Source organism: Ornithodoros turicata, unplaced genomic scaffold (assembly GCF_037126465.1).
Source record: "Ornithodoros turicata isolate Travis unplaced genomic scaffold, ASM3712646v1 ctg00000979.1, whole genome shotgun sequence".
NCBI lineage: Eukaryota > Metazoa > Arthropoda > Arachnida > Ixodida > Argasidae > Ornithodoros > Ornithodoros turicata.
Window position 1 is genome coordinate 205,991 of NW_026999433.1, and position 72,089 is coordinate 278,079.

Sequence of the window (72,089 nt, forward strand, 5' to 3'; positions counted from 1 at the left end):
TGCCTCCAAGTCTGTAATGAGTGGGAAGTATTTTGCAGGTATGCACTGCGGAAGGACTACAGCCACACCACCAGCTGCACGTGTGCTGTCTGTGCGGTCCTTCCTGAAAACATTATACCGCCGGAAAGGGTTTAAGTTTCCTTTCTGTAGGTATGTTTCTTGCAGGCAGAAGCAGACAGCTCTGTACTTTTCGAAAAGATCGTGTACGTCGTCAACGTTAGTGTTGAGGCCTCGAGAGTTCCACTGAAGGAATACCTGTCCCATAATTATAATGGAAATAAGGAAGACAAGGGACTCTGCACATTGTGTGTTAAGGGGGTGTGACCCTTGGCGGGAGGAGCCTCTGTTTCTCCTTCGACTTGCCTCTACCTCGACCTCCGTGTTTTTCTCTTTGCTCCTTCCCTTGGGAAGAAGCTTTCTGGTCCAGTGTACTTGGAAGACTTGACGTCGATTTCTGCGACATGCAGTCATCGTCGTCAAGCTCCATTGAGTGTGTGGCAGTCTGGGATGAGCTCCCAGTGAGCCCATCCCAAACTGAAAGCGCGCCATCAACCTCCGTAGAGATTGTGGCGGGAGCCGGCGGAGGCGAACTCTCCGCAGGCTTTTCTTGTGTTTGGGGAGTGTGGAGTGGAGTCCCACAAGTTTGGGTCCCCACGGATACTCTGAGCGATGCCACTCCCCGGCGCACCGCTTCAGAGAAAGATCCTCTTTTTTGAAACTCCAGTTGCGTTTTCGCTGCTTTGTATGTCAGCTGCTGTACAGTCTTAATTATCAAGAATTATTTCTCATCACTAAAGCGTGGGCAGCTTCTTGAATAGGAAGGATGGTTGCCTTCACAGTTGACACAACGGAAACTGTTTTTGCACGACTCTGGGGTATGGTCATTGCCGTCACCCGCGCACTTGGGGCATATCAGGTGTCCACGGCACACTTGGGAATGGTGGCCAAATCTTTGGCACTTGAAACATCGACGCGGGTGAGGTATATAGGGTCGGACGTGACAGTTTACATACCCAGCCTTGATTTCTGCGGGGAGCGTGTGCAATTGGAAAGATAAGATGATGTGCCTGGTTGGTATTTCTTTGTTGTCCCTGCGGATGGATATCCGTTTGGCATTGATCACCCCTTGGTCTTTTAAACCATCCTCGATCTCGCTTTCGGAGCACTGCAGTAGCTCCTCACTAGATATAACGCCTCGGACTGTGTTGAGTGTGCGGTGTGCAGTCACTGAAACTGGAATATTACCAATCTGTTTTACTGACAATAGTGCTGAGCTCTGCTGCCTGCTCTGGACCTCAATGTGGATGTCACCAGTTCTCAATTTTTTTGCACTGTACGCTTTACCTATTACTTGTTCGAGAGTTTTAGCGATGAGAAAGGGAGAAACATTAGCTAGTGGTTTTGTCTGATCTTCAGCCTGAAGGATGAGGATCTTCGGGAACCATGGTTCTGGAGCAGAACTGAAAAACTGCAATGTTTGCGCTTCGGTGCGGTGCCTTTTGTGGCGCCGATCATGTTTTTGTGAGTTCGCGTTATCCATAAAGTGGAGTAGGTGATTCGGTGCAGCAGGTGTTTCCCCCACCATGGAGCCCAACGAGGGAACGTGTTCCAGACGTTAACACTGCCTCTGCACTATACCCAAGTACAGTTTTCTGAAGAAAGGAGTACTTCCCAAGGTTGACCCTTGCCGCCGAAGAAGGTGAAAAGAGGAAGAAGTGGGCGGGAGGAGAGAGAGAAAAGGGAAAGAAATGAAAAGTGAGATGGTGACTAGCTGAATAGTCCTGGCCGAGCCTTCCAGGACCACCCGTCCATGGGAAGCAGGGGCCAAAGCAGTGTGTTGTTTTCCCGGAGGGGCCCCGAAGGTCCAAACCAACCTCCGAGTCCACTCAACTTTCAAGATCCCCCTTTCCCCAGACACGAGAAAGCCACGCACAGCTATACGTGGGGGTCTCCCTCCTGCGGCGACCCAACCGTGAATGCAGGAGGGGGCTACTGCGGCTGCTGCCGGGCGATGGGGGCGCAAATTTCCCGAGGCCGGGTGGGGGCGAAACTGTCACCCTTCTAGTGTGGATAAAACATGGGCCGATGTTTGAAATTGATATTTCTTTTCCGTAATTCTAGTGTATATTCACCGGAAGATTACTGGTTCGATACTGTCCGGTTCTCCAATGCTGCACCTACTGCAGTAAAACCTGAATAAACGTGTAAAAGCAGACGACGCGTCCACACAAAGGTAGTTCATCGTTTCTCCAGCGCGCCGACGCCGTTTGATCTCGGAGCGAATTCGTCTTCTGGGCACCGTGCTCATCATTGGCACGGTATTTGAAGGGTCAGGTATGACGCGTTAAAAGTTCATGCGAATTGTGGGTCAACAGCCCGGGAGGACGAAAAGGTCCATACAGGCTTTTACGGTCCGAAGTGAATGAGTGCTTTGTTAGAATGTGGCTGGGATTATATGAATGAAGTCATCTTGGCTCCAGACCGGTTACAGAAATGCCAGGTTCATGAACATGGGGACCAAACGGGACAACAGGCACGAATGGGCGACCATTTCGAAAGATAAGGACGTTAGTGGTTACGTGGGAAAATTTTTCAGAGCAAGCAAAGACTTTGTGTGTGTGTTTTTTTGTAACCTATTCATTTGTAACATACAGTTCATTCACGAAATAAAGGTAAAAGTTAGTGACTATGCGGAACATAACATTGTCGAGACAGGATAGAGGAAATAGAATACCAGAGAAAAAGTTTGAGAGTATTTTATTTGTCAAGTGTTTCTAGGGTGCCTCGTGTTTTGTTGATACGGAACGAGTGGCATTGAACTAGCATGTTAGATTAGACCCCTGTCATATCTGTCATGAGTGGATCTGTACCCGGATTCTAGAATACATAGTTTACTCTTGTCAAAATTGTTACCAGGAACGTCGCGAGTGCTTAGGGCAGTTTGTCGGAGGTGTCGGTTCTGTTTCCGATAAAGCGGTTGTTTATTTCTCGACCGGTTTCGCCAACGTATGGCATAGGGCAGTCACCGCATTCCATTGGAGCTTGTACATGTAAATGCGTGGTTAACACAGTGGATATAATAACTGGCAGTGAATTTGATTGAATTACCGTGTTGAACATGCTTGCATGTTTCTCAACGCGGGTAGTCGATCACTGCTCTGCAGGGTTGCGGTGAGTTTGCCGTTGTCTAGTGATACTGTGGTGTTGAGAGAGTGGATTAATTGAGTTAAGTGTTGTGATGTGCGCTTTATAGTGTTGTGTGCGGAGTTTAGTAGATCAACAAACTTTTGAAATTCATGTTCCTCATGTTTCCATGTTATAAGTATATCATCGATGTACCGAAGGTACTTTGTGAGTTTTATTTGCAGGGCGTTAAGAGCATTGTTTTTGGGGCACCCCATGAAGATAGTTGTGTACGTGGATGCAACAGGCGTGCCCATACTTGTACCGTATACTGGTGCATAGTATTGAACTCGCCATTGAACTCGAAGTAGTTCAGTTTAAGGACCAAGTCCATTAAAGCGAGGATGGTTTCCGTGTCTTTTTTGGTGGTTCTTGTAAAAAGGGCAATGGCAGAGGCTGTGAGTCCATCGTTGTGTGGTATGTCTATATGCTGTGATGTCACATCTAGCGTGGCAAGTATTGTGCTCCTACCAAATGTATGCGTGTTGTTTACATCCCAGTTATTATGAGGAGGTGTGGTGTGTTTTGTACGCGAGATGGCAATGTTGTCATATTATGATTTAAATTCTTGTCCAAAAATTTCGAGAGTTTTTTTCTGTTAGTGTGTCGTTATCCTTTCATGCTTCCGAAACGGTTCGCTGGATTTCTACCCGTCTGACGTGAATTTAGTTGTACAGTAGAGCATATCGGCATGGTTCGTTCCATGCGTTCGTCTGCGTGATTCCATTCGAACTTACACAGACATCTTATCATGATTGAAGACACAGTTATCCCTTTAAACACTCTACAAGTGTAGTGCTCAGGGTGTGCGGACAAGGTGGAAATGTATGTTCTACACAGGCGAGACGAAGGATGGCTGAAATTCCAGCTGTTGAGGAAAAAAGGTGGCGACATGCTGGCGTCGGCGGAATGCCTGTGCTTTTCATATCGTCTGCAGCATATATATTCCCACGCGCTTTACCTCATTTATTTGTTTATTTACCTGTCTGTCCGTCCTATTCCTTTCCAAAACTGCAATGTTGTACAACCGCCCACGACGACGATGCCTATATCATGTCCGTGTCGTTTCTATCAGTGTGTGCCGGCCGCAGAACATCTACTTGGCCGGTGAGTAGAGACTGGAAAACGCAGGATGGAACAGACGAATCGGCAGCCAATCAAAAGACAAGAAGGGGCCTGTGGCTGCACACCTGTACACCACTCGTACAGACCTCTTTCGTGACCACATGCATTCATCTCACATATTAATTAAGCTGCGAGACAAGGAAACGAAACGTGGACGGACACGACTACTGGCAAAGACGGTCGTGATCATATTCATCAGGTGTCTCACCATTAAGGAGTCTTTCAGGAAAATATATAACTGTTGCACGACGTACGGCAAGGTTATTCCCAAGGTTGCCGTTGATAATTTTTCTTTATTTTTTTTTATTTGGGGAGAGGGGGGTTGCCGTCCCTTACGTGGTGTGTGATTTTCCACGTTTTGCTGCTCATGTGCCGTTTCTGTCGGCCATTTTGAGCAATGGTGCAAATGGTGCAATCTTCAGGTGGCATTAGGGGCGTGTAGGGATGCTCAGAAAATCCCTTGGTTACATACAAGGTAGTACAATGTGCTGGACAAGGTACTATCTGCACGACTTCATGAGGACGTCTGCATGTAAATTACCCTTGCAAAAGCTGGCTTCCTATCCCTATGGAATTCTTATCACTATTGTATACACTCTATTTAGTGTCTATCCACTGCTGTCTATCAACTTAATGTAGAGAACCTCCAAACACTCATTGAACTAAAATTAAAATCTTCCTAACCAGTGCCTCTTTTAACTTCCTATACACGAGAGGAACATACATTCTGCACAAGGTCTGTAGAGGTAGAACACATACTGTTGCATCGTGTCGTGATCCAATCAGAACTCAACTTTATTCACGAGCCGAATTAAAAAAAGATACACGTGCCTTTTCGTTGGCACCGTGGCGTTCTGTGCTTCTGTGCTGTGCACCGTGCTTATGGGACGAATAGTTCAGGAGGGCGTTTGTTGCGCTCCGAAATGCGTGGGGGTGGACGGGACGGATTCGAGCCGTGCTGGTCACAGTTAACATGTACGTCTATTACGGCTGACGCTGGTGGCTGCTGTGAGGCAGTGGCTTAAAGCCGTGTCGCACTCCACGGCTTGCCATCTGCGGTTTGGGACCCAGCCGGCCCAGTCTGTCGTTGGATCTATGTGGGCGGGTTTAAGTGCGGTGTGCCTTTTGTACAGTTCCCTGGGAACTTAATCCTCACAAAGTCCCCGGCGTGTCTCCCGACTTCATGCTGCTGTAGATTTGCGCCTTAGACCTTTGTTGATAGGCGATGATACTTTTCCTCAAGTTGGCCATCTCCTGTACGACGTCGCCATCCAATGCCGGGAGCCCAACTATGTCCAGATGGGTCCTCATGCGTCTTCCGTGGAGCAGTTCAGCAGGAGAAAGCTGAGTGGCTGCATGAGGCGTGCTTGGGTACACACCAAGAACGAAGGCTTGCCGACGACGGCAAGCCCTTTCACCACCACCACCCACCGTGAAACTGTTCGAGGTCTAGATGAACTAGATGAACGTTGTCATGCGAAACGACCATGGCTTGAATGTAACTCATTAGAACTATGCTGAACCACTCAGCCTGTCCGTTAGCATGGGGATGGTATATAGACGAATGGCGATGTTCAATACCCATCGACTGCAAAAAAAAAAAAAAATTGAAAGCGTGGACCTCATATTGTGGCCAACGGTCAGGAATGACCACCTCAGGGTATCCTTCCCTAGCGAAGAGCTCCGTAAGGAAGTCGATAATGGAGTTCACTGTAACCGTCGGCGTTGAGGCGGGCTTCCGGCCATTTACTATCGTATTCCACCACAGAAATGATGAAACGATATTCAGAAGGCAGCCTGTTGAAAGCGCCAGTGATGTCGATGCCGATCTGCACCCCCCTCCCCCCTGGTTTGTCGGGGAACTTAACTGTCTGAAGAGGAGCAGGACGTGTGATTGCTGTCTTGTCAGTGGTCTGGCAGACCATACATGACCGTAGATGACGTTCTACGTCCTTATCCAAATTAGGCCACCAATACCTAAGCCGAGTCCGTTGCCTGGAACGGACTATGCCAGGGTGACACTCGTGACTCAGTTCTATTACGTGCTTCCGTAAGGATGTTGGCGGTACAAACTTTTCTCCTCTCGTAAGCAATCCTTCCACAGATGACAGCTCATCGCGTACCAGTGCGTACGGCGCCACGTCTTTATCCTCCTTCACATGGGTCGGCCAATACGTGTAGACAAAAGTGAGGACCACCGTCAGAGTGGGGTCATCTTGCATGCCAGCTTACAGTTGATGAATAGTTGGGGAACCCAGGTGTTGCTGTATGACGCATACTAGTTCGCCTTCAGCTTCTTCAGACGAACTGCTCTCCTCTGACCTCGCCAGAGGTAGCCGTGAAAGGGTGCCGACGACGACATTGTCCTCTCCCCGCAGGGGGCACCGGTTTCGGCTGGTGTTTGGTGAGTGGCGCCACCACGGACCCCAGCCCCCAGTCCCAAGGTGTTAACCGTACCGTGCCGAGGGGATGAAAGGCGAAGGGTAGAAGCCTTGAACGGTGGCGGTCGGGGTCTTGGTCAAGCCCCGGCCGATGGGTTTTCCTTAAAACTCCGGGACCTTCTCACGCGTATGGACGTGAAACGTGAGCGACTTGTAGGAGCGTCCATTTCTTAAAACCGTACATGGTTAAAAATTCTTCCTCCTCTACGATCGGGGGCGGCAAACGTCCCCGGACCGAAGTATTCAAAGCAATGCCTACGAACTTTACAGCAAAGTACATCGTTCTTTCAGCGACTGTAAATGACAAAGAAAAAGTAGTCCCGTTGGGTAAGATGTCGCCGTTCTTCATTGAGAAGGCGGTGGCATCTCTGTCTAAGCATATACCTGAGATAAAGCGCATGCGATCAGGCGACTTGTTAATAAAGTGCACATCTGAAACAGACTGTGAGACCATTCTGAACACACATGAAATGTTGGGAAAAGGGATATCAGCTTCCTTGCACAAGACACTGAACACCAGTCGAGGCGTCATTGCCGTATCAGAACTCATCGACGTCCCCGTTGAGGAAATTCTTCTAAACCTGAAAGACCAGGACGTCATAGATGTACGAAAAATAAAAATAAGAAAGAACAATGAGTACATTACAACCCGCAATATTATCCTTACCTTTGATCGCCCGACTCTGCCTCAAAAGTTAAAAGTAGGATACCTGTCAGCAGAAGTTCGCCCATACATCCCAAATCCGTTGCGCTGCTTCCGTTGTAACAGATTCGGTCATGCTGCCGACTCGTGCCGTGGCTCCGCCTGTTGCGCACGGTGTGGGAAGGCCGACCACGAAACAAAAGAATGCAAAGGGCCAGACTGTTGTGTCAACTGCTCTTCTAACCACCCATCCTACTCGAGATCCTGTGCAAAATGGAAATATGAAAAGGAAGTCCTACATGTTAAAGTCACGCATAACCTCACTTACCCAGAAGCCAGGAAAAAAGTAGCCCCCATCTTTTTCGAGAAATCTTTTGCCACAGCTGTAAAACAGAGAGTAAAACTAGTCACACAGTACACACAGACCGAGCAATCAATATTCACCCAGACCAACGCAAGTCAGATCCAAGGAGGTGCAGATCCACCTCCAACTCCCGAAATTTCTGTGGCGTCGCTAACACCGGCGCCACTCCTGTCCTCACAGTCCACGGAGGTGACATCCATGGATTGCGAGGACGAGACGAGCTCTGAGCGCTCCTTTGCGAGCACGAGCTCCCAAGCCCCTAAAAAGAATAGATCTAGTCTGTCGGGGAGCGGGTCACTCCCTGACATATCTGACAAGGAGCTTGCGGCTGCACGAAAGAAAACCACAAGGCCGCGGGTCACACCTCCAACAAAAAATAGGTAATGGAAGCTCTTCCTAGTCGGCAAAAGTTCTTGACAGGCGTCTTTCTTCTTGCTGCAATCATTATGCAACACACGATCCTCCAATGGAATTGCCGAGGGTTACTCTCTAATCTAGATGACATCAACGATCTTTTCGAGAAGTATAACACATCATGCTTTTGTCTTCAAGAAACATATCTGAATACACAAACACAAAATCCACTGCGAAGACACAATATCTTTCGAAAAGATCGAACTGACGCCACCCGAGCATCTGGTGGTGTTGCGATCGTCACACGAGGATCTCTCCCAACAAAAGCAGTACACCTAGTTACAGACTTGGAAGCTGTAGCCGTGCAGATGTGTCTAGACAGAATTGTCACCATCTGCTCAATCTATTTGCCACCTTCAGACACTACTACACAAAAAGAATTAGATGATTTATGCAGCCAACTTCCAAGTCCTTTTATACTTCTAGGTGACTTTAATGCTCACAATCCACTTTGGGGCAGTACGAGAACTGACACTCGAGGGAAAATGTTAGAGAATTTCTTATTATCAACATCCACCTGCCTTTTAAACACAGGGGCACCTACATACATACATTCTTCAAGTCAGTCTCTCTCAACCTTAGACCTGTCTTTTTGCAGTCCATCCTTGTTTCAGGAGATAGAATGGACTGTAAAACAAAACCCGCTTGGGAGTGATCACTTCCCAGTGGTGTTAAAATATCTTACGCCAGTGAACACTCTGACAACACGCCCTCCTAGATGGAAACTCCAACTGGCCGACTGGAGGCAGTTTTCAGAAAGAAGTGACCTATCTTTAATTCCTATTGATAGTGTAACAATAGAAGAAGCTAATTATCTTATCAGCAACATCATACTTGATGCAGCAACAGTATCCATTCCCCAGACATCTGGTCGCCTCCCAAAGCGACCTAAACCCTGGTGGAATAATGAATGCGAGGAAACTCGCAAACTTCAAAATCGTGCATGGGGTACATTTCGGAGATACCCCACCTCAGATAATCTTTTACTTTTCAAAAAGGCAAGAGCAAAGGCCAGGTGGACACGAAAACAGGCTAAACGATCCTCTTGGCAAACTTTTGTATCTTCTCTATCTTGTAATACCCCATCCAAAATCGTATGGGACAGACTTCGTAAAATCAGAGGAGAGCATATCAGTCATTCAGTCCCTCTTTTAGAAGTTAACGGTCATGTATGCGAAAATTTAGAAGAACAGGCTAATGCACTTGGGGAACACTTCCAAAGCATTTCAAGTTCCTCCCATTATAGCTGTGAATTTCTAAAAATTAAACAAAGATCCGAAAAACAGAAGATTGCAGTAAATGGCGGAGACTGTTTGGGATATAACCAGGCTTTCACCATGGTAGAATTGTCACGTTCCTTGTTGTCAGCAAAAGCGACTGCTCCTGGCCCAGACCGTGTTGCATACTCAATGCTACAGAACTTGTCTGACATATCAAAAAAATGTTTACTTCAGTTCTTCAACCTCGTTTGGATACAGGGGACACTACCTTCTGCATGGAAAATTGCCACCATAATCCCCGTCCTGAAACCCGGAAAGGAAGCCTCTTGTCCTGCCAGTTATCGTCCCATCGCGCTGACAAGCTGCATAGGAAAAACCTTCGAGCGAATGGTGAATAACCGACTGGTTTATTTTCTTGAAATGAATAAGTGCCTATCAGAATTTCAGAGTGGGTTTCGAATGGGGTGCTCCACCATGGACCACCTCGTTCGTCTAGAAACAACCATCCGTGAAGCTTTTGTCAGGAGGCAACACTGCTTGTCAGTTTTCTTTGACTTGGAGAAAGCATACGACACTGCATGGCGATACGGCATCCTACAGGATCTCCATTCGTTCGGTATACGGGGTCGTCTCTTTAAATGCTTGCTGATTTCCTACAACACAGAACATTCAGAGTTCAGCTGGGAACTACCTTATCCCGTTTGTTCGTGCAAGAGAATGGTGTCCCGCAGGGCTCTGTTCTGAGCGTCACATTATTCCTTATCAAAATCAACTCTATAGCCAGTGTCATCCCACCCTCTATATCCTTTTCCTTGTATGTGGATGACATCCAGATATCTTGTTGTTCAGCGAGCTTACCCAGATGTGAACGACAGATGCAACTTTGTATAAATAAAATGGCAAAATGGTCCTCACATAATGGGTTTAAATTCTCTCCGGAAAAAACAATCTGCGTTCATTTCTCGAGAATCAGAGGAGTGTTTCCGTCTCCTTCGCTGCACCTTAATGAACAAGATATTCTTGTGAAATCAGAATGCAAATTTCTTGGCATTACGTTCGATTCAAAGCTCACTTTCAAGCCCCATATTCAAAACCTGAAGGCAAAATGTGTGAAGTCACTGAATCTACTGAAAATCCTCTCTCACAGATCTTGGGGTGCAGACGAGGAGACACTCCGCCGTGTATATAGTGCCTGCATTCGCTCTAAGATAGATTATGGGTCTATCGTCTACGGCTCAGCCCGCCAATCTGTATTAAAAGCTCTAGATCCTGTTCATCACCAAGGGCTCAGGCTTATCCTTGGTGCATTCCGAACGTCGCCAGTCGAAAGTCTGTATGTGGAATCACATGAATATTCCTTGACTAGAAGACGGTTTTATCTTGTGGTGTCCTATGCTCTAAGAATAAGGAGTTATGCACAACATCCTGCACTGACTTGTGTTAAAAGAACACGTTTCAAACAGCTGTTTATTAACAGGCCTTCAGTAGTCCCTCCTCTTTCAATGAGAATTGAACAGGATATTGAGGATCACAATTTTCCTTCCTATAATTGCCAAGTTGCAGAATATGGTAAGATGGTCCCACCTTGGGAACCACCTCCAAGGTATGATACAACTTTGACTAAATACAGCAAACACAACACCTCTACACATGTACTACAGCAAGAATTTGAACACGTGAGGGAAAGTTTTGGGACTCACACAGAAATTTACACTGACGGATCAAAGTCTAGTGCAGGTGTGACCTGTGCCATGACTTCTGGCACATGTGTGAGGTCACATCGTCTAAACAATATAGCATCTATCTTTACTGCAGAAATTTATGCAATCATCCTTGCACTTACGCACATTCTTCAAGGCTGTATCAAGTCTTCAGTTATATATACAGATTCTTTAAGTTCTGTTAATGCTATTTGCAGCACACGCAAACCAAAGAATTTTCTGATTCAGCGTGCACAGTCCTTAGTGAGTGCGGCACAAAAGAGGGGACTTTCAGTTATTTTATGCTGGGTGCCTAGCCACACAGGCATACAAGGCAATGAGGTTGCTGACCGCGCTGCTGCTGCTGCAGCTTCAAAAGACATCAGTTCTTTTGAGATACCGATGCATGATATTAGGTCAGCACTTAGGAAATCACTGTATTCAACATGGCAGAGTTTCTGGAACACTCAGACACACAACAAACTACACTTAGTTAAGCAACACATCCAAAGTTACGGAGACCGGCAGGAAAATCGTCTCTTGAGTGTTCTGAGAACAAGGTTGCGGATTGACCACACCTTCCTCACGCACAAATTTTTACTCTGTGGAGAAGAGCCGCCACTGTGTGAGCACTGTGGCGAACTCCTCTCTGTCATCCACATTCTTATCACCTGCCCACACCACGAAATCCATCGTCAGCATCATTTTACAGAGTTTTATATGCATTTTTTGCCTCTTCATCCAGCGCTCTTGCTTGGCGATGAGGCTATTATCCCCTTCAGTAGAATTTTTAATTTTCTAAGAGACACTGGAATTGTAAGTCTTGTGTAGTTTTAGTTTTGTATTTTAGATGTTACTTCTCTTCTTTTTTAAGTACTGCACCTACTTCTTGCTAGTCTTATTTTAATCACAGTGTTGGCGCATTATGACCTATGTAGTTAATGCGCCATTAAAACTCCAATCATCATCATCATCAACATTGTCCTCTCCCTTCTTGTATTGCATCTTAAAGTTGTGGAGAAATAGACCCGTGACCCACCGAGTTATTCTCATGGGCTGGCGACCCTGACCCTGCGTTGAGAGAAGGGTGACCAGGGCCTGATGATCAGCTTCAACCAGCTGGGAGTGGGAATTTTGTTCAAGAACTGTTGTTATTCCGAACTGTGTGTAACCCTTCGCTGTCGACGTAGATCACTCCTAAGAGCGTACATATGCCACATGAGCCATTACATACCTACACGCCTCGAACCACACACACGGATGAGAACAGGTAGTCAATGTGCCTCTTTGCTATAAATGTTCTTGGACCTCTTTGTTGACGCATTCAAGCCATCAAAGTGCAAAGTATTCGCTCCCCAAGTAGGTTTCTGCGCAGCGGAAGAAGGAGAGGGTGTAAAATGACCCCATAGTGTAAAAAAACAGAATAATTTTATGTGATTTTTTGGTAATGTCTTATGGATCCGAAACCAAAATAACATTGGTCTTTTCAAAGGAAATTGAAATTTACGGGGTACCGAGCCCCACAAAGATGCAGTGCTTGGCGAAAGCCTATGTCGTTTTAAGCAGGCATTACGGCCCACGTAAGGCACGGACCATGTTTGAAATCTCTCATTTGGTAGGGGAGAGTTCATTTACCCTATGTAAGCAATTTTCACAATCGCACTAGACGGGCTCGATGCTGGTGGCACATTTTTGACCGAAAATTCGTCCATCGGCCTCGGTACGCAAAGGAAGATTGCACTGCGCACGTCATACATAAAATCAACAGGATTCTAAGTATGTGTAAACATATAAGTATTTAAAGAGATTCCAACGTTTATTTTGCTGAAAAACAAGCTTTCGGAGGGAGTCCGTTCATCAGATGTGATACATTGAACACTTGGTAGAGATATTTATAATAACGTACATCAGAGAAAGGGAACAAAGAAGGTGGTGATTTTTCTTTCTCCCCCTTCTCTGGTGTACATTAGTATAAATATCTCTAACTAATGTTCAATGTATCGCACCTGATGAAGCACGGACTTCATCCGAAAGCATCTTTTTCAGTAAAATAAATGTTTCAATCTCTTTAAGTACTTATCTTATTCGCTTCGTGTGCTAGACCTCTCTCATTTTTTTTCTGGTTAGTTTCCAATGTGGAAACAGTACTTATATTCTTTGAAAAACCTTAAAATCGCAGGTAGACGGGTAGAAATCCAGCATACCTGTAGGGAAGTATGAAGGGAACTGCCTGAGGACGAGAGTCCCCGATGTTTAGAACAGAGGCTGTTCTTCTCCTGACCAGATGCGATATATCAAAGATAAAATTCCAGCGGCAGCAGAGCTGCACCACCCCATTATGGGTTGCTCCAAATAATAATAACGCGAGCAGGGACAGTGTAGCTCCCAGCAAATGCGGGAGAAAGAGGGAAGCGGTACTGATAGTGAATCGTCATATTCCACCGATATCACAACACAGTAAACTGAGTTCTCTGTTTGACATGACAATTTGAATCACATTTAGCACCCAGAAACGGCGTTAGGAAGGTTACTACATCTTTACCTTATCTGGAATTCTTATTTTGATATTAGATGCCAGCTTCGGCAGTCTGTGAGACATTGATAAAAGCACAACAGTGCATTTCTTTTAAGAAGGGACACGTCTTTTGCACGCTTCAACCCAAGACTGTTCTCAAATTCAGCGTAAACCAGGTGTTCGAAAGACCAATGATGATCAATTAAATTTAATTATTTATATGACAAGTGTCAATAGTGAAATAGTTCCACTGAGTATATGCATTTTATAGGCGCTCGTCGTGGAGGGTGTGTCAGTAATAATAATAATAATAATAATAATAATAATAATAATAATAATAATAATAGTAGTAGTAGTAGTAGTAGTAGTAGTAGTAGTAGTAGTCATCGTCGTCGTCGTCAATTTATCCATTTACATGTCAGGGGAGTCCTTGTACGCACACGTGGATACATACTACACGTGCCGCAGAATATGACTGTGTTGGTGAAAGTGTATTTTCGACTGCATTCACAACTGTCTTTCGACCAATTCATAGTTTTTGAGTTGCCTTATGGTGGAGCTATTTCGTGAAATGAGCTTGTGGGAGCCAAAAGAACGCAAGCTACCACAACGAATGCCAGAAGGAAACTGATTTATTTCGTGGCATGGGCCACCGATGCAAAGCGGGGGCGTGGCGCGAGCTTAGTCATCCTCGTCCATTACAGGGCCCCCCCTCCAGACTCTCTCAGGAGCGATCTGCCCAGGAGGCGCGCTTCTTCGGGGCGGTGGACGAGACGGGGGCGTGATGGGCCGGCGAAGGGAACAGTGCAAGGGCAGAAAGGGGAAAAGACGACAGCGGTGGTTCAGTGAAGGCGGGCTTCAGCCTGTCCATATGGACGGATATCTGTAGCCGTATACCCGCAGGAGGTCCTGTTGCGGCTGTTTCGCGGATTGTGCGAGTCAGATCCGCGATGGGATGCTGTATGGATCATTTATCGTATGATATCCTCTTTTCGACGAGGAATGGCTGTGCCCAGAAAGAAAAAAATATTAAATGGGGTATAAATCTCTATCGTCGAATAGAACTCTATTTCGTTGAGTATACTTCTCATCTCTCCATGGCGTTTTGAAAACTGTCAAAAATATTAAAGCAGCTCCAGCGGACGCCGTCCATGTATAGAAATGTCTACGCGGTACACAACTTATATAGTTTAGTCCCACGTACGTCTGGAACAGCAAGTTCAAGAGCGTACGTGAAAATCCAAAGTACGTAATGAGAGCTTCAAAAAGGTGTTCTCTAGCGACAGCGCACTTCGATATCAAATGGGCACAGCCCGTCGATTCTACCGTTAGGGTGAAAACAGCCCGTAACACGGTGTGTATGTTCAGTCATTTGCGACGGCGAATAAAAAATACAATATTGTACAAGAAGACGGACAAAAACGAAAATCGTGTAAGACACAGGACAAGTTTATTTAGGTGTTATATAATGCTAGAGTGCACAACACGGTGACACAGAAGTGATATCGGTGAACACACACCAGGACCCGCTTGCACGAACATCGAGGAGTTAGCAGTGTCCCTAGCACGTTTGTCATCGCATTGCACACGATGAGTAGTGCCAAGGACAGACGCGCGTGCCCGTAGTCATGCCCCTGTCGCACGACAGTTTGAATGTCATTCACAGCGAATGACACTAGCACTGAATGACATTAGTTTAATGTCAGACGGCGAAATCAAATGGCAATACATGCGAATGCGTTCGGGGAACTCATTCAAATTCCCTCTCGCAGATACTGCGCACCTTCGCAGTAGAGAGGTAGCAAAACCAATAAAAAAGAGTGAGTGAAAGAGTGATATGAAAGTTGTACTCCAATATTTTCTCACAAATTTGATAACCTTTAGCACGAAGGAAGGAAAACTAGAGACTGTTTTTCGGCGAACTACCCTCGTTTCCAGTCGCCACGGTGCAAACTGCGGTGCACATATGCTTCTTATACCCTAGTCACACAGCATTTCAAATGTCAGTTGCGAGAAATGGCCTTCGGCCTCTCAAATGACCTTTGTTCGGGGGCGCCTGCCAGACAGGTGGGAAAGGAGTGCTCCTCAACTGACTGCCCCCACCGGCTCCCTTTTTCGGTTTCGTTTCCCCTGTCTGCTGTGGAAAGTTGTAGTTGGTCTGTGCGCCACAAATCAAGATGCAGAAGCCATATGCACTTCTCTAAATCGGATCTAAATACGTTTACACAGTTTCACTCCATTATCCGCATTTTATAGGTTTTCCTACATTCAGCTGCGAAGGTAGCGAGGGTACAATGGCATAACACTGTTTTCGAGATTGCTCCTTTCTGCTCCTCAAATGCCGTTGGGGGCCTCCTTTCGCGTTGGTGGTCATTTCTTAGAAAGGTCCTTTCAGCTGCCGTCTGACAAGGCTGTCAGAGGTCATTTTTTGCAAATTAAAATTCCCGGAAGTCCTTCGAGCATGCCGTCTGACAGGGGTATTAGTTGTCTTGGGCCCGTGGTACATAGCCAACTAGCTGTCTTTGAAACGGCAACGATTCGGTGAAATAATATAATGTCTCGCTAGTTTCGAGCAAGAGAAATAAATATATAACTAATGTACTTCAGATGTTCGGCCCTGGGGGCTTAATCGCTTCATCGTCGTTACGGTCGTTACAAGCTAACGAGTGGCGGGAAATTCAAAAAGGCGGGAGGGAAATTTAAAAAGGTGGGCACGTGATGAAACATGTGCACGCGCTGTTCGCGCGATACGTGAAGGCCGTGGTACACGTCACGCGCAATGTGTCACGTGCCCACCTTTTTGAATTTCCCGCCACTCGTTAGCTTGTAACGACCGTAACGACGATGAAGAGATTAAGCCCCCTGGTGTCTTTATTATCGACACTGACATCACTTGCGAATGGCATTCTGTTTCCTCGTGTAGCTCGATCTAAGAGAAACGAATGAGAAACGAAACTAGCTGCGATTGTCATCCGATTTGCCGTGTGACAGGGATATTACCCAGGACACAACTGAGGAATATCCTCAATGTTCATACGCGTGGGGTCAGCACGGAAGAATTCATGAGACGCATATTGGTATCTTCGTCATTGGCTTTGGTGCCATCTTTCGTGTTGGCAAGTGAAAACAAACATTCATTTCGATCGCCTTACTACTACACTGCACCACACACATATAGTATCGCTACACATAAGTTCTATAGATATGTCATGAAGTAAGAAGCGGAGGTTCTGCTTTCTTGTGAACCATCTTCAGGCCACAGTTCTCCTCAAACATTTCCGCTTCATGAATAATATACAAGCTTCTACCCTGTCTACGTGGTGGAAAATTATTTCAATCATGCACACGAGACCGCTTATGAGGAAGCCCGTTACCAAAATTACGAAATGCGGCTTGACGTCACCAATACCCAGGGGGACTTCCTTGCCAGTCTCGGTTGCGTGAAGGCAGTCGGCACGTGATTGCAGTTTGTTCCTGGCATGGATAAAAAGCCCAGATTCAAAAGCGTTGCTCACGGTACTTAGCACGCCTTTCAAGAAGGGCGAAGTGGTTGTCATGACTACTCCGGTAGGGTTGGGACGAAAGTCCTCAGGTAATCTCTCATATCCCATGGCACGCAACTCAGAGTGCACACGTGCGGTTCCGTTGGTGTAGACGTTATGCGTGACATACAGGTTTTTGAAGGCGGACTCCTCCTTTATCGACCCATCAGCGTTGAAGCATACCGGGCCAGCTTTAATCCCGAGGTGTTCAGGCGCACTCAAGGCCGCGGCGTAGAGCATGCTCCCTTCGCTTTCCAGTATGCACATGTGGTACTCCGAGATATTCACGTGGTTGAAGTCAGACAACTTCTCAATAGTTCTCTTTGGTGTAGCGCTTTTCAGGAGGGACGTGAGATTTCCAGTGAATCCGGTAGACAACACCAGAAGGAGAAGCAACCAGCTAGCAAATATTAACCTGCAAGGGTACTGCCAGGAAGAGACCTTTACGCCCTGTCCCAACACAGCAACAAGAAATGGGCGACACACATTCAGCGGTGCTGGCCGACTTCCTCTTCTGAACCACATGTACAAGAACGTAATGCCAAAGCAACCCAGGAATGTTCCAAATGCCACTGTCCACACTTGCCAGGTGAATGCTACGACCAGAAGCATTTCTTTGAGAACACGCTCTTGCAACTTTACAAATAGAAAGTATGCAAACACGTCATCGTAAGTATAAGCTATGTTTTCCGGTGCCAATGTGTGCGCACTAAGAATAAAGGAGCCAAGGGCGACACCTCTACGTATGAGACGGATTGATTCCAGCACGTCTTCCATAAGATAACCACTGTTAATATTTGTCATTATTGGCGAAATAGAGACAGTCGCGTTCCTGTGCTTGAGGCTCATCCTCAGTGTCGCAATATTAGGATGTTCGCAAAATATTCCCCGCGTACATATCACTGTAAGGTGGTTCCCGCTTAGTGGTCGTTGCTGAAGGAGTGGATTCCTTATTGGTGTTCCGCAGTTGAGACATTCACGACGACCTCCCTCCGTTAGAAAAACACGGCCCCGGGAGAGAATGACGTTGAAAACTCCAGCATTGGCGTCGTTGTACCGGCAAATGGGTTTTCCTGGGAGCCCGCCGTACGTTACGGCCTCTTCACTTTGCAAGTACATGGACCGAGGTGCCTCGTGATGACACGCCATATCAACAAAAAATTGATAGTCATGCTTGCAAATCACAATCAGTAAGCGATCATCCGAGCGTGCGTGAGGGAACTTCTCGTTGCTTTTCTTCAATTCAGATCTGTACGCTTCCACGTCAGTCCATATGATTGTCGGAACGTCAATTCCGCGAAGAAGAGACGTGATTGAGGCTGAAAAATATGCTGACTCACACTGTTTTTGTATCAGAAAGGTGAGCGGCCTCTTCTCAGCGTAGCTGCTAATCAGATCCACAGCCAAGTCTGAACCGATGAACTCTTCAAAACTGCGAATGAGTTTCTGCTGCGTGTCCAAGACCAGAAAGCATAGTGTCAGAAGAATACGAAGACCCATTGTGTCGTCGAAGCCAAGCAATATATGCGAAGTGACCAACGAAGTTCACTAGCGACTGTCCGAGAACAAGGTTGTTCACATCGGTACCTGGAAGTGGTTGCCACCGTATGTGATTATAGTTGCTACGTTGGTTTGCCTACTCAAGACGACGACGCGTCCATTTAGAATAATGAGAAAGCTAAGGAGCATGCACGGAGAACATTGTTTCTCTTTGTCCTCACTTCTGGGATATAGAGCGTGTCTGAGGGCCACGTCGATCATACACACACACACACACACACACACGAAAGAGAGAATGGGAGTCACGTGGAGTACTTCTCTTTCCTCTGTCCTGTCCTCTCGCTCTCTCGCCTATTTGTGTTCGTCGCGACCCTTTTGAATGTTAAATATGTGCCGAAGGTTATCTTTCTTCCTCCAGCGGTACAAGAGAGAATAACGTGGTCACTGACGGAATGCCAGCGATCTCTCGTTCGCTACTGTTGCAGCACATCAAATTCTCCAGGCAAGATTTTGGTTTCTTTTTAGATAAATACTTCAGATATTCTTCATTTTTTGGAGGTAGGGTGTTAAACAATGAAGTTGCAAGTGTGAGGCACCTCAAAAGGTTTTACTAACAAGCTTTCGCGCAGGGTCTGCGTCGCTACTTAATGAGGTATCACTCACATTCCTGAACAGGGTAGAGTAACAAATTGTATTCCATTCGATAGCCCCATGAATAACAAAATAAATGGCATCAAGCTGAATCTTATCTATTTTGTAGATCGTCCGGAAAGCGGCAGTGAACATGGTGCTTTTTGGCGCTTTCAGGTAACTTTGATAATTTGTTTCCAGATATACAAACACCGACACATCGCTGTCAACGCAGGAGCCTACAGTGTGCCCTAGGGCATCTAAATCCAGAGCAGGAGCAAGATCCCTACAATACTACAAAAAATAGCCTTGCAAGGGACGCTCGAAGCCACGCGCGATGACATCGTCTTCTGAGGGGTATTTTTTTTCCTCCTCTCCTATTTTCCAAACCGCCCAGCGCAGAGAATTCGGAAAGGGTTGTCTTCTCCTAGCTCACCGATGGCTTCAACATATATTGTATTCCCGTTCATTCAACACATATAATATATTGGCTTGTTCGATCTGAGAAGTAACAAGCCAGGGGAGCTTAAAAGTGGCTGTGGTAATCGGCTATGCAAGGTGAGTCTTTCGAGCGTTCCTTCAACCCCCTTTCCTCTCGTGCACGTAGAACGGTCTCAAATAAGGTACAGCAACAACAACTACACGCGAAGTCCACGTCGCTGAACTGGGCTGTGACCCGGGGCAGGAATCCGGGCGTCGCCCACACTCAGTGGGTATTTTTCCTCAAACCTCAGTGGGTTTCCTCAGTGGGTTTTCCTCGGACCCATTTGAATGGGCACCAATGTGAAAAAAAAAATCTCTTCGCGATATGAAAGATTCTGCCCTCATTAAAATAATGCAACTAGATGCACCATTTGCGCCGTCTATAATTAAAACGTGAGTAGAGGTGTAACTTTTAAGGTTCCTCCTTCCGTCCTCCGAATCCTTGCTCAAGGTACGTCGAGGGTACGTCACCCCCAGTGCATCAAATTATGAAAGCCAACGTATTGCCGAAACTGCCCCAGGGCGATGGAAGTTCCGTCTCGCCTGTGACGCGTAAGGATACACGAATTGCAGGGACGCATCTGTAGTAGCGGAAACTTTCGCTAATACTCCCATGCAAGAAGGTAACAGGCACAGAATCAGGCAGCGTTCACACGAGGCAACTTTTCTCAGCAATTAGGCTCTCAGTCGGCCGAAACCGTGAACCACGAGCAACCCAAGTTGCTCAGCCTCACTCCGCGAGTATCAGCTGTTCGTGCACCCGCCAGGTAGTGACGGGAGCGTTGACACATCACTCCCGTGGCTATTTATTGAAAATAGTAGAAAGAAATGGTGATCTTTTGGTGTAATAAATCAACTAAGATTTGATAAACAGCAGATAAAGAAAAGTCGCACCTGGGAACGCGGTCTGGAAGTGGCAGATGGGACATTTCGTCATAACGACATGTCCGACGTGAAACTCCTCATTACACACGCATCGCAGTCAGGGCGCATCGCGATATAGCGCGCACTTTGTGGTGTCGCGCAGAGCCAATAGCGCGCTAGTGTAAGAAGCACTATGATGATGGCTATCAATAAAGGATTCTGGAATGGGGGGGGGGAGGGATATGTTTATTAAGAAAAAGTAAGGAAAGCGGAATGGGATGTCTAGCTGAGCGGACACAACACACTTGTTATCGTTTCTACGTTGCATTGCGAGTGTATTCGAAATAATGAACATTGAGTATGGAATATACGAGCTTCTTGTAACCTATGAGACCCACGAAGGCCAACCTCTTTAGAATGCCTTTAAAGGTGCACTGAGGGAAACCCGCATTGTTTTTATTTATTTATTTTCGCTGTGGCATGTTCTATATAGTATAAAATGAGCTTCCGCGAACGAACGATGACCGCAGTTGACGTACAGAGCACGCGCAAAGCCTCTGCTCCGCACTCCTTTCAAAAATCATCTCCCCGTGAAAACAGCGCATCGCAGATCGAGAGAGCGTCGCCATGTATCCCAGTAAACCACGATCGTCTACCGCACGTCAATGAAAACCCCAAACGTATACATCCAACAGCAACATCTCATCGATATCCATCGTACGTACAGCAAGTACGTTAGAGAAGTTGGAGGTCTAAGGAACGTACACTGTACCCTGATTTCAGACGTCTAGTGTGCGTCCATTCTTATGTGCATTGAACGTCCGATATATGTTGTGCACATGTGTTGTAAACATAAAGATGTTTGGCGTCGAGACGGTGAATGGGAAATGTTGCTATCTAGTTTGATCGGCAGTGCGAAAACGAGCGGAAAAACGTCGAAATTAAAAGAATAAAAAAAAATACGCGCAACATTAAACAATATATTTTTAATCCGTCGTCGTACCAGTTGTCTCTTAACTGGCAAAATATAGTCTGTCTCTGTGTGACGAATCGATCTCCCTGTTGTTTTAACGCTGTTATCCGTTTCTACTTCTTCTTTTTTTTTTTTTTTGAACGCCACGCGTGGTTCTTCACGCAGTTTCCGTTTCCATCACTGATGAGTAGCTTTTTCCATCTTCTGCTATTTTGTGTTCAGTGACATGTGAGCTAATTGTAGCCACGGCGGGAACGTGGGAACGTAAAATGCCGCCTTTTGGAGCTTTTTCAGCATTCCTCAACGTCTCGTGAAAATATTAGCATAATTGGTAGTGGCAAATGTGATATCGTCATGGTCATCGGTATCATCGCTCGCCATTTCCTTTATCTGTGCTCTCGCCCTCGCGCGTCTTTGTGCTTGGAAATCTGGCACTGTTTAACAGAACAAGTGCGTACATTTGGTATTGGTCTTACTCTGTGTTCGTTGCATAGTTTTGTAGCATGTGAATATGTCCGGTGAAGCCTATAAGCACTGTCATCCTTATTGAAACGCCGTGCTGTGTGTTGACGGTGTATCATACCAACTTTAGCTTGATATAACTTTCGAGCACAGCAAAGTTAATAGGGGCTGCATAATTATTGACATACGACTACAGACAACTGGTCGCGATTGTATATTTTAACACGTGTGATACTTTGTGATCCTGAAAGTATCAAAGTACAAGTTTCAAGCAATTTCAGTGAGGTTTGTGCTGTAAGTATTTGTTATTCAGCGTGTTGAAAGAATTGTGACTCAAAACCGCGCTTCGTTGAATTGCTATTACCTCGCTTCGATGAAGAGATTTAAACATTGTGAAATTTGTACTGCTCCTCAGGTGAAATTAAAAATATTTATTGTATCATAATGCACGGCATGTACAGGGGTGGTCACATAGAACATCCGATGGACATCCATATACGCTTAGGATGTATATCCATTCGAGGGGCGAAACGTCCAGCTGTGCAACGTACCAGCAACGTGATCTGGACAAGCATTCGATCGTCTATATACTACGTTTTTCAAAGTAATCTGGATATATCTGGACATCCACTGGACATTATTTATCGGCCCCCAGATGGTAACGTAGATGACTTTTTGTGCTTTTTAGATAAGCTGCTATCTTTTTGCAAATGAGTGTCATTATACTATGGTCCTTCGGGAGGCTTAAATATCAATATGCTGTCAAAAGATACAAAGAGTCGTGAGTTTTCCCTTCTTATTGATTCATACTTGTTTTCCAATGTTGTATCTTCTCCGACACGTATTACAGCTACCAATGTGACACTTATCGACTTATTTGTTAAAAATATACCTGCTGACGAGCTGGTTGCAGGCACACTCGCTATAGGAATTAGCAATCACCTACCCATTTTTCTTTCTGCCAACAGGCATCTTCAATCATCGAGAAAACGGTTTCCAAACGTAGTTCTTCAGGACCTTACACCACGTACTCTTGGCCTGTTTCGAAACGACATTGCTCATACGAACTGGGAGGAATTAATACGTTGTTCTTCACCAAACGTAGCGTATGAACGGTTCATGGAAATCTTTGCTCACGTCTATAAGAAACATTTTCCTTATAAGGTTCGAGAGAAACCTCAACAGGCGCGGAAACCATGGATGACAATGACGTTGCTTATTATTATAAAGGAAAAAATATATATAGAATATTTCTTCATGATCGAGACCTTGCCACGTTGGCAGAATTGAAATCGTATAGAAATGTTGTCAATAAAAAAACTTAAAAAAGCATAGCACGACTATTACACACAATTATTCGATAGTGTTGTAGATCCCAAGGTAATGTGGCAGAAATGAAATTCAGTCGTACGTCATTTCCCACGGCATACAATGACCCAAGAGATAACGGTAGATGGGTACCTACAGGGGAAAGACAATGGGTGAAAAGTTCAACGAATACTTTACGATCTTGGTCCATGTTGATGATCACGTTAGCACTGAACCTTACTCACCTGCTTCGTAGGACAATCTATATATCTGAGCCCAACGGAGGAATGCGAAATACTCCAAATATTCGCAACATTAAACAAGAGCGAAGACATCGATGGTTTAAAAATGCAACCAGCCTGTTTTGTCGTCGACATGATTGCGTGGTACTTGGCGCATATCTATAACCTTATCTTATCGAATGGAATTTTTCCGACGCGGTAAAGGCCGTGAAGGTTACTGTTTTGTTCAAGACCGGTGATAAAAACAATTGCGGGAATTATAGGCCTATCTCTGTATTGGCAATATTTTCCAAGGCCCTGGAACAAATAATTTTCGAGAGGCTAACTATGTTCTTCGATATTCATCACACCATCGCAGTTCGGCTTCCGTGCAGGACTTTCTACGGAGACAGCATTGTTACACCAGAAAGAACTAATATTAAACAATATGGAGGCACGAAAAATTTCTCTTGGTATATTGGTAGACTTCTTCAAGGCGTTTGATAGGATAAACCAAAACATATTAATTCAAAAACTATCTCGCTACGGGGTCAGGGGAGTCGCGTTAGATTTGATAAAAAGTTACCTCACGAATCGATGTCAGAGAGTGTGTGTTGACAAAGAAGTATCCTCGCCGAAAGACATCCTTGATGGCATCATTTTGGGGCCTTTGTTATTCAATGTCTGCATCAATGACCTAATTACAATTGGTAACGCCATAGAATTCGTCATTTACGCTGATGACACGAGTTTATTCATTACTCCCACTGATGTGACAACAAGACTCATGAGGGAAGGTAGTAAAATCCTAAATAAATTACACGCATGGTCAGCCAGGAACTGCTTTGAGATAGAGTATGCAAAAACTAAGACTGTCTTGTTACGTCCAAAGCGGTCATCATGCGTCGTGCCACATGCCTTACGATCAGACTATTCTGAAGTAAGTATTTCTTCTACAGTTAAAACCCTTGGCGTCATTTTCCATGAACACATGTTGTGGGATCACCATTGTGACCACATACGCTCTAAACAATGTAAGGTATTGGGCACGATGAGACGATGCCAATTCCTACCAACAAAACAAAAATTGTTATTATATCATACGCTTTTCGGTTCACACTTACGTTGCTGCCAACTCACTTGGGGAAATGGAACAAAGAAGTCAATTACCCAATTAGTAACACTACAAAAAAAAATGCGCTTCGGGTTGTTGCAAATCTTCCCCGTGCCGCTCACTCTTCCAGTCTCTTTCCAAATTTTAATGTTATGAGACTGGGCTCGTTGTACGAATACCAACTCTTGGCTTCTGTGAAGTCGGAGATTCGGCAGAATAAGGCAATACTGCGTAGCTGTGCTAACTTACAAAAAAGGCCCCAGTCCAGACAAACTAGGAATCCAGAACACTGGTGTGTTCCGCGCCCAAGAAATAATTCCGGTTTACAGAAGTTACATTATCAGTTTCCTAGCGTACTCAATAAATACAGTTTTACTGAGGAACCTTTACGTCGTACATCCAAATGGGCTATGTTTCAGATGTTCTTGTTAAATGAACAAAAATAAGACAAACGTACGTTTGGTATATAACCCTTGGAGATACGTAGGGCTGCATATATCATGGTTGATTGTCTTTACACATGTTTTTGTATAAGTGCTATGTAAAGTTCAATGTTCATCTATTTATTTGTACTTTTGTTGCATTTGTTTGATGACATGCAAGCTGTTGTTTTTGCTGCCAGAGTATATTGAAAGGCGAGACTAGTCAAGCTGTTACTAGCAACAGCTCTTTCCTCGTCATTCATGTATATGTTAAATAACGATTTCATTAAATAAACTCAAACTCAAACATGCCCGTTACTTTGGTGAAACAACGTACCACAACTATGATCACATTCCTCATAAACTTAACCTACCCACCTCATCCCACCGTAGAACATTACGCGATTGTCATGTCCTCTACAGGCTTGTACACTCTATCATTGACTGCTCTCAATTGCTCCCTTCGGTGCCCATTCATCTTACTTTACGCAATCTGAGAGTACATCCTGTTATCTAGGTTAATACTGGAAATAGCTGTGCTCTAGTACCTCGTTTATTGCGCTATATGAACGCACTTACCCATAACCATGACATTTACATTTCTTCGCCTTGTTCCTCTTTTACATCACCGCTTCTTAACACTAATGCGCAATCGCATAAACACGTTTGATTTCTTTCGCGTTGCTACACCTTCTCTAATGTTGCCTTTATATTATTGATGCTTTGTCTTGCTTCTGCAATGTTTCAACTCGCATTGATCTTGTTGGCTTGTTGGTGCACCATCCGGTTGATCTCACGGTGGTTGATGGGCAGCCGTCAAAATAAATAATAATAATAATAATAAATATTGTTATTATCATCATCATCATCATCAACAACAACAACAACATCATCATCATCGTCATCCTAGCAAAACAACTTAGTAAGCATTCTTGCTTTCGGGGCTCGCGATAGCGGGATGGCTTTTTCGACTTTTCACACTTCCACACAATACTACGCCACTAAACTCGTTCTTCTTTCAAAGCACAAACTTTTAGCCACTCACTTCTTATGACATTGTGGAGGTAGAATTACTTCCAGCGGTCGAACATTGACTAAATAACATTCACAGTCTCCACCAGGCCAATGTCGATGTCACGTCAGGGAATATTAAAATGGACCGACGCCATTTTACATGCTTGCACTTTGGCGACAAAGGCGACGAACAATTTGTTAATGGGCACCAATGATCAATGCGGTCGACCTCCATGCAATGATGTCTGCTGCTGCATCGTGGAACCGTAGTGTACATGTCGCGAGTAGGACGCTATATCTAAATCATTGTTGTTCCTTTACTCACGAGAAATAATACAGTAACAGTCTGAGACGTTCTTCGACAAACTTTGTTGCGGCAAACACTTTCTTTGCAAGGTGATTTATGAATAACACATGTTTGAACTACATTGCAGAGAACGTTGAAGCCTGTTTTTTTATACGCCTGTAAAATAACTCAGTTATTGTAGCGTTGTATATAACTCTATGCGTGTACTGCATTTTTACGTCGATGTTAGTTGTCCTTGTTTTATGATAATATGTAAAACTTTGTCGATGCTTCCATGTGATGTGATGTGATGTGATGTGAGTAAAGAAAAAAATGGGGATGTAAGTTTCGACGAAGTCAAACTGGCTACCCCAGTACACTTAATACAGAAAGTTCAATCTGATGATGAGATGATGAAAACGCAGAAGGATGATGTCCATGTTTATGTTTCGTTCTCTTTTCTCCTGTTGTTTGATGTCGATGTAGTTATCAGTGCTTTATGTTAATGTGTAAAACTGTTACTGCCGTGTTATTCTTGGGTCATTCCAGGCCAAATCACCCAAAGGTCGTGCTCGACCCCCCCCCCCCCCCCGTTTTGCTTCCAAAAATTATCATGGACTCCTTATTGCAAATAAAGATATTATCCCGAGTTTTACTGGACAATGTTGAACTGTTGTCGATTTAGCCGGTGTCAAAGTTCGTCAGAATCGCGAAAACCATGCTACGAAAAAAGTTACCTACTGAGCAGGGTTTTGAGTCTAGGTGGACTTTAGTGACATAGAATGAAAGAGCGTGGCCCTAACATTCTGCCAATATCAAGTTCTTCTCCCGTGTTTCATTTTCGGCCAGCGAAACAAGGCTGCTTTGGCGCTATTTCTTACAACTTTGCGCCTTGCTAAGGGCACTTTTCGCACAAACTGGAAGAGACAAATACATTCAGCGTGTTCTGTACCTTCCATACTTCAAAATCACATGTTTTGAAGGCCGACCACACAATACTTTTTGCCCCATTTAATCCCAAATGCCGTACTTTTGGTAAAGTTGGCCGTTTTCAACGCCGTTTTTGAAAATGAAGCGGTCGGCCGAGAACAATCCAAATAGATGGAGATGACAGATCAATATCTCTACTAAATCATATAAAAAAAATTGGAGGTACTTTTTGGTAACAGCGAGAAAATATTCTTTATGTCCCACATGGTTACGCGAGGGCCGCACGAGGCGGCTCCCTGTGCTGTGAGGCGCGCGAACACATCGCGTGCTTAGGTTTCACAAGCCGCGTCGTGCGGCCGGATATCAGCATTTCCTATTTTTTTTCAGCCTTTTTGTTAATCAAATGTGTAGTTTTTATTGTTATCAGTGCATTGGTAAGTATTGTTAGTAGGTGTTTCTCAGAGTCTTTCATTCGCGGCGTTTTAAAGTGGTAGTCATGAGAAACGAGAGCGATGCTTTCACACTCACAAGGAACATTATGAGCAAACCATACTATTCCTTCAAATGCGCGTTTCTTATGATTAATAACAACGCAGATCACGTTGTGAGCGGATAGCTTTTGCTGCATTGTAGCGCCCAAAAACGCGCTCGTACATCCACGTAACGTTTAACACATGGCCTTGAAATCGGCTTAGGAGAGCTTATCCGCGGCTCAGCTGATTAGTTTATGATCGTCTTTCTCACATGTTATGCGTGCCGGGTAACCAAAAAGGTTGTTATTGCTCCAAGTTTCTTGCTGAAGTCGTTGTGTTGAACAATGGCCGAAGTAGGGAGGTCAGCAAACGCGCGCGTGCAAAATGAAGGACTGCGGTATGAAAGTGCGTGGCGCGCACGGAAACTCCAGTCGGAGCGGCGTTCAAGACCTATCTTTTCGCCGTACAGAGGAAATTGTAGTGGTCACTTCTAATGAGATACCGTACCAATGGTCGCCTTTGCTTTTTAACGTTTGAAAAGAAATATGAAATAATAATGAAACCGTTGTGCATTCATTTACGTGGGTATCTTTTTGCTCTTACTTCAAACAATCGCGAAAAAAAATATGTAGACATAGGCATAGATGTGACTTAGCTGAATATAATGTCTGTTCTGGTCCTCCATATGGGATGGGGAAAAACGTATTCCCCACACGGAAAAGCGTTATCCGAACCAAGCCTCGCGACCCACCCGTGCGCCGTTCAGCGTAACTTGGTGTAGAGTGGATGGGATATGAAAATTATTTTCGCGCCCTAATCAAAAAGTACCGTCTCATTTTTTTATATGCTTTAGTTTAGATATTGATCTGTCATCTTTATCTATTTGGGTTGTTCTCGGCCGACCGCTTCATTCTCAAAAATGGTGTTGAAAACGGCCAACTTTACCAAAAGTACGGCATTTAGGATTAAATGGGGAAAAAAGTATTGTGTGGTCGGCCTTCAAAACATGTGATTTTGAACTATGGAAGATACAGAACATGCTGAATTTATTTGTCCCTCCAGCTTGTGCGAAAAGTGCCCTTAGAATTGCGCAAAGTTGTAAGAGATAGCGCCAAAAAGAATCTCCGACGCGTCTCATTCAAGTCACGTATTTTGTCAGAGTCATGTCCGTTTCTAAAGGTTGGTCCTCACTGGAGCGTTATGACTCAGAGGCATGCGCTCAGTTGGCACGCATCCTGAGCGCTCAACACAGCGCAACGCGTTGACATGTTCTCACTGCCACGGATTTACGTCCGCCGGTTGGCACATGCGGTCGACGAAGCGTACCAACGTGGGTTCAGTGCAGGCCCATACAGAGCCCAAACGACTGTATATAGTTTCTTAAAGACGTTTTATTTGCGTGCTGTGGTGCCTCGATATGCAAGATCCAGAAACGGTGATGCTCGGCGATGCTTTCGCTGGATTTCTCCTGGCGCAGTATTCCTCGGCGGCGCTACTCTTGCAGCAGAAATTGAAGGAAACAAGAACACACGTTTTCACGCTGCACTGCCTTTTTATAATCTAGCCCTGTCTCGTCACCTCTATTCCGCTGCAAAGCATTCGGTGCACTGCAACTCCTATGGCAGCACGAGAACACAAACCCACAAAACGCTGCTCCGTTGGCCGCCATTGCTGTTTACTTACCAAGCGCAAACTGCGCATGCGTCACGTTCGCCACTCCGATTGGTCTCCTTGCTGCGTCGAACACACTGCTGTGCGGAAAAGTTGAGCCGTTGCGAACTCTTGTATGTTCATGCCTCTCCGTTAGCTCGTTGTCATAGTAACTGACGGATATAGGCCAATGGAACGGATGCCTGTGCGTCAAAACGCACCAGTCAGGACCAACCTTAAGGCGTCAGCTACGCTATTATCTGGTGGTTTCGCTGTTCTGCTCTATATACATTTAGCCTATGTCGACTCTCATGCCGCTTAACTGAGAAACTGGTTCAAAATCATCGTCTTAGTTTTTAAACATACGTCCACCACAACAGTTCATACTGGCACGTTACATTTTGAACACCCCTTATTTCACTAGAATCAACATTGGTATTTCGCTTTTCGAACTTAAGTGTTGTCGTCACTGCATACCGCTAGGGGAGCGGCAGAGGCGAAGCCTTGGTCCCTGTGCGAGAGTTGGTATCTAGAATGTGTTTGAAGCGGAGCGTCGAACCGAAACGTTTTTCGGTTTGTTTCGGGTTCTCTACACCGTCTCGCCGAAAGGGGCCAAGGTACAGACATACAAATTTGATATCAATTTAAAGCGCACGCTTCGATCTACAGGCCGGTACTTCATATATATCGATGGCGTGCATGGGAGGAGTACAGCGTAAAGACAAATATTACCAAAATCTTTCTTTATTACCAAAACTTTTTGGCAAATTTGGCGATATTTCATTGAAGATCAAAACAGAATTTACCCGTGATGTTTACGCATCCTGAAGGCCGATATACCTGACATATGGAGCAAAAAAATATCTATAGTTTGGGAACGTCCGCTGGCGATTAATAAAATGTCAAAGTCGCTCGGTCAGAAAGCTCCGAAGCCCACTCAAGTTCTTTCGGATTTCTTTTCTTTTTTTTTTCTGACGGACCACAACGCATAAAGCCAAAATATTTATTGCTCCTCTGTGCATGCGTGTTGCGGTACAACATGTATTTTTTCAAAGCAAATCGTCGACGGTGACCACCCTGCATGAGTCGAGATGGAATCACCCAGCTGCGTTTCACAAAATACAAAATGTAACAACACACACACACACATTAGATGATGATGAGGCGGGCGACTCACCGCCGCTGAGGCGGTACACTCCCCTATTGCGCGTTGGGAGTGGATGCAACAGAAATGTAACAAGAATATGCTAACTCTCTGCAAAGCCTACTCCCTATATTCCGTTTCTTGGTTGATAGGTGGAGTTGACGACGGCAGGCTTATCTTCGTTGTTGTTCATTCTTATAACCAGTCAATTACACGAAACTTATTGTTTCCGTCGTTTCGTTTAATTTTGTGAGTACTATTTACACCTTCACCCAGACGTGGTGACGACGCGTCTCAGTATTTTGTCAGTGTGTGTCGGTTTCTAAAAGATGGTCCTCACTGGTGCCTTATGACGCAGAGGCATGCGTTCCGTTGGCACGCATCCTGAGCGCTCAACACAGCACAACGCGTTGACATGTTGTCACTGCCACGGATTTACGTCCGTCGGCTGGCACATGCGGTCGACGAAGCGCACTGACGTGGGTTCAGTGCAGGCCCATACCAGGGGTCGGAACCGGAACTGCACCGTAACCGAAAACCGCAAAAAAAGTTATTTTTTGCCGAACCGAACCGTAACCATTTTTTCTCCCTCCTTTAAACGAACCGGAACTGAACTGAAAAAATAGGATGCGGTAACCTGCTCGCGAGACGGTAAAAACGTCCATACCTTCCCTCTCGGCTGCCGCGCATAAGCTCCCTGCATCGCTCGGCATCGCCGAATTTATAGAACAGACAAATTAATAAACTAAGAACTGGTTAGTCCATGTATCTCCTACAGCTTCACCTGCAAAAGGTTCACGACATCCCAGTAGATTTTTGTAACTCGAGGTGTAAAAAAAGATGTGCTACAAGACAGCTACATTTTCTATTATTGCCTCGGCGGCTCCCTTTCATTCAGCACCACAGCGCGAAGGCGGCGTAAATTTTAATAGTTCACAGTGACATCCACAAGCAACACAGACCTCCAGCGACGAAGGAAAAGAGACTGGCGTGTGGTCCAGAGCACGGAGGAAGGGAACACAGGAGCGGCCTCCCGCCCTCTTTTCAGCGGGGAGTGTGCTGGCCTGCCCATGGGACTCTGAGAGTCCCTCTCTACCACATGACCGCTTTCTTCCTTTTTTCTTGAGAAATTGCCGATAGCCTTTTGCAATGAAGTTCAATGGCACGCTGTGCGTCATTTCCCAGCACACTTTTCAGTACAGTAAAGGATGATCTCCTATGAACTGCATGGTTCTCTGTCGAGGGAGTAAGATGTAGGAACGAGGAGCAAGCGTTCGCCGGAACCTGATATTACCTCTCACATGTGATGCACTAATTAGGATAGATAGAGAAGTTACCCATCAAAAAGAACTCGTTACGAGTTAAGTTACCGTATGAAAAATGTAACTAAGGTAGTATCCAAGTTCTTCAGCCTGAGATGTAACTCACACTTAGTTCCTTAGAAAAAAGAATGAGCTACTTCCAAGTTACTTGGGACACAAAATAGCACTACACATGTGCTGGGCGTCTGAGCAGTTGAGTTCAACGTTCAGCTGCCTACGCTGGAGTGCAACACGCTTAGATCGTTTTCGTTTATGCCCTACAATTCGAACGCTTTGCATCTTAGTCCCTGTGGGTGCACAATGGTTCAGCTTCATTTCAATGACAGCGGCTCTTACTTCCTGAATAGAATATTGACATTGATTGAATATACGTTTTATGGCCTCAAATGCCTTGAAAGAACCGGAGAGAAAGCAAGAAAATAAGTATATGTGAGTGAAAAAAAGAATCAAAAGTAACTTGTAAGTTAGTTCAAGTTACTTTGATAAAGTTACCTGAAAAAGAAACGAGTCCCTCTGAAAGTTACAACGGCGTAAAAGTACCCAGTTATGTTACAAGGGGCTTTAGCGAAGGATATTTTTCGGAATTTATTGGTTTTTCGAAAAACGAAGTTTTTCGGAATGTATGATTTACAGCTCAGTTAATATCCGAAATTTGGTGAAAACTTGACGGCGCACGCACGGTTATGGAACGAAAACGCAACACCAAAGAGACACAAGCTTAAAAATACATTTCGTGCTACGCACGCTGAAGTCTTCCCCAATTCCAAATGCACCCTTTCCGTGTACTGTAGTCACTGATATAGCAGTGTTCACATACGACAACCTCTACATCTCGGAATCTCTGAGATCTCGGAACGATGTGAACTCCTCGAAATCAAAGTACTCTTTGACGTTGTCTCAGTGCAGATTTCTTTTGTGTCCCATCTTCTCGTCAGCACTGCAACTAGTTGCCCTTCCAAAAAGATCACACCGTATGACCTCGGTTCGATGCTCATTTTAGTGCGTAGGTCAATGTAGGACAAGGAAATAGGGAAACAGACTGGGGAAAAACCCGTGCTGTGAATGCTCAAAGTGGTCGGTATGACCGCCGAGGAAAACGCTAGGTCGCGGATACCATTATCATGTTACAGCGGGGCGGTATCCGAGGTCAGAAGAAACCGAGGAAACAAAAGGAAGCCAAGAACAATAACACGGTTATCAGAAAAAAAAAAAACACCTGCCAAGATGAGTTTTTCGGATTAATCCGAATTGCTTAAAATTTGACCGGTCTATGTGTTTTTCGAATAAATCCGACAACCCAGAACTCCAGTACAAGTCACTTTTACGGTTTACCACGAACTCTGCTGATTAGTACAGCAGACGTAAACCGGTTCGAACCGGTAACTGTCGGTTCAAACAGTTGTTTGGCTGCGCTGAACCCGAACCCGAACCGAACCGATAACCTTGAACCGAAACTTGAACCAAACCCAAAAAAATAACGGTTCCGAGCTCTGCTGACAGTATTATATGGAAGTTAACGAACACTACTTGATTTAGTGAATAACTTAACTCGAAAAGCATAACATCATACGACACATATAACAGAGGTGTCGTTAAATGTCTCATAGCACCTTGTGGTTTTCGTGCTAAAGTCTCTACTAAATAAATTAGATTTGGTTAGATTTCCTGTAATCAGCTGCCCATGTATTATTAATTTTCTTTTATTCAAACTTTGTAGCCGTCTGTTATCTGAACTATATGCATTGTGGTGTTTTTATTCAGGTGGGACTGCATCTTAGTACAATGAGGAAGCAGTGTCTGACGCCGACACTGAGTGCGGCTCAAAATACAGGCAGGAGTACGACGCTACTACTCCAAAGCCCATTGAACAATCAGACAATGCTGATAAAAGCAACGACATGCGCGAACAACAACAGTGCTGGTAAGTGGCTTCCTACTTGTGCGGTTCCGCAGTTGTGATAAAGAATGTGGACCACTACTCTGCAACAGCACACCAATAGCGGACCGATATTTTTCAAATGTTTTTTTTTTTCGATATTGGAAACCAGTATTGCAAATATGCACCCAGTGTGCCAAATACAACCTGGTCCCACATTTTTCTACACACTTTCATCCGATCTCATTTCACCACACTCACAGCTGACGCGTTACACCGCATCAAAGGCTATGTCAGAGTTTAATTCATGAGCTCGTTGTATGCATTTGAATGTCATATTTTCCAGTTCCATGGAATACAGCAAGCAATGCGTTCCCCAAGTACTAAAAAGGAAAGGATTGCAGTGATGAGATTGTTGCATCTTTCATTCCACTGAGGAAGAAGCTGATGGTGGTAATGTCTGGAACTTCGATGGGGCACTGTGAGTTCTACAAGAGCAAGAGCACTGAGCATATAATACATCGCACATGGACTTTGGCAACATTCATCTTTGTGATGTCAGTGGGAACAAGCGGCTTTTACAGCCGGTTATGGTATCTGCAGGGTTAACCTACCATTATAAACGATCATTGTAAGTTGTATTTTCTTGATACTTTCACTCATTGGGCGCTCTTATCACAATAAAGATGACATCGTCAACATCAAGGCACAACAACAGACAATAAATGTTCTATCTCGTTCTACAACAGGTGCTATGGGGCAATATTTTCTCTCTAACAATTGGGGGGTTGCGGTGTAACTTTGGGGTGTAACTGAAAGCTTCCTTCATCCCTTTCTTTTTTTTTTCTTTTTGAGGGGAGGGGGATATGCAATGTCTAATTATCACTGTTAACGAAAATAAATACACGACTGACGTTCGGCAAACGAACGTGGTCTATGGACGTGCCCCCGAGATCTGAGAAACACATCGCTACGGCAAAGGCGGGGAAATGAAAATGTATAATCAGTAACATTTGTCGGTAGGGAATATGATAAAAATATCAACGGAAAAAATTTTCCTCAACCGAGTGCGAAGTTGAAGTTGTACGTCGAGGTATTCCTATATCTGAGCCGTTGCTAACTTTCGTAACAATACTTTCTTTTCCATGTGGTATACCAAACTCGGCCAGTATTGCACTGCTGAGAGGCGATCGGCGGTCCATACTTCGAAACATTGTGCTCCTCTGACTACCCGCCAACGGACCGCCGACATACTACCCCCCCCCCCCCCCCCCCGCCATGCTGAGCAGAGTTGACCCAGCGCTCGCTTTCCGCATGCCAGCACATGTCTCTCGTCAAGACGCCGCATTAGTTCATCGAATGCGCCCCGACGTGGCCTTCACAGCAGAGTGGCGCTACCGCTTGAGACAAGTTAACTCTCCCCACTGCAGTCACTGCGGTGCTGTACAAGATCTCGAGCACATTCTTCTCCATTGCCTACACTACCCACCCTCCCCGCTCCGTACTCTTCGCCTCCCTCAACGAGCTAGACCCCCGACCCCTCTCCCTCACAAAACTGATTGGTCCCTGTCCGCATCCAGCTCACCAACGCTCTGTCCTCAAGGCTCTCTTCGCCTTTTTGGACGCCACAGGACTTCCATCCTGATTGTAACGGGACCCATTCCTTCATTCGCCGCTTCACCTCCAGGGTAGAGTATCGCCCCCGGCGATGAAACTCCCCACCCATTATCCTGAAATAAAGTTGTTGTTGTTGTTCACCCAGTAGAATGGAGATCGTATGGAGCTGGGATCCCGCCACGCATTTCTCTCTCTCTCTCTCTTTCCCCTTTATTTCCGACAGTTGCTGTGGCCTTTTCTCATTGAATGGGGTATGTCAGACAAGTCATAATGGCAAGAATAAAAATATACAACTTGATAAAATTACATGTGATACTGACTCAGCGTAAAGCACTCTGGTCCTTCGCGTTCTATGATCTCGAAAACCTTGCTTCCTAGGAGACACGACCTCCCGGGAAATGTTTCTCACTTCTTGACTTTAGCGTTTGTGAAGGGATAATAGGGATAACTCAAGTCCGAAGGGCTATTTTGGGAGTACGGATTTTGTAGAGAACCTGTTTGGAGACAGAACGCGTTCCTGCTGGACACCAAGTGGATAACGGGTGGTGGCGCCCCGTAGTGACACGTTTTTCGATGCGATAGGGAAGAGGGGAAAGTGACCGTAGTCTAATGTGAGTCTTCCTAATTTCTGTGTGGTCATCACGATGCCCCTCTCTAAATAGTTGCGAGTGTCTGTGAGAGAGAGAAAAAAAGGGGGAACTGGTGTACCGAAGAGGGACCAAAGAAAGGGGGGGGGACGTTTGGAGCGAAGGCTCTTCTTCATACTAGAGGGACGGAATGTGGGGGATGTCGGGAAACATGCTCTATATATCGCCCACCCCGCTAGGGGGCAGACACGAGGTCCGTGTAAGAGGGCGGCATGTTACAACACGTGCCAACAAACTAGAATCCTAAAGTGGCTCTGTAATTTAAGTCTCTCAAAGTCAAAGTCAAGGTCAAAGTCAAATGCATGCAATAGACCTCTACCTGTTTGTAAACAAATGACGTCATAGTGTTCGGCAGCGCCACGAGTTTGGTAGAGTCGAACTACGTTCAAAGCTAGTGGCGAACAAGGTCGTGCCCGAAAGCCGCGGTCTTGAGGGGATTGCGATAGTCTCTGAAACGGACGCGACCTTTGGTCCTACATTTCTTTCAGCGAACAACTGCCCATTCGTGGAACCCAGCTCTCCCTTTCCGATCTGTTTCGGTTTCGATCTGTCTACCAACGTCATGATGACGTTTATCGGGTAGAGGTTTATTGTTGACAGACTGTTCGGTTTCCTACTAGGTCCCTGGACATGCAATTATGGAAAATTCGATTGCAGAAAAACTACAGCAATTTCAGCGGAATTCGTTGATATTTGAACTCTTGAAGGTTCAAGCTTTTCGCTGCACATAAAGTTTCGCTAGGTTTATATTAACTTTTCGGTCCATTTAAAAAGATCATCTCCAGTGGGCTTTTTTGAATAAAACACGGATATTTTTGGATATTTTTAGAGAACGTATGAAGGGAGTTGTCTCAGGACAGAAGCCGCCGATATTTCGAACACAGACTGTTCTTCTTCTGGGCGAACAGTCTCTGTTCGAAATATCAGCGGCTTCTGTGCTGATGCCACTCCCTTCCTACATCTCTACTGGATCGCTGGATTTCTACTCATTTAGAGAACGTATGCAATTCTAGAAATGTGACACAGAGAACAAAGGTACTTTGCTCTTGTTTGTTTCCGGTGACCTCCCTTAGTTTCTCTTTACGAACTGCCTATCCCAGCAACATTGTATCAGTTTCTTTTGTTTCCCGAAAAGTGGAGTTCCATGCACACGTGACTGAACGGTGTAGACCCGACGCGCGTGTATTAGCTGCTGTGTTAAAAAAGTTAAAAAGCCACAAAGTTAAAAAGTTAAAAGCTAATGCTCCGCGTACACTTTAAAAAAAAAGGTTGTACCTTAACTCCTTTCCTTGTCACATATATAACACCCTTTTGGAGAGTACAATTACGCTCAAAAGGGTGTCTCCTCACTCCATCAAGGCAGTTGCATAACACCTTTCTCCCTACTGGAGAGTAATATTACTCTCCAGTAAGGAGAAAGGTGTTATGCTACTCCCTTGAGTCAGCGAGGAGACACCCTTTTCAGCGTAATTGTACTCTCCAAAAGGGTGTTATATATGTGGCAAGGGAAGGAGTTAAAGTACACCGTTTTATTAACAGTGTACCTGGGCTTTTGCAAACATTCAACACTACAAAAAAAGACACCGGGAATAAAGAAAACGTTTTCTGTGTGACGTTGAATGCAGCTTGTCTTTCACATCACATCTCAAGGAAATCACAAAACAATCCGGATAAAATGGTCTGGATAAGATCCAACAAAAGCTAAACAACCCTGATTGTATATATTTTCGTCAAGCAGGAGAACTACCCAATGGGGGTCGTATCGTCAACTGTAAGATGGGATGCAGGCTCCTTTAGAGTCTGAAACAGTGGTAACTCTAGAATAGATTTTAAGAAAAAATCTCCCCAAGAACAGTACCGCAATAGACCTCAAAGCGTGTATTGGCATCAAATGGAAGGCCGGCCACAGGGGCAGGCTTACTGTAGCATCTCAAACAGACTCGAACTCATTCAATAGTTATTGCGAACATCGCCACAAGCACGGTTTCCGAATCACGCCACTGTTACATATCGTGCGTGCCAGTTATCCAAGTTTGCTGGTGTGGTGGAAGCGTTAGGAATGAAGATGTTCGCCACTCCCACACCGTGGCGGCACGCGATGACGACGACGTTTCATTTATGAAAACAGACATACATGCGATGTGATGTTGGTGGTGATTTTTAAGAAAAAAAAAAGTAAAAACCCCCGCGAACAGAAACCGCAAGCAATGCTGCCTCTATGGCCGTGACAAACGTGCGATTTTAATAACACAAAACTGTAGGGAGCATCGTTTCTTTTTAAATCCCTTGTTTGTTTCCGCGAAGCAACTGTGGCTATGAGCGGAGTACGGACATTGACAGATGGAGTGGTAGACAATTGGGTTGGTATGCGTCCTGGGCCGACTTCCGAAGGATCAGGGAAAACTTCGATACAGCACAACCTGTGGTAAAATTCGAACCACCCACTTTCGAGTTGTCAGCACGACCTTGGTTCCAACGAGCGAGCGGACGTCCTAACCAGTTCAGTATGGCGTATCGTGACGAGACTGCCTCAGGAGACGCGCACGTCTATTCGTACACATCATCCCGGTAAACTGCAGGAAAGACGACATGTCATGAAAGAATAAAATACATCACGATGAGCTAAAAGTTAAAAAGATGAAATTGCGTAAGCACAGGGATGCTGGTAGATAAACTCCATAAAGGCAAAATTTAGTGTTCAGTCTGTGTCGCCCCGCAGGGGGCACCGGTTTCGGCTGGTGTTTGGTGAGTGGCGCCACCACGGACCCCAGCCCCCAGTCCCAAGGTGTTAACCGTACCATGCCGAGGCTATGTGAGGTGAAGGGTAGAAACCTTGAACGGTGGCGGTCAGGGTCTTGGTCAGGCCATGGCCGACGGGTTTTTCTGAAAACTCCAGGACCTTCCCACATGTATAGGCATGAAGTGCGGGTGACGTTGTGGAATGCCTAGCGATCAATCCTGTATGGTTAAACACTTCCCTTCCCCTCCGATCGGGGGCGGCAAACGCCCCCGGACTGAAGTCTCGAAATCTAATGCACATTTTTTTTCTGTCGAAATACATAGTCTTGTCGGCTACTTCTCCGGAAGAAAAAAGTACACCACATGGGAAAATGTCGCCCTTCTTTATTGAGAAGGCGGTGTCTTCCCTCTCCTACCACATCACCGAAATCAAGAAACTGCGATCTGGTGACCTTCTCATCAAATGCACATCAGAGACAGGCTGCAAAAAGATACTGAACGCCCGAGAAATGCTTGGTATCTCCATATGTGCTTCCTTGCATAAGACCTTGAATACGTGTCGTGGTGTGGTAGCTGTTGTTGAGCTGATCGATGTCCCAGTAGAGGAGATCCTTGAAAACCTAAAGGAGCAGGCAGTAATCGATGCTCGGAAGCTCAAGATAAGGAAAAACAATGAATATATTACACCAGAAGTGTTGTCCGTACTTTCGACCGTCCTCCACTGCCCGATAAATTGAAAGTTGGATATTTGTCTGCAGAGGTTCGTCCATACATCCTAAGCCCTTTTCGTTGTTTCAAGTGCAACCGATTCGGACATGCTGTTGATACTTGGTGTGGGTCGTCATGCTATGCTCGATCTGGCCAGCAGGGTCATGATACTAAAGAGTGTAGAGGGCCTGATTGTTGTGTGAACTGTACAAATATTGCCCCTCTTGCTCGAGATCCTGCCCTAAATGGAAATTAGAAAATGAGATTTTACGCATCAAGGTTACTCAAAATATCAGCTACCCCGAAGCAAGGAAAAGAGTATCCCTTTCATTACACAGAAATCCTTCTCGGCAGTGCTTAAGAAATCAAAGATGGTAACTGTACACACGCAAACAGATGTTCCACATAGTACACAACCAACAGTAAGTGAAGATGGGGTAAAAACGAAGCCCCAAGATGAGACTACGGTAGTGACTGCGACAGCAGTCCTACCCTTGTCATCGCCCTCCATGGAGGCGGGCTCTATGGAGTGTGATGATGATTCGAGCTCGGAGCTGTCCTTGGGGAGCACGAGCTCACCATTTCTGACACACGCAAGAGGAAACCTCTCGGGGAGTGGTTCTCTCCCCGAGATATCGGAGAAGGATTTGGCGGAGGCCAGAAGAAAACCCCGGAAGCCGAGGATTACTCCTCCCCAGAGGAGTAGACCTAGGAGCCATAGGTAATGGCAATCCTTTTTTCTGGTCGGCATAACGAATTATTGTACGCACTTTTTCTCAGTTCTGTACTTCTGATGGGCCACACAATCCTCCAATGGAATTGTCGTGGGTTGCTTTCCAACTTGGACGATATTCATAACCTTTTTGAAAAGTACAAAGCAATATGCTTTTGTGTCCAAGAAACATACCTAAATGCACATACACAAACTTCATTTCGAAGGTATAACATTTTCCGGAAAGATCGAACTGACACAAACCGTGCATCCGGTGGAGTAGCCATCATTACCCGTGGGGCTGTTCCAGCAAAAGAGGTCCCTTTGGTGACAGATCTGGAAGCTGTTGCAGTACAAATTTGCCTCGATCGAATTTTAACTATATGTTCGATTTATCTCCAACCTGCAACAGCAATTACGCAAACACACATTGAAAACTTGTGTGGCCAGCTTCCATCTCCTTTTATTCTTCCTGGTGATTTTAATGCTCATAACCCCCTTTGGGGTGGTGCCAGAGTTGATCCCCGAGGAAAGGTGTTAGAAAGGATTCTATTGTCATCAGTGCTTTGTCTATTGAACACAGGTTTACATACCTATGTACACACTGCAGCACAATCCTTTTCCTCTCTGGATCTTAGCTTCTGTAGTCCGTCCCTCTTTCAAGATCTGACATGGACTCTAGAGGATAACCCTCACGGGAGTGACAATTTCCCTGTGGTTATGAAATTTTTGCATACTGTAAATTCTTTAACCAGTCGACCTCCCAGATGGAAACTTCCACATGCTGATTGGGGAAAGTTTTCAGAAAATTGTGACCTATCCTTAATTCCTTTTGATGAGATAAGGATTGAGGAAGCCAGTAACTTAATCACAAACATCACCCAACAAGCAGCTACTCAATCCATACCACAAACGTCTCACCATCTACCGCGACGACCAAAGCCGTGGTGGACGAGTGAGTGTGAGGATGCTCGAAAACTTCAAAACCATGCATGGAATAGATTTCGGAGGTAGCCCACTACCCAAGATCTTCTGCTCTTCAAAAGAGCAAGAGCAAAAGCCAGATGGACAAGGAAACAAGCCAAGCGGTCCTCTTGGCAAAACTTTGTATCATCTTTATCCCGCGATACCCCATTCAAGGTGGTTTGAGACAGGCTCAGAAAAATTAAAGGTGAATACACAAATTTTTCCATTCCATTGCTGCAAGACAATGGCCGCTCATGTGAAAGCTTACAAGAACAGGCAAATGTGCTTGGTCAACACTCACTTTGAGAGCGTTTCAGGTTCTTCGCATTATAGCGCAGACTTCCTTAAACATAAAAACATTGCCGAGAAACAGAAAATTAGAATGAATGGTGTCGATGACCGTTCATATAATCAACCGTTCAGCATGGTGGAGCTTCTGCGAGCTTTATCCTCTACAAAAGCGACTGCACCTGGCCCAGATAATGTCATGTACTCTATGCTCCACCATCTGTCAGACGAGTCAAAGACAATATTGTTACACTTTTTTAATCGGGTGTGGGTAGAAGGGGTATTACCATCATCTTGGAAAATCGCTACGGTTATTCCACTTCTAAAACCTCGTAAAGAACCATCTTGTCCGAACAGTTACAGACCTATCGCTCTAACGAGCTGTATAGGCAAGACCTTTGAACGAATGGTCAATGGTCGCCTTGTCCATTTTCTCGAGGAAAACAAATGTCTATCAACACTGCAATGTGGTTTCAGGGTGGGGCGTTCCACAATGGATCATCTCATTCGTTTAGAAACGACCATTCGTGAGGCGTTTGTTAGAAGGCAGCACTGTTTATCCGTCTTTTTTGATTTAGAAAAGGCGTATGCATGCGACAGCGACACTGCATGGAGGTATGGGACGCCTACTTAGATGCATTGCTGATTTTCTTCCAAACAGAAAATTCATGGTCCGGCTGGGCACTGTGTTGTCTCGTCTTTTCTCTCTGGAGAACGGAGTCCCGCAGGGATCTGTACTCAGTGTTACTTTATTTTTAGTCAAAATCAACTCAGTGGCATACGCCATCCCACCTTCGATATCGTATTCTCTCTATGTAGATGACATACAAATATCTTGTTGTTCTGCAAACTTGACAATATGCGAAAGACAAGCGCAGCTAGCAATAAATAGGCTCAACAAGTGGTCATCTGAAAATGGGTTTAAATTCTCGGCTGAAAAAAATGTGTCAGTCCTGTTTTCGAGGGTGAGAGGAATGGTCCCACCACCGTCTTTAAATCTGGGTGGTCGGGATATCCAGGTAAAATTCGAACACAAATTTCTTGGGGTTACCTTTGACAGTAAGCTTACCTTCCTACCACATATTAAAAATCTCAAGACCAAATGCATGAAGTCTCTGAACCTCCTAAAGATACTATCTCACAGATCCTGGGGAGCAGATCGCGACACATTACACGATATTTATGTTTCCACAGTACGCTCTAGACTGGATTACGCTTCAATTGTCTATGGATCTGCCCGCCAATCTGTACTAAAAATTCTTGATCCGTTGCATCATCAAGCGCTGCGTTTGATAATTGGCGCTTTCCGCACGACACCAGTTGAACGCCTTTATGTTGAAGGGAGTGAGTGGTCCTTGGAGAGACGGAGGATGTACCTTTCAATATCGTATGCACTCCGAGTAAGGGGTTACCCGAACCATCCAGCTCTGCCTTGTGTGAAGGAAACACGGTTGAAACAGCTCTTTCTTAGCAAGCCCAGTGTTGCCACTCCTTTTAGTGTGCGTCTGTTACGGGTAATTGAGGTTTGTGGGTTTCCTGAGTATCACACTCCAGTTCTCGAAGTGGATGAAAGAGTTCTGCCATGGCAACCCCCTCCACAGTCTGACTACTCTCTGATATAGGAAGCAGGATACTCCTCCGTGTGTTCTTCAACAGGACTTCATGTATCTTGTTGGTACTTTTGGAGAGCATACAGCTTTCTATACAGATGGCTCGAAAACAGCTACTGCTGTTTCCTGTGCAATGGTAACAGGATCTTGTACAAAATCCTGTCGTTTCATGAACCTTGTGTCAATTTTTAGCGCTGAGGTCTATGCAATTATCTTGGCGGTTAACTATATTCTGGAACAGCAGATTCGATCTTCAGTTATCTACAGTGACTCCCTCAGCTCCCTCCAAGCTATCTGTAGCTTACACAAACAAAAGAACCACCTGGTCTTGACTGCACAATACTTAGTGAACAAAGCATTGCGCAAATGTCTTCATTTGTCCTTCTGTTGGGTACCCAGCCATGTTGCGATACCTGGGAATGAACATGCAGATGCTGCTGCGACACCGCACTTTCCTCTTACATTAGCTCATTTGAGGTCCCTCTTCAGGACCTTCGCAGGGTCTTGAGGACGAAAATAAACAGCACATGGCGGCAACACTGGGACACCCAGCATCACAATAAGCTTAGGCTCATTAAGCAGTCAATCGGATAATCATATTGTAATGTCGAAAACCGCCTACAGGGGATCGGTTTAAGTCGTTTAAGGCTTGGTCATACACATCTGACACACGTTTTTTTGTTGCGTGGCGAAGAGCCACCAGAATGCATGCATCGTGGGGTACAGCTGACTGTGCTCCACCTACTCATTACATGCCCACTTTACGAGGTAGAGTGTCATCGTCATTTTTCTGAATTTTACCGCTTTCATTTGCCAATTCATTCCTGTCTTTTGCTGGGGGATGAACCTCTCTTACCCATCGTACGTTTTTAAAGGACATCGGTCAACTGCATAATCTGTAATCCATCCCATTTCTCTCACTGTGCCTTTTTGATTTCTGTCTGGTTTTAATATAATCATTATAATTTTAGTCGAAGTACATGTTCAACATCTGTCTTGGCGCATTATGGCCTAAGCTGCCCTTGCGCCATTAAACTCCAAATCATCATCATCATCATCGTGATACGTCGCCAAGCATTTCCGGAAGCACGAGGCACAGGCAGGGAGGGAACCAGCGGCGGCTCCATGAGTGCGGCGAGAAATCCCTGGCATACACCAAAAAGGGAGTCAGTTAGGGTACCGCTAGATTACACCAAAAGAGGTGTTCAGAGAACACCCTTTCTGAGCGGTGTAGTTTTGCCAGAGGGTTTATATATACACCAAAAAGGGAGTCAGTTAGGGTATCGTCAAATTACACCCAAAAAGGAGTCATATCTTTTAGAGTGTGCTTAGAGAAAATGAAGGCACCTCTGCTGACTTCAGTTATTCACCAGAAAGAAAATAGTTTTTTTTTTCTTTGAAACAGCAAACGGTTTGTTCACATTGATGTGCAGCTTATTTGCGGAAAAGCATTTCGAGAGTCTGTCCAGCACCATCTCCCTGCATTTATCAAAACGTAGCCACCCAAGGAAAACCACACGCATGAAAGTATACAGTCAGGTTCCGATTTCACTGTTCTACGGTTCTGAGGCTGAAACACACAGACGGACAAACACAACACATCCACGAGGTACCGGTATCTGGCTTTTTCGTCGATGGTCATTTTTCAAGTCTCCCATTTCACAACCAAGGCAGCCCTGTAGGAAAATTGCGATGTCCGCGGCAATGTTCACAATATGGCAGGTTTGTACCATAGCTGGAGCCAACACTGGAACTCATTTGGTCACTTACGACAGGACTTCACAGTTGAACGTGCTCAAATTTGACAGGCGAGCAGCAGAACAAAGCACATTCAGCGATGTCAACAGAATACTGATAGCCGGCGAAGAATACAGCAAACGTTTCGCCGAGACTCGGTATTCTCGTTCCCAGCCCACCGCAAAGAACCACACCCTGCGTGGACCTATTTTCAGACGCGGGAGACAAAAGCCATTGCTGCTCTGGGGCTGTCGTGCGTGCCGATCAATCAGAGAGGATTTATTTTGAAAGTTTGAATCTGAAGCGTTTATATAGCAAAAGTTGATTTTTACGGCTTCATCTTTACACCGTTGTTTTCTTTGTTATTTTTTGTCAGGAGTTTATTCTCGAAGCTTATTTTGCGAAGTGTAAACCGGAGTGATCCCGCTCTATATAAATTCAGCCTATGTGGACTCTCTTTCTGCTTAAATCAGAAGCTGTTTGAAAATCATCGTCTTAGTTTCTAAATATAAGAAGATACGAAGGGAGAAAAATGGGCGACTTCAAGTTGCCGGTGATGAGTAGATCATCATTTAATATCACTTTTAAATATACTACGACGACGATAGTTCATACTCTGGCACGTTACAGATTGAACAACCCTCATATCACTATAATCAACATTTGTATTTCAGTTTTCGAAACTCAAGCGTCGTCGTCACCACATACCGCTAGGAGCGGCAAAGGCGAAGCCTTAGTCCCTGTGCTAGAGTTGATATTCATAATGTGTTTGAAGCCAAGCTTCAAACCGAAACGGTTTTCCGTTTGTTTCGGGTTCGGCTTCGGCCATAAAGGCTCAGTTCCGGTTTAGCTCCGGAATTCACAAGTACCGGTTTCATTAAACGGCTCAGAGGCTGTCAACCGGTTCGGAATTGGTTCCAGGTTCTAACGTGCTATGAACTTAAGGTAGCCAATAAAAATGATGCAAGATATTAAAGTTACGTTTTTATGCATTTATTTCTGTTTAACGACCAACATCCCTCGGCTGGTCATTCAACAGGACCCCTTTCATCCCTTCCGCGAGCAACATGCCGCCAATCTAGGCAGGCAAACCGCTCGAGTCCCCGCATCACCCCCACAACACACCAACCCGAACCTAGCCGGTATCCCGAACCGGTAACCGAAGCTTTTACATCGGTTCGGTTCCGGTTCAGCTCCAAGATGGCCGTAGTAATTACGGTTCAGTTTCGGTTCAGCTCGAGCCGGTTAATTACGTTTTCCGGTTTCAGTTCCGGTTCCGTTCGACGCTCTGGTTTCAAGGATGTTTGAGATGCCAGAGGAAGCCGGACTCTGAGATTGGCCTTCCTATTTTTATGCAAACACACATGTTTTGGGGTGTCCTTCGTGGATCTTTCCGAGAAGATGTATTCTGAAAAAAACATTTTCTTAAAAATATGCTGGCACTCGCCATCTTGAAAATAGGCGCCTGGTTATACCGAATTACTGCCATTGGTAATTTATGTTATTGGTATCCCATCTTCCCAACAGTTTAACATCTTTGGAGCAAAGGGAGCCTTTCTGGCTCGATATAATATTTCATAGAATGGTGCCACCGGCACCAGTTATCTCAGACGACGTCGTCATCGCGTATCGCAAGGGTAGCAGCAGTGACGAACATCGCTATTCTAAGCGCATTCGCCACACCAGCAAAGTTGGATAACTGCCACTGATGGTATGTAGCAGCCGCCAGACTCGAATTTCGCCGCGGTAACAGTTCCCTGCATCCTGTTCCGACCGACTGGTATTACAAGATCATTTCTACCACAATTCTAATTCGAGTTCGAGTTTCTCCAGTCCTGGGTTCTGACATCCCTGCTTCACAGGCCTGCGCCGTCTCTGGGTGGTCCCTTGTGCTTCACACTCAGGCTTTGCGAGACGCGATTTATTGGGCTCATAGTCGCCACCAGTCGGCAACGCTGGTTTCTTTTGACCAGAACAAAGCTTTTGACAGAGTGAACCACGAGTACATATACCGGGTGTTGAGAGCTGTCGGTTTTGATCGTGCGGTGGTATCTTGGATAAGAGCTCTGTATGCTGAGGCCTTTGCCTGCATTGGAGTCAATGGGGGAATGTCTGATACCTTTTCCATCAAATCGGGGGTGCGACAGGGTTGTCCCTTATCTTCTGCTTTGTATGCCATGGTCTCTAGCCCGCTCTTGGAAGCTCTCGCAACCTCGCTTCGTACTCGCATGCTATAGCTACCGAGTTCCGTAGCCCTTCCGTTGTTTGCATATGCAGATGGCTTATCCTTAATCATTAGCAGTGACGACGATAGGTCAAGTGTTATCCATCCTGGATGCCTACGGTAGAACATCGAACGCGCAGATAAACAGGAATAAGAGTGCAGCGCTCTTTGTCATTTCAGTTCCCTCCTGTGCGTCTCCATTCGGGATACCTGTTAAAACTGAATTAGGCATACTGGGATACTATTTCAATAGTCGGGGAATCGCAGTATCATCGTGGATGCATTCACCAGAGTAGCATTCCTGTACTCCGTGAATTGAAGGGTCTGGTTCTTCCACTTACTTGTAAGGCCCGGCTAGCGGCGTCGTGGTTCTTAAGCAAGTACCGGTACCATGGTACCATATCGCTTCCGCCACGTCAGATCTTTCTTACTGTGACCCGTATTGCTTTTCAGTTCATATGGGGTAACAGTGTGGAGTGGGTGTCACGCGCGCGTTTGTACCAGTCGCGTGAGGTTGGTGGCTTGCGAGTGCCACATGTAAAAGTGAAGTGCCTTGCTTTAGGTATAAAGGCCATTTTTGATACCCTGGGTGAGCGTAACCATTCTGCACACGACCTTTTGCACTACCTTCTTGGCCCGGAGATTCGTTTCTTTTGTTCCTTTCAGCAGAATAGGCCGCGCTCAGAGTTTACAGCTCCCCACCTAAAAGAGTACGTGTCATCAGTCCGTCGCCTCCGTGAGAGCCACGTGGACGCTGATCTTTCTACATGGTCAGTGAGGCGGTTCTATGTGTTCCTGCTGGGCTTACTTCCGGCACTTCGGGTGCGCCGGAGCTATCTGTTCCGCGTCAGATCGCGTGGCCCTACGCTACTGCAGGATGGCTGGACTCTCGTCGTGCAAGTTTGCACTGGAGACTTGCGCACGATGTCCTGCCGCTCAGGGATCGTTTGCATCGTTATGGTCTCACCTCGCCTCGATGTCCTTTCTGTTCTAGCCATGAAACTGCGCAGCACGCTTTCAAGAGTGTCTGGTTCCCGACGTTTTGTGGCACAGAGTTGAGGAGCTGTATGGGGTTCCACGGATTCACTGGAGCACCATTCAAACGCTCCTTCAACCCCCCGTTCCAATCCGGGATAGACGGCAGTTCATTCTCTTAGCCGTAGAAAGAAAATTCCAAATGTGGATTGCGCGCTGCATAGCAGTACACGGCGGTCGCGCTCGGGGGCCGTCACATGTTCTAAGCCTCGTTCGAGCGGGTGTTCGCAGAGTTATACAGAGGGAGAGGGCAGTCCTGCTATGGAGTTCGGAAGACGCTGGCTAACTTCGTCTGTGCTATTTGAAGAAACGCATGGAAGGTACGTTGTTCACTACTAAGCATTACTTTCCTTCGTGCCGTTATCCCGTACGCAACTCTCCGGAGTCTTGGTCTGTTGCATGGCGACGACAAGCACGAACAGCAATCCTTAACGTGACGTGATTTCACACGCAGGAGTTGGCATTGCACTAGTTGTAGTTTTGGTCCTAGCTTGTTGAGATAGTTATATGGGAGCCAGTCCTTGTGACTGGTCTTCCGCCTCGATGCCAATAAATAACCAGTTTAGGAGCCTACCTCCATAGGTAGCTCTCCTGCTTGATGACAATACATGCACCAGTTTACCAGTACACGTGGTGCAATGCTCAGGGTGCACATAGCCGACTTGACCGTTTGTACATTTCTCCTTGTTAGGGTTGCCATGTTTTGAAATGTGATGTGCCTCCCTCTGGACATCTTTCTGACCATGAGGGTGTGCGTCTCTCGCTCCGGATCCAGCTGTTGGAGGCTATGTGCAGAGCTACTCCGAGACACAGAAATTTGTAAGGACGTCAAAGCGTTCCTTGTTAATCGCTGCGCTGACACTTCAGTCTCACCGGAATGGTGGGAAGAGACCAAATTAGGAGCCGCGAGACTTTTTCGTCCGTGGAGAGCTAGGCGTGCCAAGGAGAGCCGGGAGTAATTTGTGCACCTCCGGCAAGTGCTCTCTATTTGGCGCCATCCTGGGTCGCGAGGCCCAGGCAATGATGAAGCCATACAGGACGTGCTAGGGAGGCTAGCCTCTCTGATATTACGTTTCTCTGACCAGTTTGCGGCAGCACAGTCTGTCGAGCACTGGTCCCGAGAAGCATATTGCTCTCGCCTTTTGCTTGGCCGTTACCTCTGTCGGACTCCCAGTGTCATCGAGCAACTTGTTGCAACCGACGGTTCGGCTCAGGAGCACCCTGATGGAGTTCGATCACTGCTGCGTGACCATTTTATGGCGCTTTTTGACTCCGTGCAGCCTGTCGACGTCGAGGGTCGAGCGTTTTTGCCGGACGCACGACGTATCGAGCTCAGTGCAGCTCCGTTCTCTGAGGACGAATATACTTCTGCCGTCAATGATCTTCACACAGGAGAGTCTCCCGGTTCCGATGGCATCCCAGCTGAATTTTATAAATGCTTCTGGTCCACTCTTCGGAGGCCTTTCACAATTCTGTTGAATCAGTGCTTGGCACGACGTCTCCTCTGTCCGTCCATGCGTGAGAGCATTGTCACCTTGTTGTGCAAGGATGTTTCGAAAAAGCAAGACCCAAATGCCTATTGTTCTGTTTCACTGCTTAATACTGACTACACAATTTTATCAAAAGCGATTTTGCAACGCATCTCTCCAGTTCTTGGTACAGTCATTCCTCCTTTCCAGGCCTGTGCTGTCCCTGAGCGGTCCATCATGCTTTATACGCAGGCTTTAAGAGACGCCTTGTACTGGGCACATAGCTGGCGGCGACCTTGTGTTTTAGTGTCGTTTGACCAAAGGAAGGCCTTTGATCGTGTGCTTCATGAATACATGTACCGTGTGTTGGAGGCGAGTGGGTTTGATCGAGAGATCATATCGTGGTTCCGAGCACTGTATGCTGGTGCGTCAGCTTCTATTGGTGTCAGTGGGGGTACCTCTGCTAACTTCCCCATAAAGGTGGGTGTCCGCCAGGGCCGCCCCCTGTCACCGGCACTGTATGCCTTAATGTTTAGCCGGCTTTTAGAGTCCCTTGCATCCTCGGTTGCATCCCGGATGCTTGCCCTTCCGGGCATATCCGCGTTACCACTTTTAGCGTATGCAGACGACCTGTCTCTCAACCTGACCGTCGAGGAAGCTATCGGGTATCTTCTCCAGGTAACAGTCCAGGCGCACAACTTTTCGTCAACCTCATCCCGTCGTGCTCCGCACCCTTTGGTATTCCTGTGAAGAATGCCGTGCGCGTTCTTGGGTATGATTTCCTGCCTTCAGGAATATCTCCCACTACCTGGGCACGTGTCCATATGCGTAGCATTCCTGTCCTCCGGGACTTGAAAGAGCTCGTACTCCCCATTACCTGCAGAGCGCGCCTTGCTGCGTCTTGGTTCCTGAGTAAATATCGGTATTTAGCCAATATCTACATCCCTCCACCGACTGCTCTTCAGGCCGCTACACGTGCGGGGTTTTAGTTTATCTGGGGCGGTTCTGTAGAATGGGTATCAAGAGGTCGTATGTATCGGCCTCGCGTAGATAGCGGCATATTGGTGCCCGATTTCAAAGTGAAGTGCCTTGCCTTAGGTCTGCACGCGTCTTTCAGGGTTTGCTAGAGCAGCGGCACCTTGCTCAGGGTCTACTAACCTTTCTGTTAGGACCCGACATTCGTTTTTTTCTGAGCTGACACACACACGCTCGCGCTCAGTGTGCGTGGCTCCCCACCTAAAGGCATACGTTGTGGCAATGCGCAGCCTGCGAGCTTCTTTCCCTGATGATGACATCACATCATGGCCTGTGCGGCGCCTTTACATGGCACTTCTTGCGCTTAATCGGCCACCCCCGAACTCGACGCGTATCAGCGCCACATAGCGTGGCGTACGACCACTGCTGGATGGCTGGACGCCCGTCGGGCCAGTCTTCAGCGGCGCTTAGCATATGACGTCTTGCCGCTGCGTGAGCGTTTTTCCCGTTTTGGTATAACGTCACCCGGCTGTCCCTTCTGCGAGTACAGGGTTTGTTGCCGGGTGCCCTATGGCATCGTCTAGCAGGCCTCTATTGCCTGACGGATGTCGAGTGGAGCACAGTTCGTGGTCTGTACCCCCTCCCTGTCTCGCAGCGGGATAGGCGGCATTTTGTGCTCTTGGTAGTCGAAATCAACTACCAAGTGTGGATTTCACGCTGTCGACGAGTGCACGCGCAGCAGAGCCGCAGTGTGCAGGAACTGATTCGGCTAGTTCACGCCGGTATTCGCAGAGTTATTTGCAGGGAGCGTGCTGTGCTTGGAGCAGTTGAGTTTCACCGTCGCTGGATGACCTCTGACATCCTCTTCAGGGTGGACAATGGCAAGTTCCATGTTAACCTACGAGGTGTCCACATCCTCGTGTTGTTCTCCCACTTGCAGCTTTCCAGTGTCATGGACTGTTGCATGGCGAAACGGACACGTATAGCAATCTATAAACAGCCTTAGTCGCTGGGCGAGATTTGGTATTAAGAATGTTGTTCGAATCTGTTTGAGATGCTACAGGAAGCCTGCCCCTGTGGCCGGCCTTCCATTTGATGCCAACACACACACAGAGTGCCCCCTCCTACTGCTCCCCCGTAACGATTCTTCAGGATTGTTCCCTTTGCAGCGTTCTTATCTGGTATGTAAGATGGAGTTTGTGTAAAAGAGGCTACCTCCATAAGTAGTTATCTTGCTTGATGACAATACACACCACCTCCTAGTGAAACAAATGGAGTTTGCACACTCAGGGCCTTTCCCTCAAAACAAACTTTTTGAGGTGTCCCGGCATCGATGGCCTCCCAGCTGAGTTCTACAAACGTTTTTGTAGGGTAATAGGCGGTGCTTTAACTGGTATATGTAGTCAATGCTTGTCGCGAGGCGCGTTCTGCTGCACGATGCAGATTGGCGTAGTTGTCCTTCTCTGCAAGAACGCGTCAAGAAAGAAGGACTCATAACACTTTTGACTTGCGATTACAAAATTCTAGCCAAGGCGCTTCTCCAACGTGTTTCGCCGCAATTGAAGAAGGTCTTGCACCCATGTCAAGCGTGTTCGGTCAATGGCAGGTTATCGGTCCCCCACAGGATGACGATTCGTGACGCCATCCAGTGGTTAAACCTGCGTGCGTTAACAGCGGTGTTAGCCTCGTTCGACCAGGCAAAATATTTAGACAGACTGCGTCATTCGTATCTGTTTTCCGTGCTTACAGCTTACGGTTTCGATGAAGCGTGGGTTCGCTTTGTGGGAGTGTTGTACCTTGGTGCGAAAAGCCTGGTCTCCGTTGCTCTATCGCGTCTGATTGAGATTAGCGCGGTTTACGGCAGGGCTGTCCCCTTTCTCCCGCATTGTACGCTGTTGCAATCAACCCGCTACTGGTTCATTTAAGCTCCGTCCCTGTCCTTCTTAGACAACCACTTGCCCGGTGGTTGTCCCCCTCCTGTTTTCGCTTAAGCAAATGATATCCCTGTCATGCTACCGGGGGAAGCTTGCCATGAACCTGTGCTGAAGGTTTTCGACGGTTACGATAAAGTGTCTGGCGCACAAGTCAACAGGTCTAAGAGCGGTGCCCACTACATTAATGCGGGACCTTCCCGCCTTCCCCCTACGGCGAACCCTCAAAAGCTGTAGTCAAAATCCTCGGTGTTCTCTTCCATGGTAGTCGGGTATCTCCTGTAAATTGGCCTGCAGTGCTTAAACGTTCCTCCATCGTTCCCCGTGCACTCAAATCTGTAGACCTGCCCCTAAATTTCCGTGCCCGCTTGCTGGCCTCTTGGTACTACAGCCGTCTGTGGTTCCTCGCCGCTGTCTGTCTGCCACCTGCAGTCATTCGAATCGCCATAACTCGCAATGCATTCCGTTTCCTGTGGGCTGGTTCAGTTGAATGGGTCAGGATGTCACAGCTACATTGCGTGCCGGCTATCACGAAGCGATTTGTAGCATTGCAAATCCGTGCTCTCTTCGAAGCGCTTGACAACCCTGGTCATCCAGCGTGCGCTTTGGTGCACTATTTCCTCGGTCGAGCCGTGCGGTGGTTCACCGATATCACTGACTGCCGTTCGGAGAGCAGAAGTTCCTTTCCCCTTTTCAGAGCTTGCTCAGCTGCCGTCAGACGGGTACGCGAGATGTCCCCGGACGCTGACGTCTCCCTTTGGGAAGCCAGGGATTTCTACGCCACACTCATGGAGGCTGTTCTGGTGCCTTCCCTGCCTGGTTCTGTGGGCGATCCTTCCGGGAGCGCCTGGCGAGGTACCACGGCGAGTCTTCAGTGTAAACTGACTCATGGTGTCCTCCCGTTCCGTGAATGTCTACACCGCTTCCATATTTGTCACACGGATCACTGCCCGTCTTGTGGAATCTCGGAGCCGTCAGAGCACAGCTTCCATAAGTGCCAGATTCCGATGCTCCTGTGGAGGAGAGTGGCGGTTGGTTTTCATCTTCCAAGTGTCGAGTTGGCCCACTCGACACTTGGAAGACTGTATGGAAGCGTTGCCGATTGCAGCAAGGGATCTGAAACATTTGACATGTCCCCTCCCTGTCCCAGGTCCCACCTGGACAGGTTTACCAAACCACTTTGTTTGTTTACCAACTGCCAAGTTATGCAAGTAATGCAAAGTGGTTTGGTATGCATTGTCTTTTACCACTTTGTTTGTTTGCCAAACTTTGGTATGTACTGGGTACGTACTTTGGTATATGTCATGGTACAATTCATTTTACCATGGCACATGGGTAGTCTCCCTTTTTGGGGTAGACCCCAGCATACCCCTTTCCTCTTCACGATACGTTCGGAATCGTTTTATCCTGTTTCTCTTCAAGTGCCTCCTAAGTGTCTAAAATGAACCATCTAATTAATAATAATCAAAACATTACGGTCGTCACTCATACCTGCGAAGATCAGGAGCAGCACTACGTGCAGTCCGGTTGGCGTTTCAATGACAGTGTCTTCCCCGTACGCAGTGTATGTCCTCTTAGCGTGAAGACTCTTCCGTGAATTCTGCAATGTGTTATATAGGGACACCACTGTCATCGCATTGTCTTAGAAAACGCACTAAAACACACGCAAATACTGCAGAAAAGTTACACCATCCTTGCTAGGTCAACCGAAGACAAGACGAATTTGCTGCAACGCGTCCAACACCCAACTGTCACCTATCAGTCTCGCCTCTCACTCTCTCGCTCTCTCTGCTCTCGCCGTTTGAATGTTTTAATTCGTAGCCGTCGTGGCGCCTTCATGGTCCTGCTTTGCATCAGCGTCTGTAGTTAAATTTCCATTTTCTATGTTTTCTTCGTTTTCTTTCTTATTAATTATTAATTTTGTTCTTAAAAAATCCTTATTAATTATTATATTAGTTATTTTTCTTAATTATGTAACTTGGTTTCCGTCGCTGTTGAGGTGTATTTTTGACATTTCGCTCACCACATCGTTTTGCTCAACACATACATTTTATAGCCTCAGGTGCTTTATTATAAATTTGACATTTTAACCACGGTCGCTGCTCTTGGGAAAATTCACGACCTGTAATTCAGCACGTAAGGAACTGGTGGAATTCAGGACGTTCTGCATTGAACCTAATGATTTCGCGCATCACAGACACAATAAAAATAGTACGTACATCCCTCATTAAAAAAAGTTAATGTAAAACTTATGTAAAGTTGTTGATAATAATGTGATGTTAAAATACATTAGACATTGCATTTCTGTTGTATTCTTGATGATTCTTTAAGAACTCATCAGAGGATCACCAGAAACTCCAAAACTATTTTTGTACTGGTCGGTAAAGAGGGAGCATGCTGGGAGTTACGTTCTGTACGCTACAGGTAGCGCTCGTAAACAAATATATCTATATAAAAATGACGACGACAACATCAGGAAGATAAAGGTTCAAAGTTAACTTCACGAATAACTTATTCCTATTCTACCTCCCACCACGACAACGGCATTGTTCAGCAACCGAGAAACAAAATGCAGAAGAACATGGTGTGTAAATAATTTATTCGTTGCTAATAATAAATCGTTGTTAACCGCCAGACGGAATGGACGACATACGCCGCTAGGGGCGTCACGGCCCTTAAACTGGGCCATAGACGAAGATGAGGGGGTCCCCATTTGTTGGACAGAGGGTTGTTCACTTCCTAACTCGTAGCTACGTCTCACGTGGTTACTCTGATGGATCGCGTGCTGAGATTTTTTGCCATCTTCCGCTGCGCGAGCTTCGCGCCCGCGGAAGTACCAGACGCCATGGAAGATCTGGCCTCCCAGATCACGTCCGGCGCTCCCGGAATCTTTGACAAGATCCGGGAGCAAGCGATGAAACATTGCCGCACCGAAGGGTTCATGACTGCTCTCGTTATCATGATCAGCCAACAGTTGAAGTCCACGGAGAACAACATCTACCGCGGCTGCCTTGGACTCGTGGACTTTATGGTCCACGAGTACGAAGTCTACAGGCGACTGAAGGGTCGCGACATTTCACGGCTCACGAAGGCCGTCATGCTGACGCCACATCCTGACGACGAGTGTCGTGCACAGGCGTACAAGATCCTCATGCGCCTTATCCACGACTTTAACACGCCGGCGCTATCGGTATACAAGATCCTCCGCCACTCTGATGATCCCAGGATCGACGCCCTCGTGACCGCCTTCATCGGTAAACGGTACGCACCTCCGGACACCGTCATTTACATCGACTGCAGAAAGAAACGGAAGACGTAAACATCACAACCATACCTGGACTGACCTGATTTTCGACTGCATGCCCCTGGACCATTGACTACTCCCCTGACTGCTTTTATTCCCATCTCGACCGCCTGCCCCCCGAAACCTTCGACCACGGACTTATGGCTCCCATATTGTGGCACTCAACCTCTCCTCCCCGTGGTGGGAGCTGGGCAACGGACTCCTAATCTACAGAGGAGTCCGGCCAACGAGGCTCTGAGTGCCACGCCCAGCATCGACGAAACACACGTAAAGAGATACAACTGTCACGCAGCGTTATTGAAGACTGGCTGCAATTCATGTTGTGGAGCCCGCGACGATTTTATGCATAACTGTACTGGTCGAGGTATTCACGCAATCATGGTCAGGCATTCGGCCCCCCAACTGCCCCGCGTGTCTTGGAAATGTTGCGGGGCATTTTACGGGGGCCCAAAGCTGTTGGTCGAGTACATCGGCAGTCATCGACGTCTAAAGCTGTTGGTCCAGACAACGATATAGCAACGTCAGCCAGGAGAAAGCATGTCTGTAATACAGAACGCTCTTTCCGTACAAACCTGTTCTGCTTGTCATCGATGTACGAAATGGTTAATTGGTTGCGAAATGCTGGCATCAACTCCTGAAAGCACGAGGTCATGTCCGGAGGTCGTCGACAAGCAAAGCTGCCAAAGAAGACAATGCTAAGACTACGAAATACTGAGGTGACACAGAATTGCACTTGGATCGTCTGAGACATCCCCTAAGTTCAGGACACCAATTGACATGTAATGTCATCGACTGAGGCAGCAAATTCAAACGTTATCTAATCAAGACACCAAAGATGGAAACCATCTGAAAATGCGGAAACTTCTTGGGTCATCTACATCGACATTCAAAGCTATTCGCAGTCGTGGGATGAAGGCTCGTACACATGCAAGGGCAGTTAATACATACACGGCTGCAACTGATTCATCAACTCCATCCACTGCAACTGTCCATGCAATTGTCCTACGCATTCACCGAAGTCTGATCGTGGCGGTCGCAAAATGCAACATGGACTGATGAAAAGTGACATCAAAGGCAATGCATATCAAGAAATCATATCAGCAGTCGCATGTATCCAATGCAGTTAGTCAAAGCTAGACGGAGTGAGGAATCAAAACCACCCAAATCTCTCACAGAGTCCTACAAGAAATGTCTTCTACAAAGTCTTCTGCAGGAACCACACAAACCTCTGGGGAACCTGCGAACAGCGAAAACAGGACTTTACCTGCAGAAGAACAGTTGAAACCTCAACACGAATTTTTGCTTCGAATGCCCTGCAACAGAGGTCATGCAAGTGTTCTCCGTGTACCGACGTGTTATACCGTTGTTGGTCATAAAATAGAAACATCAAAATCTTGAAGACACGCACAAGTGAGTAAACATCAGAAATCACATCGGTGATCCGAACAGTCACAAGTATCAAAAGCTGTTGATGAAAACGAGGCGGTCTGCGACATAAACATCGGCAATCCTTGTAATCAGCTGCAAGTCGGCGAAATGGCATGGTCGTCTGCAAGAACCAAACAACTCTCGCCTGCATCGGCGAACAACCAAAGCGTGTGTCCATAAGGAGCTATTCAAGCGTTCTCTGCGGTCATAAAGTGTCAACATCAAACAGTTGAGATATAGAAAGTCAATCTCCTTCCTAAACCATAGGCTAAAGTCGAAATGGCGAAAGTCCCTAAACTAACGCAACAACAACACTATGGGAGGTAACGGACATCCAAAGCAGGACTCCATCAGAGGTCACCGAGGAGGTTTCAGCGTTGGTCAACGACCGAAGTTGACCAACAGTGCAGATCGCAATGCGCAATATCGCAATATTAGTCGATGCAGGCAAAAGTGAGTCTGTTTGGGATATATCAGAAGCCAACAACAAGGAAATCAACCAGGCAGTCTGAACAGAAAAAGGCTTTTTGGCGAAGCGGCAGCTCTTGACATCAGTCGTACTAGAAAAGATACAGACGTCTTCCAACCATCGTCGGCTACAACGACGACACATATAGGCATGTGCACAAAAAATGAAACGGTACGATCACTATTTCCACGATGTCCATCGGAATGCTTTCGGTTTCCCTTTAATTACGGTACGAAACGAAATGCTCGGATATTCAGGTAGTACAAGGAAAATGGGAAACATCGGAGTATGCATGTAACAGCGCATAAAATAGGATAACCTGGTTCTCTCTCTCTCTCTCTCTGTCCGCGTGTTCCTGTTGTTCACGTTTGGTGATACGCGTATGCAGGGTTATGATAATGGACGTTATGTAAAATGCAGGACCAGAAGCAGGGAATATCTTGCAGCGATGATGGAAGTCTAGCTGGTTTCAGAAACCCACATGGTCCTGCAAGGTTAACCGTATATTACTTACATGCTGTTACTTAAGTTTCTCTATCGGACGTATATACAGTGCGTATCTTTCCAGCTGAAACAAATATTCCTTAGAAAGAGAGTTGCCCCTGGACGCTTTTAATTTTGTCATTGGATTACTTGACGGGACTGATACTATCCGTAGTTCTTCACAATTAGGGGACTAATTAAAGAGGATATTTTAATGAACTTTTTTAATTGTTCGCTCGAAGGGAGCACGTAACAATTGCGTATGAAACTACTCTAACCACTTTCTTTGCTTGCAAGCAGCTTTGTGGCTAACCACTACATATCAGCGCTTATTGTACCGGTGAAAGGCAGGACCCGTGTCCAGCAGAATGAAAGGAGTAGATTCGGCGAGAGAGACTGCAAGCACAAGGAAGTAAGAACGCAAAAAGAAAAACAAAACAAAACAAATATCGTGAAACATGCCGCGATAAGTGTTCCCTACATCACGTATGACGTTTTCCTGTCGCGTTCTGTGAGGGCGGAGATATCGATGTCGCTAACGCTCTTTTGCCGATAACTTGCAGCAGACGGCAGAGGTCAACTCTGACCGTAGCGCGCGCAGCGATTACTTTTCGGTTTCACCAGTGGTTTGAGCGCATCATGTGGTGATCAGGCTCTAATATCGCTATTGCAATGTGCTCCGTAAGGTGAACAATTAAAAAGCTGATTAAAATATCTGTTAATTAGCCACCAAATTGAGGAAAAAATACGATTTCCAAGTAGCAGTCAATTCGAATAAGGCCACTCCCCCTTTTATGAAAATTTGTTGCAGCTAAAAGGAAACACCCTGTATAGTTACTGTTGTTTCTAGACGCGTTCAAAATTAGTTTACTCGTATCTTATCTAGTCTCGCTACTTACTTTATTTCGCTCACCGTTAATCAATTCCTATTAGCAACAGCGTTTCACGTAAACTGTGTGCCAGCGATAAAGGAACCACTACATAAAACGATGTGTGCGCTTGAGACAGCTTCTCCGCAACTTTTTTTTTTCAGGTTGCAGTCCGCAAAGCATGTATAAAGAGGGCTCGCACTAAAATTGTGTTCAAAATCCGTGCGCGTAGACTTGAAACTTGAGCATTTTTTTTTTCTTTTTCGAGTCCCTTACGTGTCCTCTGTTTCAAGTAGTACGTTCCACAGTTTATTCATTCGTACGTTATATATAGCAGGCTAAATCAATTTGCCGACTGCGCAGTCCATTTTTTTTTTCTTCGTGCCTTTGAAAATATGCTGAAAGATGATAGTAGTAAGAAAAAACGATGCTGAGCGCAGACGACGCAGACAGCGGAAACTGAAGTAGAGGGCCAGCAGCGTGTATAGCGTGCTTTCGTTAGGTGCTTCTGTATTTCGAGACATTGCAAGACATTAGCTACAAGCTAGCGACGTGGTTTCCTCTTTCGCGCATGCGCAATATGGGAGAGCGCCCTAGAGCAGCGCCGCCTTCTCTCCTCTTCCCCATCGACTCTGTCTGCTTCCTAATTGACTGACGGATTTCGTTACGTTGGGGAATGCTTCAGTGGCAGCGCGGACATCGGACACAGACCTGAACACCCGCGATAAGAGACGGACGTCGACGGCCCTTGCTCGACCTGCTTCTCGCTGCGCTTCGTGATATACCGAAGCGAAATCCGCGGAAGGACTACTCCCAGCGTCCCCCGTGACCAACGGTGGCGTCTGTGTCTGCAAGAAGAGCTCCGGCGCATGATGTTGGTAGAAAAATGGAGGAGACAATGGCGTGGATTTTGGAATCGCTTTTGTATGACCTGTTGCTTGGAGGCGTTTCTGCATTGCCGCCTTCACCAATGATATGCCGGACTCACTCGGTAAGAAGTGGTACTTTAATGCGATCATAATTTATCAAAAAGTTACTCCTGTTGCTCCAGCCTTGTTGTTTTTCCTCTGGGCTCGTGCTTGCCCCTCTTTGCGTGAGTAGTGTAGCAATAGTCGTATTGTAGCAATATTGTAACAGCAATAGTCGTTGCCTGTTGCAAACATCGCTCACTCACGTTCATCATTGGCGGGGCCTGGAGGTTCTTCTCCCTGTTGTTGAGTAAAGGTAGGGTGTCACATTCATACGCACAATCATCAGAGTAAGGTCTTATCAAATGTTGGCATCAGTGTGTTGCGTAACTAGCGATCCAAAGAAGGTTTAAAAGAAATAAACTGTCACTGAGGTTGATGCATATGTTGTGAGCTTATGGGGATATCTGCCGCAACAGTGGCTTGTTTCCATTATTACTTGCGGGGCTTACGCTCCTCCAGAGGCGTGTTGCATTCAAGAAAAAAGCATACATTCACTGACTCAGGGGCTCTACGCCGCGCCGTTGGCCCTTCATGCATACCTGGATCGCTCTTCTACATACAGCTCTACCAGCCCTCTGCTCTTTATGACCGGGCTTACCAGCATTCCTGCTACGCCAGTGGCCACTCTGGAGTGTCACACTGATGCACTCATTCATGCAGCTCTACCTAGTACGTTTTGGGGAGTATGTTTTCACTATTTACTGCCTCCCAAGCCATAATGGTGATGACGAAGAGGAGTTGTGTTTTGGTGATTTATGACAAACGATGTAAATGCAGTGTGATGATGGCAGGAAGAGGAACATGAAAGAGGGTAAAAGGTAAAGGGGTAAATAAAGGGGTAAAGGTAACGAGCAAAAGGGCTAAAAAGCATTAAAAGGTTAAAAGACCCTCAGGCTTAGCTCAACGTGTTCTTTCGTCATCTGAAAGATGACAGCGGGCGACATCCACAGCCTAATGAACTCCGCTTTCTCTTGTCTATGAAGCTATCTTCTAAGAGACAACCCAACTTCGCTTCTCCACAAATCAAAGATAGTTGAAGTATGGGGTGGCGTTTTCCCATGGGCGACATCTCACCACTTGCGCCATAGTCGGTAGGTGAGCTCGTCCACAAGAAGAACGAACTGCCGCTTTATTTGTTTTTGACGAGCAGTTCAAGAAGCGTATTGTTGAGTATTTTACAGGTTGGTCTCGGAAGAGGCGCCTCACTTCGTTGAGGAAAGGTTGTATATACCGGCATTCAAAGAAGTACTGCTGGAGGTTTTCCCTACCTCCACATAGGCAACATATCCCCGCTAGATGCTTTGCATTTAGGTGGAAATCAAGCCTCGGTAGTATGCCATCGGCTGAACCCCAAGCAAAGGCAATCCGTGTCCCATCCACAAAATAAGAGTTAATGTTTTACCAATCTGGCTGGGCTCCAGGTATCTCCAATCGAATCTATGTCTTTAGCGACTCTGCCATATCTGATGTTCCCATATTAAATGCATCTACTTCTTTCTTTTTACTTACAATCTTCTTGTAGTCGCTTACAACGTCCTGATAGGAGCCAGTGGGATTTGCCGTTCTCGGATTTGCATTATCCATTATCGAGCTTGTCCTCTATATGCTTTATACCGATACCCAGCGAGTATCTAACAATAGCGCTCACTAGCGGCATATCGCAATATAGCGTTTTCAGTACCCACTTTATGTTGTGAATTTGTCCCTTCTATGTTGTTCCTGCCTCAGAACATCAGTTCTCTTATGTCTACTTTATGTGTTCTGCTCTTGATATTAACTCTATATCCAGAATGCCAAAGCCGCCCTTTATCCTTGGTTCCTTCATCCATGAGAGTTTTAAAACTCGATACCCCCACCCCGAGTACCGCTTAATCATTTCAATAAGTGGCTCCATTGTTATCACAAAGAGTGCCGCAGATAGCACACACCCTTATCGTACACCTCGCTTGATTGCAATTTCCTGTGTGGAGTGCCCCTTGACCATTACTTGAGACGTGCCCCTACTGTAAATTAACTTTATTTTTTTCTATTAGCTGGTTGTGCAGTTCAATTTTTGTTAGGGAATCGACCATGTAATTGTGATTAAGGAGATGGAATGCTTTTTTCGATTCAATTGTGAAGAGTGCTCCCGCATTTCCTGTGTTTATTATAACATTAACATTATATATAACATTTTTTATAATTATTGCTAACACATTTAGCTGAGCTGAAATTCCTTGTATGTTGGCATCTTATGTGTCGCTCACCACATCACACAATACAGGGTAAATACGGTTTGCTAGGAGCTTGCGATTATCTTATAATCAATATTTATAATTGTCACTGGCGTCCATGCTTTCACTGATTCTTTCTTATTCTCATATTTACATATCAGGACAATCCCATCCTGGTAGAAGGACTTCGGGAGCTTCTTTTCATTAAATGCCGCATTAACCACATTCAAGAATGGCATTGCTAGTAAATCCCAGTACTTCTTGTAAAATATTGACAGCAGGCCGTCTTCACTAGGTGCTTTCTTCTCATCTATTCCTCTAAGTGCATTATGCATTTCCTCTTTTGTAAAGTCGATCCCGTTTGCACCGCCGGCCTTACCAGGAAAAATTAGCTCACTTACCGCGGCAGTAACTGGTTCAGCTTCACTTCATATAACCTCTCGTAGAATTTGGCTATATAATTCCGTAATTATTCACTGTCGCTTAAAGTTTTTCCTGTGTCACTGTCAATAAGCGTTTCAATTTCTTCCCACATGGGCCTAACTGTTTATTAACTAAGTATACTGAGGCAAATGTTCACATTCCCATCCCTCAGCTCTTAGCTTTAGTCTAACGGTCTCCCACCTTTTCCTCAACAGCATAGTGTGTTTCTTTTTTAGTCTTTCTATCGCTTCGCCTAAACCTGGTCCCTCCATCCCTATCTTAGTTCCCTTAGTTCTCCTTCTTCCCTCCGTCCCCTCTCCGCCGAGGACAACTGTTTCGCTCTACTAGGAGCTCGTCAGGCCGGCGCCGGGAAGTGACACGATCTTCGTTCAGCGCCAACAGTGCGTCTTGGCGAGACGTCAAATTTCCACGGTGACGGCGTCACCAGTGGAGGCTGCAGTGCAGGCCAGCAAGAACATATACAAAGGAAAAATAGCCGATGCTCTGTGCCTTTCCGGCATTCACTGGAGTTCCTTATCTTTACCCAGAAAATTATTTTAGTAACATATATTAATACTGTTCGTGGTTTTTCTCGCAGGCAACTGTGAAATTGCTTTAGTCCAACATAAGCTTAACTTAATCTCGCGCTGCCATCATTTCACTGTCCTGCCATCACTACATCTCATCGCTGGTTCGACTGGCCATGGAAGGCACCTCGAAACAATGTGGACATCACGTGGCTCCGGAAAAAATGTTCCCAGGGTGCACCAATTTGAGGGATCCCGGGTATATAACGGGACAGTTGGTTGAATGTATTTCCATTTATGCTGCTGATATAATCGGGAAAATATGTTTCGCGGGATTCCACCGATAACTGTCGTGAATACGCCACACGTAATTTAATAATTCGGGACTTCGCGGGACAACGTGATCGAGGACCCCTGTCATCAGTTACGTAGTATATATTACACGTTCACTTTAGATATTTTGAAAGATTGTCAGAGGAGCTCCGGTTGGTGACCAAGTATCAGGCACGTCCTTTCGGTTTTGTTCAGGCGATATTCAGGTGGATTCAGGAAAGCGGCGTCTGGAATACGGTTGGACTGACGCCGGAATGTCAGTCGAATAGCGCCAGGATGCAGGTTATTCAGGAAATTCCGTACGGGATGGTGACTTTTTGCCCCTAAAAAACGGCAGAGTTTTAAGACAGAAAGTTTCCCGCATACAGGCCGCAAAAGCTCATTTTTAAGAAAACAATTTCCTGGAACAGTACCACAAGCGATACTGCCCCGACGACACCAGCAGATAATGTACTGTATTACCAACAGTGGGCAGATAATATATTGACATCAAGATTGAAGACAGCGATTCCCAAGATGACAAGTGTATTGTCATCAAGCAGGAGAACTACCTATGGAGGTTGTCCCGTTTGGAGAGACACTATCTTCATGTTACAATCCTACAGGCTAAATAACAACACTCTATAAGAGGGTTTGCTTTTCCTACTGGTCATACCAAGCACAGGGGTGACATAAATCCGCCACCTGTAACTACCCTCAACCGGGTGCCGTTTTGCAAAATCGCAACGTTGTCCTGGTCGCACGTCCTTGAAAACGTCATTTTGAGGTCATGTAACTTTGTTTACATGTCGTTTTGCCCCTTTCCGACATGTTTCCTTCGTCATGAAGCCAATAGATGGACGTCTTCTGCCAGCAAAAACTATGCGGCACCCTTCCGCAAAATCGTAGTTCATTTCTCCATAGTATAAGTACGTCACATCGGCTCAGTGAGTCATCCTAACGCGCGGTCGTCATCACATCTTTGGAAGACTTCAAAAGTACGAGACCTTATGCGCAAAACCGCGTGTTTTACAGCGAGATTATCGGATAAAATTATTTACCGTGGTCGAAAGACATGCAAAACGTGGAGCAGAAACAACAGCCGCATAGTCTACAAACGGTTTTGGCTGCCTATCACGGGCGCGGCCATCTTTAGGGACACGTGTGCCTTTAAGTTTACTGCGACGTGCGACCAGGACATCTCCAGGATGCATTGCGTTCGCCCAGCACGCTTTGATCAACGGAGCAGTCCACTGGATGCCACCCCTATGAAGCCAAGCGAACAGTACAAACACGGAAGAGTCGCTGAGGAGGGCAGTATAGTCATAGCGAGCTGGCTAGAACACAATTTGCCACTCACCCTGAACGTACCGGAAGAGTCGTGTAGAAGTCAGCCAGCGGTGAGAGCACTCCAGAAGGCTGTACAGTGCTTCTTCACAGACGATGTGACTTCGAAGCCCTGCCCTGATAGCCTGAAATATAGCTGCGTCTTCGAAGTCTGTGCCACCGAAAGCCAGTCGGCAACGACGGATCCAAATTTGAAAATTTATCTCGGTAAATAATACACCTTCTGTGTATTTCATCAAAAAGGAGAGCTACCTATAAAGATAGCTCCCTTTGGACAGACACTAATTTCACGTTACAATCCTACAAGCTAGAGATTGTGTATTGTATTGCCAACTGTAGGATGGGACAAGTGTAAGCTTGCGTAAGCGTAAGCATCGAGCTACCTATCATGTATTGGCATCATGGTGGAAGACCAGCCATATCTCTTGGCTGGCTCCCTTTAACGCAACAAACGCACTAGTCTACAACTATCGCAACGGCAACACCCGAAGACGAGCTCACGGCAGGTCTGGGATTGATGTACGTGCTAGACGCCACCTCGCAACGAACCAAAACTCACGGAGAGTTATACGTGTGACAGCAGCACGAAGGATATTAGAAGCGGATGACATACCTACCATTTATTTCTTCGAAGAGAGTCGCTGCTGTTTGCCACCGCCTTCCAAACAGGACGGCCCCAAGGACTGCCCTCTCCATGTAAAGCACTGTACCAATGCCCGCTCTGACCCTGTTCAGTACTTCGGCGGTGCGAGCACGGCCACCGTGCACAGCTATGCAGCTTGCTATCCAGACCTGGTAGTTTATTTCTACCGCCAGGAGGATAAACTGGCGTCTATCGCAGACCGGAACTGCGAGCTTGCTCAGTAACTGGATCGTACCCCACCGAATGAACGGAATGCCGTAAAGCACCTCAGCCTTGTGCCACAAAAAATACTGGAGTAGACAGTTGCGGAAAGCGTTCTCCGACGTTTCCAATTTACGGCAGAAAGGGCAAAAAGGCCTGGCGAAACCGAAGCGGGACCATCTGTCCCTGAGAGGTAAAACATCGTGCGCAAGACGCCACTGCAAGCTTGCACGGCCCGCATCCAACCAGCCGGCCGTAATATGAAGCCACGCGATCGGGCGAGCACAGCGGGGCTCGCCGTCGGAGGGAGCTTCAGAAAAGTGCCATAAAACTGCTTGACGGACCAGTCACAGAAATCCTCCGACGGGAATGGTGCGCGTAGGCGACGGACGTTGAAAACGTACTCTCTCAAGTGCGAGGCCACAAACTCAGAGCGCGGTCTATTCTGCATAAGCGAGCGAAACAGAGATACGTCTGGACCTAAGCAGTAATGCAGGAGATCGTGGGCGGAATGGCCAGGGTGAATATGGACGTCGAAAATTGCCTTTATTCCGAGCGCAAGACGCTTGATGTTTACATGCGGAACCTGCAAACCTCTCTCTGCTGGTACATACGCGCACGTTGCTCCGTAGGAGTTGGGTTGGCGACTGTAGGCCGTTTTGTATTGCCAACTGTAGGATGGGACAAGCGTAAGCTTGCCCACATCACGGTTCAAAAATAGTACTGCCCTCGCCCTAAAAACGAAGAGCAGGCATACGATGTATATATGTTGGTTGATGTATGTATTGTATTGCCAACTGTAGCATGTATGTGTTGTCATCGAACAGGGGAGCAGGATGCAGGAGTGTATTGGCATCAAATGGAAGGCCGGCCACAGGGGCCGGCTTCCTGTAGCTTCTCAAACTGACTCGAACACGAAGCGTGCGTATTGTCATCAAGCAGGAGAGCTACCTATGGAGGTGTGTATTGTCATCAAGCAGGAGAGCTACCTATAGAGGTAGTCCCCTTTGGACAGACACTAACTTTACTAATGGAGGTAGTGACTCGAACACGATAGACGGAACTGTTACAGCGGCGATCGCCGCAAACGCGAAATTCTAGTCTGGCGGCTGCTACATACCATCAGTGGCAGTTATCCAAATTTGCTGGTGTGGCGGATGCGTTTAGAATAATGATGTTCTTCACTGCTCCAATCGCGATACGCGATGACGACGTCGCCTGAGATAACTGGTGCTGGTGGCACCATTCTGTGAAATATTATATCGAGCCAGAAAGGCTCCCTTTGCTCCAAAGATGTTAAACTGTTGGGAAGATGGAATACCGATAACATAAATTACCAATGGCAGTAATTCGGTATAATCACACGCCTATTTTCAAGATGGGGAGTGCCAGCATATTTTTAAGAAAATGTTTTTTTCAGAATACATTTTCTCGGAAAGATCCACGAAGGAAACCCCAAAAACATGTGTGTTTGCATAAAAATAGGAAGGCCAATCTCAGAGTCCGGCTTCCTCTGGCATCCCAAACATCCTTGAAACCAGAGCGTCGAACCGGAACTGAAACCGGAAAACGTAATTAACCGGCTCGAGCTCGAGCTGAACCGGAACTGAACCGGAATTACTAGCGCCATCTTGGAGCTGAACCGGAACCGAACCGATGTAAGAGCTTCGGTTACCGGTTCGTGATACCGGTTAGGTTCGGGTTGATGTGTTGTGGGAGTGATGCGGAGATTCGAGCGCTTTGCCTGCCTAGATTGGCGGCATGTTGCTCGCGGAAGGGATGAAAGGGGTCCTGTTGAATGACCAGCCGAGGGATGTTGGTCGTTAAACAGAAATAAATGCATAAAAACGTAACGTAAAGATCTTGCATCATTTTTATTGGCTACCTGAAGTTCATAGCACATTAGAACCTGGAACCGGTTCCGAACCGGTTGACAGCCTCTGAGCCAGTTAATCAAACCGATACTTGTGAACTCCGAGGCTAAACCCGAACTGAGCCTTTATGGCCGAACCCGAACCCCAAACAAACGGAAAACCGATTCGGTTTGAAGCTCGGCTTCAAACACATTATGAATATCAACTCTAGCACAGGGACTAAGGCTTCGCCTTTGCCGCTCCTAGCGGTATGTGGTGACGACGACGCTTGAGTTTCGAAAACTGAAATACAAATGTTGATTATAGTGATATGAGGGTTGTTCAATCTGTAACGTGCCAGAGTATGAACTATCGTCGTCGTAGTATATTTAGAAAGTGATATTAAATGATGATCTACTCATCACCGGCAACTTGAAATCGCCCATTTTTCTCCCTTCGTATCTTCTTATATTTAGAAACAAGACGATGATTTACGAACATCTTCTGATTTAAGCAGAAAGAGAGTCCACATAGGCTGAATCCATATAGAGCGGGATCACTCCGGTTTACACTTCGCAAAATAAGCTTCGAGAATAAACTCCTGACAAAAAAATAACAAAGAAAACAACGGTGTAAAGATGAAGCAGTAAAAATCAACTTTTGCGATATAAACGCTTCAGACTCAAACTTTCAAAATAAATCCTCTCTGATGGATCGGCACGCACGACAGCCCCAGAGCAGCGATGGCTTTTGTCTCCCGCGCCTGAAAATAGGTCCACGCAGGGTGTGGTTCTTTGCGGTGGGCTGGGAACGAGAGTACCGAATCTCGGCGAAACGTTTGCTGTATTCTTCGCCGGCTATCAGTATTCTGTTGACATCGCTGATAGTGCTTTGTTCTGCTGCTCGCCTGTCAAATTTGAGCGCGTTCAACTGTGAAGTCCTGTCGTAAGTGACCAAATGAGTTCCAGTGTTGGCTCCAGCTATGGTGAACATCTGCCATATTGTGAACATTATCGCGGATATCGCCATTCTCCTACATGCCTTGGCTGCCTTGGTTGTGAAATCGGAGACTTGACAAATGACTATCGACGAAAAAACCAGATGCCGGTACCTCGTGGATGTGTTGTGTTTGTCCGTCTGTGTGTGTTTCAGCCTCAGAACCGTAGAACCGTGAAATCGGAACCTGAGTGTGTACTTTCTAATATCAGCAGAGGTACCTCCATTTTCTGCTACCAGGACACGATACCTTAATGTGTAAAGAAATAAGATTCTAATTTCAGGAACATCTACATTTACCACACATCACACACCTTCCTAGAAAACGATTTGCTATGCAAAAGCCGCAAGAGATGTACATAGACATTCAAGCACTTCAAGCACTTTGTTCTCAGTGGAGTTTGAATACCCTGGAACCTAGAAGAATGTCATTTTCAGCGTCTCAAAAGCCATGAAATTTTCTCGCAGACCTTGAAAAGATTTCTGCGTATTTTTTTGTTTTTATTCTTGTGGAACTATACTGCAAATTCTGCTTCTCTGATGTCTGAACTGTGTCTCTAAAGCAAAAGCAATAAGTAACTGAAATCCGAAGAGTGAGAAATGAATGGCACCGTCTGCTGTATTAGTTTGCCTTCCTTTCTCTCCTATAATCTTCATATTCAGAAATCCTCAAGTAAATTTACTAACAGATCACTATTTATGCTAAGCACCCACGGAAAGAAGAGATTTGAAATTTACGGTACCAGCTACTTCATTATATGCAACGGTATCCTTACACCTATTTTTACAGCTGTGGAAACCTCAGTCCCCACAACCCCGGGGCGTCAGCCCGTCCGCAGCAACAAGCAGCACAACAGGTTTAATCAAACAACATACAAGTTTTAATTTAACTTCTCTGCCACAATGTGTACCGCGTCAGGGCGAGCATCTCCCAAAAAAAGTAACCTTGCCCTGTCGCACCCTGCCTTTTATCTTCCTGGAGGACCCCCGTGACACCCCTGGCTTCCCACGAATGGACAACCGACATTCTTACCCCCATCTATGTTGAGCAGAGTTGATCCAACGCTCGCTTTCCGCATGCCACGAAACAGCTCTCGTCAAGATGCTGCATTAATGCACCGAATGCGACTCGATGTGGCCTTTACAGCTTGAGACAAGTTGGCTGTCCCACCTGCTGCCACTGTGGTGCTATAGAGGATCTGGAGCACATTGCCCCCACTACCAACCTTCCCGAACAGCACTCTCCGAGCCTCTTCGTCAGCTGGACTCCAGCCCCTTCTCCCTATCGAAATTGCTTGGCCCCTGGCCCAATCCAGTCCAGCAACGATCTGCGCTCAAAGCTCTCTTGACATTTCTGGACACCATCGGACTTCGATCGTTATTGTGAAGGGGCACCTTATTTTATTCCCCCATCCCCACCAGCAATGGGGTAGACTATCGCCTCTGGCGATGAAACTCCCCACTCTCCATCTCAAAATAATGTTGCTGTTCCTTATCCACTGGTAACATGGTAGCTTTTGTTCCAGGTTGCCGCCAGTCCCCCAGGCAGTGCGAAAGTCGCATCCTTTTCATTGACAAAAGAACGCTGTGGAAGTTTCGAAAAAGCAAAATGTGCCCATTGCGAGACCCCTGCAGGTGATGGCTGCAACCATTGGATTGGCATCAGGCATCCATTGGCTTTAGACATGACCTTTCACATGATATAAAGTTCCTTTAAACATTTTCTCTTTCTGATTGAGACGCAGGGCTACCTTTCCGTGGAGCGATTTTTCCACACAAAGGCGCTCCTCGTATGTTTACGAGCGCCTTTTGCTCCGTAGTCTTGCTAACTCAGTGTAAGTCCTAGAGGACTGCCATTTTAAACCACCTAATAAACGAACTCGAACAGGTGCAGAAGACACTCTTTACACGACTAAATTTCATTTACAAGAAATAATGCTCGACCGTGGCTGACCTTTGCAGTGCTACGAGGCAGGCTATTCCGAAACACCTGACACCTTAAATACAATTTGGTATCGTCTGTCCCTGCTTTTTAGCCACAATAATTTTTGTATCAGACCTGGGATCAGTTTGGCTGACTTCCATCCATCAAGCTTTCGGTGTCTGTGCTCGATTGCGTCCTTCTGAGAAACGTACAATAGCACAATATTGGGGCATCTGGGTGCCAACATGCAAACGAAGGCGTTCAGGGTTTGAATAACATCCGCGGGTGATGACCTCAAGTGGTAAACAGTGACTCTGTGTTTTAGAATGCCGCCAATGCCGTCACAGGCGTTTTTGTCCTGGCCTGGAGCACAAAACAGCTACTTGCGGATTTTTGGACACCTTGCTATTTCAAACGTTTGATGTCTGTTTTTGAAATGCGCACTGGCACCGTCTGAGACGTACACACATTCGCGCAAAGAACAGGTTGAAGGTCGCGTGGGCATGGGTGGGCGCGAAGGCCGCGTGGCCTCGTGGACCCTGCCTGACCCTGCCTGACAAAAAAAAAAAAAAAAAGCGCTGTGCGTCTTTCACGTAAAAATAAAAGATTGTCTCACTCGGCGTCTAAAGTAGGGGCATGACGCCACCTTTCCAAATAATCAAGGAAATCGAAGATGGCATCTTGGAGAAATTGCGATCTAACATTGGCAATTTTCGCCTACCACGTGCGATTCTCAAACAAATAACACAGAAACCACTAGGCTGAGAAAAATTAACTCTATACAGCCCGAAAGCAATTTCAAGTCCTATTGAATGGCACTAAGCTCGATGTCCTCAGACGTTCCGTCATGAAACAAATTGGTAACAAAATTTGGCCGTTTTGAACGTATAAGCAAAGCTTGGCATTTTTTAACAGAAAATTTGTGGCCCCCAGAGTTCTGTGGGTGGCTGTCGACAGTGTCTACGGTGCAGCCCATAATCACAAAAAGACTTCAAGTTCCTAGGCGTAAAATCAGCGGCGCGTCGGTCCAGAAGAAAGCGCGCTCAAGCAGCCTCAACTTTCGCCCTCTCCCGCCCGGAAACTACTCCTCGCACGAGCGTCGCACGCGGCGCGATTTGCGTCGTTTGAGCTGTTCTCCAACATATATATACATATATTTTTTTTTCTGCGCAAATTAAAAAGTAAGATCTTCACACGTTGTTCGATTTAAAATGAAACTACCCTCCTATAGGTCTACAGGCTGCTGCCTCCTACTGAGTACAGATATTCTGATGACTGTACAGCTGTAAGCTGTTCGTCCCGGTAAAGGAAAGCTTGAAGACTGTGCATGCACGGTTGGGAGCATGCAGGGAATTGCATGCACAGTTACGGTTGGGAAAGAAATTACTGTACATAAAGCACAGTGAGGCATGCCCCACCCAGGCCACGAGGAAGTACTATTATAAGCCATTACCTTCTGTTCATGCAGCAAAATCACCTATTTCCACAGAAAGACAGACAGTCGGCTCATTTTTTTGTTGCGGGTGAGGGGCACATGGATCACAATAAATGATTTCCAAGAGGGGTTATGTCGCATTCTGACGTGATCTGAGCCAATATGGTCAGCTGAAGCAGTAATATCGACAGAAAACACTTGCACATAACAGGAT

At 46.1% G+C, this 72,089-nt stretch overlaps 1 protein-coding gene and 1 long non-coding RNA gene across 2 annotated transcripts; both read left to right on the top strand.

Moving 5' to 3' along the window:
• The first annotated feature begins 7,081 nt into the window (after positions 1-7,081).
• On the top strand, positions 7,082-8,140 carry LOC135376022 (uncharacterized). Its single transcript, XM_064608633.1, has one exon. It carries the CDS (start codon positions 7,082-7,084, stop codon positions 8,138-8,140), a length of 1,059 nt encoding a protein of 352 aa, XP_064464703.1.
• Positions 8,141-21,999: 13,859 nt separating this feature from the next.
• On the top strand, positions 22,000-34,460 carry LOC135376021 (uncharacterized). The gene is made up of 3 exons (XR_010417493.1): positions 22,000-22,047; positions 33,705-33,864; positions 34,166-34,460. It is a non-coding gene; the product is annotated as an uncharacterized LOC135376021 (long non-coding RNA).
• The last annotated feature ends 37,629 nt before the right edge of the window (positions 34,461-72,089 follow it).

What these genes read in the sequence shown, in the direction of transcription:
- LOC135376022 (XM_064608633.1), top strand. Translation starts at nt 7,082, where the DNA reads ATGTCGCCGTTCTTCATTGAGAAGGCGGTGGCATCTCTGTCTAAGCAT.